General features: G+C 48.1%; 1 protein-coding gene across 1 annotated transcript; it reads right to left on the reverse strand.

Annotated features, from left to right (window-relative positions):
* Positions 1-35,316: 35,316 nt before the first annotated feature.
* On the reverse strand, positions 35,317-57,106 carry LOC128839928 (annexin A8-like). Its single transcript, XM_054033267.1, has 13 exons — positions 57,013-57,106; positions 56,870-56,916; positions 48,819-48,909; positions 48,453-48,547; positions 47,431-47,544; positions 45,118-45,208; positions 44,314-44,393; positions 43,628-43,687; positions 43,210-43,303; positions 40,822-40,917; positions 40,556-40,614; positions 39,492-39,614; positions 35,317-37,148 (listed from the first exon to the last, which is right to left on the reverse strand). The coding sequence occupies exons 2-13, from the start codon at positions 56,888-56,890 to the stop codon at positions 37,089-37,091; spliced, it is 984 nt and encodes a 327-aa protein (XP_053889242.1). The 5' UTR covers positions 56,891-56,916; positions 57,013-57,106; the 3' UTR covers positions 35,317-37,088.
* Between the last annotated feature and the right edge of the window lie 3,842 nt (positions 57,107-60,948).

Here is a 60,948-nt window from a genome sequence, read left to right on the forward strand (position 1 = left end):
TGGTGCCATGGGTTTTCAATTGCAGTGTAGGCGTACCCTAAGGTACAGGGTTAGGCGGCAGCTGAGTGCTGGCTTTGAAAATATCAGGGGAGCCTAAATGGTGGACTTAGGTGCCTAAAGAGCCAGATAGGCACCTAAATCTCTTTAAGGCTCTGAGCCTTCACATCTCTCCCTTTCAGTTTCCCCAATTGTATAACCGGTACTGGAAAGAGGAGACAATTAATTGAATGCACATTTTGGGTTTTCAAATCACTGACCTGTTTGGAACGAATCTCATTATGCTAGCCCTTGCCTCCTCATGGCACTGCAAAGTGAAAATGCTTCAGCTTCAATAATTCCCCCACACTAACTCTCCCTAGCCACTTTAAAGATGGGACCATCCTTCATTTCTCTGTTGCTTGCTCTACTCCCTCAAAATAAAACCAGACAAGGGCCATCTTGAAATTAAAAGAAAAAATACCAAATACCCCTCCCCATACACACTCTACTAAATAATTCCAAGCTGGACAAAACACTAAGGAACAGCATGACAATGTCTTGTGTATCTTAGCATCTGGAAGCTGTCCCATTGGCTAAAAACCCATCCCACTTAGAGCAGGTAAAGAAAGTTGCAAAAATGTCACTGATCTTTTCTACCCTTCACTTCTCATTCATCGAAATTTCGAAAGATTTGCAATTTTCTGGCCAGCTGTATTCCCACCCAAGGTGCATTCTGATGCTAGATAGACCTTCCCCCTGCCTCTCGTTCCATCTGTGTTTCAGGTGTGCGCTTTGCTCTTAGGGCCAGCTGTCTCACCCACTTCACACCACAGAGCAGGGCACTGAGAGCCCTGCTTAGCTCCTGTGAAGTCAATGGAGGTCTGATACTAGCACTTTCTTTGTGGGGTGGAGTCTTGGCCACATGTCGCCCTTGAGTCTGTGGTGCAGATTCTCTTGTGGTGTGGTCTCTCTTCCTGTCGCAGTGAAACAGATCTCCCTCTCCACTGCATGGGCTCCTGCTGAGCACATGTGCAGACCCCCAGCCCTGATGCCAGATTCACTGACTAGTCAGATAATCTGCTCATGACCTCCACCCCCACTCCAGCACCTACCACGGCATCAGGGCTCAAAGGGGAATGGAGGAGCTGGAAAGAAAAGGACTGAATTATGCCCTTGGGGCCTGATCCAATGTCCACTGAAGTCAATGTAAAGACTCCCATTGATGTCAATGGGCTTTGGAACAGAGACATTCAGAGGCAGAGCTGTGCAGGGAATGGGAATGGAGGATCAGTAGGCACAATGCTGGGTCAAGGGGCAATGCCCCATGGGAGCTGGGGCAGGGAGAGAGTGGGGAGCAAGAGCACTTCCTCCATGGCTAACAAGATGCAGCAAGCTGCCCGCCCTGCCTCGTCCTTTCCTTCCTGCCCAGTGCTTGCTGTAACTTTCTCAGCCTGGTCAGCTGCCTAGGACTACAGGCTGAGTAGCTCTTTCAGAAAGATTCCCAGAGTCTCACAGCAAGGCAGAGAAGTCTCAGGGGAAGACTGTTGCTGCCCAAAGGCCTGGCACCCAAGTGACCTAGGATGCACAGTTTGGGGTCTGTGGGCTCAGTAATGTTCAGAAGAGAGACCAGGGCCAAACCAACAGCCCCAATCCAAACTTGGGTACAGTGCAGCTGGGAGCCATGGAAGGATGCTACTAATCTTTTCAATAATTCCACCCCACCTTCCTGCCCCCTGGGTAATCCCATATCCCCCTAGTTGGAATCACCTTGACTGGAGACTACTGCAGGCTCTACATTGGCCCTCAGTAGACTCTCCTCTTTTCAGCAAATTCAGAGTTCCCACCCCTGCGGATTCTTCTTATTTCAATTACTTTAGTGCCTAGAGACCCCCCATAGGAATCAGTTCCCCATTATACTAGGTGTTGTACAGAGATAGAATGAAAAGATGGTCCCTCCTCCAAGAGAGTTTAACTATTTTAATCCCATCTGATTTCTGAGTTGGTTTGAGCCAGCTCTCCTGGGATCTCCCTTCTTTCAAAACCCTGAAGATCCAGGAACCATGGTTCTTCCTCCTCCCTCCATCCCCAATCCATGAGAGCAAGTGGGGTTTGTGAACTGGAAATACAGTGGGTACTAGACTGTACGTTTTTCCCAGACATTCACTACTATCCATCTACACAACAGAGAGGCAATGTGATCTAGTGGATAGGGCACTGCTTGGAACTTGGCGGGAGGAGCACAGGTTGCAGGAGGGAAGGCTTTGGAGAAGGGACCAGAAGGCTAGTCCGTGTGCACATGGCTGGAATGCCAACTGCAGTTGCAGCATCTCTGTAAATAGTTCTCCACATAAAGCCACAGTTTAGTTTGACAAGCATGGAGTCCTTTCACATTCTCCCCCAGCATACAGTATATAAAACACTGCACTGGCAGTCTGGAGACATGGGTTTGATGGCTCTGACTGACTTGCTGTGTGACCTTGAGCAAAACACTTAGTTGTGCCTCATTTTCCTCTCCCACTTTGTGTCTGTCTTGTCTATGCAGATTGTAAACTCATCTAGGTAGTTGCTGACCCTTCCTCTGCGAGGAAGACAATGGCGGGGGGGGGAGACATAAAATCTTCAGCATACAGGGCCAGATCCTCAGTTAGCGTCAATCAACATTACAGCATTGAAGCCAATGGGACTATGCTGTTTTACACCAGATGAGGATCTGAGCCATGCTTGTTATGTCTCTGCACAAACAAAAGGGAAGGATGTAGAGAGCCCAGAGAAACACACTGTGAATGGGAGCCAGCAGGGAGCTATAGAAATGTTAGCCCACGGTTTATATTTAGCTTTATTCTTAGCCCTGCAATTTCCCCTTCATTACCCATTAAAACCTTCCAGAAGCACAGACACAGTACAAAAAACAACAGCATTGAGTGACTTGAGCCTGCCTGGGAGCTCCGGCAGCATGGAGGGCAGTGGAGTTGTAGAAGAATAGAACTGGAAAGGAGAGCATCTCCGCCTGTGAATGTCTGGGACACTAATGCCTGAATTAGCTGGATGTTTTGTCCCATCGAGAGAGATCTGAGTGAAAAATACAAGGGAGAAGACATGGTGTGTGCCCATCACTCTGGAGCCCTGGCCTCTAGGTGCACCCCTGATACCAATAGTAAATAATACGGAGGGTAAGAGGGAAGATGTGTTGGGGGAAAGGAGGAAATGACGACAAAATGAATGTCTATGTGGATAGAGGGCCAGACCCCCAGCTGGTGTGAATTGGAATAGCATCACCGACTTCAATTGAGCTACATGGAGTTGCTCCGGTTGAAGATCTGACCCGGATGGTTTAAATTAATGGAGATGGGGATCCATCTGGTCATCCATTTGCAGGTGACTGCTCTAAATGCAGCCCACACCCCTGGGCTTTAAAGTCTAACAGATTTATTTGGGCATAAGCTTTCGTGGGTAAAAAAACACTTCTTCAGATGCATGGCATGAAAATTACAGATACAGCATAAATATACTGGCACATGAAGAGAAGGGAGTTACCTTACAAGTGGAGAACCAGTGCTGACAAGGCCTATTCAGTCAGGGTGGATGTGGTCCACTCCCAATAACTGATGAGGAGGTGTCAATACCAAGAGAGGGAAAATTGCTTTTGTAGTGATCCAGCCACTCCCAGTCCCTATTCAAGCCCAAATTAATGGTGTTAAGTTTGCAAATGAATTGTAGCTCCGCAACTTCTCTTTGAAGTCTGTTTTTGAAGTTTTTTTGTTGAAGGATGACTACTTTTAAATCAGTTATTGAATGTCCAGGGAGATTGAAGTGTTCTCCTACTGGCTTTTGTATGTTACCATTCCTGATGTCTGATTTGTGTCCATTTATTCTTTCATGTAGAGACTGTCTGGTTTGGCCAATGTACACAGGAGAGGGTCATTGCTGACACATGATGGCATATATCACATTAGTAGATGTGCAGGTGAATGAGCCCCTGATGGGGTGGCTGATGTGGTTGGGTCCTATGATGGTGTCCCTTGAATAGATATGGGGACAGAGTAGGCGATGGGGTTTGTTACAGGGATTGGTTTCTGGGTTAGTGTTTCTGTGGTGTGGTGTGTCGTTGCTGGTGAGTATTTGTTTCAGGTTGGGGGGCTGTCTGTAAGCGAGAACTGGCCTGCCTCCCAAGGTCTGTGAGAGTGAGGGATCATTTTCCAAGATAGGTTGTAAATTGTTGATGATGTGCTGGAGAGGTTTTAGCTGGGGGCTGTATGTGATGGCCAGGGGTGTTCTGTTATTTTCCTTGTTGGGCCTGTCCTGTGGTAGGTGACTTCTGGGTACCCGTCTCGCTCTGTCAATCTGTTTCCTCACTTCCCCAGGTCAGTATTGTAGTTTTAAGAATGCTTGATAAAGATCTTGTAGGTGTTTGTCTCTGTCTGAGGGATTAGAGCAAATGCGGTTGTATCTTAGGGCTTGGCTGTAGACAATGGATTATGTGATGTGTCTTGGATGGAAGCTGGAGGCATGTAGGTAAGTATAGCGGTCAGTAGGTTTCCGGTATAGGGTGGTGTTTATGTGACCATCACTTATTTGCATTGTTGTGTCCAGGAAGTGGCTCTCTTGTGTGGACTGGTCCAGGCTAGTGGGGTGGAAATTATTGAAATCCATGTGGAATTCTTCAAGGACCTCGAATTCTTCTAGGGTTTTTTACTCATGAAAGTTTATGCCCAAATAAATCTGTTAGTCTTTAAGGTCCCACTGGACTCCTTGTTGTTTTTGTGGATACAGACGAACACGGCTACCCCTGGGCTTACTTCACAAAAGGACTTAGGTGCCTGCCACTTTAGGAACCTAAATCCCAGAATCAGGCCCCGCTGGGATTCAGCTGCTGCCAAACCCTGTAGATGCCTGACATCCCTTAGTGCCATGTTTCTGCTTCTGGGCACATGCACCGCAGCCCCACTTGAGGCGTCCAGACTCCAAAGCCCCAGAGCAATTCCTGAAGTAGGGAAAGATAGGCGTTCCTCTGCCTAGCTCACCTGATCCGGTAAGCGTGCTCAGAGCTCACCTCCTGGACCAGGCCTCATAGACAAACTCAAACATAACATGGTGGCAGAGATGACTTCTCACCCTGTGGTGAGGGTACTCACATGGGATGTGATGGGATGTGGCCTATCCTCATCCTCTCCTGTTAGAGCTGTTTTCACTGTGGATAAGTAATTTAAAGTGTCATTGGAGGAGGGGCCTACACCCCAGGTCTCCCATCTCTCAGTAAGTGCTCTAACCACCAGCCACAGAGTCAGTCTCACACTTGCTTTCTCGCCTGCTCTCTCCGGCCCAGTGATTCTTTCGTTATTGATCCTGCGTGGGATCCACAGTTGTGGGCTGGGTTTATTAGCAAAGAAATGGGATGTGAGGTGGGAGGGGCTTCACCCAGGAATCCTAACTAGCTCCCTCCTCCCAGTGGCCAGAGACACTTGTCACCACCCCCACGAAGCATCCATGCGTGCTCCCCTGACCCCCCAGAAACTGCCAGTCCTAATGATATGGAAGAAAGTTAAAATGACCAGGAGTGGCAATGGGTAATCCAGGGGAACCCTTTTAGTGACCCTGACGATGCTGGCTTGAAAGTCCTGGAGACGGGATGCTTTTGTTTACCTGTCTGTGGTACTCCTCTGGCCCCCATTATTACAATATTAGCTCAGCACCTCCCCTCTCTAAGGTAGTTATCTTTCCAACACCATCACCTTCTTCCTTCCTTAGGAGTGGCCATGGGGGGGGGTGCTATTATCTCCAATGTACAGATGGGAAACTGAGGCACAGAGGGGGTAGGTGATAACCCAAGAACCTGTAGCAGATCAGGGTCTTGAACCCCAGTCCTAGGCTAGTGCTTTAACTACTTGAACTAGCCTGTCTCTACCTAGCCCACAGATTGGTGCCTGCTGGTTTACAATCTAGAATTCAGCCTAGACACCAGGAGTGCGAGGATTACAAAGACAAGGCGGCAGTGCAAGGTGACATTAATGAGATCGTGCAGTGACACAATTAGCTCAGGTGCATTTATCGGGGAACATCTGATTTTGTAATTAACTTAGTTGGAGTTAGTTCACATCTTGTAGGCTTTGTGGCAGTAATGAGCCATCCAGTCCCCAAAGAATGCATTCCTGGGCAATGCTTGCTGGATATATTTCCAATGTGATTATTCCTATTCTGTTAACTATTAGGCCTCCTTTACCTAATCGGGAAAGGCAGAGCTTACTTTACATGCACTGTCTAGAGCCATAGGAACAGTACTTAAGAAGTACTGTTGAATAGCAATAACTGTCTGCATCTTTTAACTAAAAACAGGGTGCAGTTATTTCTGCTATTACTGGGCCATATTCTGACCTCAGCTCCACCAGTGTGAATCAATGCAAGGAAGTTGATGGAGTTACACTGGTGTAAATGAGATCAGACTCTTGCTCAAGTGAAGTGTCACTGATTCATTTTACTGGCCAAGGGCCAGTGGTGTAAATCAGTGTACCTACACGGCTCTCAATGGAACTACACTGATTCACATCAGCTGAGGTTCTGTCCCCAATTCAGACTCGTTGGCTCCAAATTTCTCAAAGCTCTTTGAAATTCCAACCTGAATGGTAGCTCTGGTGCTGGTCAAATTATGGCTTTTGTTTCATGTGGCATGTGCTGGGTAATAACACGGACTCCATGTTTCTAAAACTAACTTGGCTCTTTATTAAGAGAACTACTTACAAAGGAGCTGCAACTGCAGCTAACATTCCAGCCATATGCACACAGACTGGCTTTCTGGTGCCTCCTCCAAACTCTGCCCTCTTGCCACCTGTGCTTCTCCCTCCTAGTTCCATGCAGGTTGCTCCAGCTATTGTTACCCATTTAGATCGTGTTAGCTCACTGGGTCATATGGGCCATGATTCAGCAAGGTATTTAAACATGTTCCTAACTCAAAGTATGTGAATACTCCCATTAAGGTCAGTGCTTAAAGTCAGGCACATATTGAAGTACCTTGTTGAACTGAGACTAAGTGGTAACATTTCATACTTTTTCATAGTGTCGAAAACAATACTAGTTAGATGGCTGCAGCTGAAGTGCCTAGCAAATAGAGATAATAGGATGGATTTCAAAAACAAAATGATTTGGAGAGAGATTTTTCAAAGGCACAAATGAGAGATTGGTACCCAACTCCCACTGGCTTTCAGTGAGAAAGGGCCATCTAACTGCCCTCCATGCCTTTGAAATCTCCCCCTTTATGTTTTCATTCTCACCTGCAATTTTGTTCCTGGGCCTCGTGAATAGTTTTGTGGTTGAAACATGATGGTGTTTACAACTGTGATTTATACTGTTAGTGGGGACTTTTTTTCTTGGACTTAATATGATGGATGGGCTGGATTCACCTGTTTTACCCTGGCGGAACTCCACTGAAATCAATACAAATAGATCAGGTGGCACTTGGCATATGAGTGGGTGCACGAGGGAGAATGGATAAAAATTTGTCCTGTGACTTCATGGCGTGCACTGAACCCTGACTGGCCAGGGGCTGACTCTGGCAGGAGCTTGGGTGAATTTTTCCTCTGCCAGGACCTGATTTCCCCCCCCCCCCATGTTAATATTTTTAAAAAGCAGAATTTTTTCTAAGCTGTCCTGATTAAACAGCGCTAATATCATTAGTTAACTCAGGTTCCTTGGGAAATGTCCCACTTAAATGACTATCCTGAGAAAACACGTCCTCATTAAACAGAGGATGCTATAATTATAATAATAACTTGTAATAAAGACTTGCCCACAGCATTTTTCAGCTAAAAACATTTTGAAACTTTAATTACAGGAATCGTTGTATCCGTCACTGACATGCAGCCAACTCTGGGGTGACACACTGCAGCTGTTTAACAGTGCTCAGCAAAGCTGCACAAGAGTTTGGGGCAGGAACTGAAGAATATTGTATCCTACTGAAAATGCAGGGGGGATTATAGGTAGGCAGAATGTAAGCACCCAGGTTGGAATTTGGACCAAACACTGGGACTAGTAAATCTAATTTGGGGGGGAGCAGGGAATGATGTGGAATCTTTAATTGTTACAAAGGCTCAGTGGTTTGAGCATTGGCCTGCTAAACCCAGGGTTGTGAGTTCAATCCCTGAGGGGCCCATTTAGGGAACTGGGATAAAAATCTGTCTGGGGATTGGCCCTGCTTTGAGCAGGAGGTTGGACTAGATGATCTCCTAAGGTCCCTTCCAACCTGATATTCTATGATTCTAAAGGGATAAGACCTCCCCAAAAAGAAGGCACCTACAGCTCTTGCATTGATGCAACACTGAATCATGAAAAAGCACTCACTGCTGAATTCCTGGCCCCACTTGGAATCCTTTTAGAGGAACCCATCCCACTACTAGCACAGGCAGATTCTGCTGAGCAGACTATATTTAAGAGGCTCATAGCACCAGATGGTATAAGGGTACATATACATGGTTTGCAATAGCTTTAATGTCACAGCTGGCCAGTCCTTCTTTCCAATGAGCTATAGACCTGAGGTCCTGCTCCCTTGTGGTCATTAAAGACTTTGTGGCATTTTTCGCCAGCTGTGCGTCTGACAACGTGGTCATATTCCAGCTCAGCTAATCATGGAGCATTGACCTCAATTCCTCCATGGAGTGTCAGTGGGATTGGAGAGTCTTCTTTTTAACCTTCCCTCCTAAACTGTTGGGGAGATTTTAAACAGCTGCCACTGTCCACCCGGAGCTGGGGGGACAATTCAGAACAAGAAAATATAGCTGGTGAAACTAGCCTTATTTTCTGTTAATGAATCCTCTGCAAAGAGCTGAAGCAAGGAGTTCACACTAAGCTCATGTTTCTTATTCACGAGGACTTGAATGAACTATGGATGTATTTGTCATCAGGACCTCTTATAAAACTATTAATGAACAGAAAAGTTAGCAAAGTTCATCACACAATTTTCCCAAGCAATAACTCCATGAGCTCTACACATCTCTAACCAAGATCTATAGTATCTGAGTACCTCAAACTTTTATGGTATTTATCCTCCAACACCCGGTGAAGTAGAGCAGTGCTAGTATCTCTGTTTTACAGGTGGAGAACTGAAGCACAGAGAGCCTAAGGCACAGATCCTCCAAATTGTTTTAGGTGCTTAACTCCCATTGAATTCAGTGAAAGTTCAGATTCTAAGTATCTGGGCCTAAATATCTTGTCGACACTCATACAGGAATCTGGGGCACATCAAGGACCTGAACTTAGGTCTCTACAGCACCGACCCAACCACTGGACCATACTTTCTTCATTGTAAGCTAGTATGCACTGACTGGAGAGTAGCCCTCCAGCTGTGGCTATTGTTCACTCACCCCTAATGTTGCTGCTTTCCCACATGGCTTGCTTTATTCACACACCCATGGGCTTTCTCACAGTGCTTCCTTCAGATGTGGGAACACACAGATCCTGCCCTAGTTTACACTTGCTCATGACCCTTCCAACCTTTTTTAGTCCCTGCAGGAAGCCCAACCATTTAAAATGTCATTCAGATGAACAGATTTGGAAGCTGTCAGTCCCAGGAGACCGGTCAATGGAAACGGCACTCACACAGAACACGCTAAAAGTTATGAGCCTTTAGCATATTGGAAAGAACAGGGCAGCTCCAGCGAGTAGGCTCTGCATGGCAGATGAGCTCTACGGTATGTTGTCATTTGGTTAAGACTGAGAGCTGGAAGATCTGAGTGACATTCCCAGCCCCGCCACCTTTAATCCTGTCCTTTAATTCTCTGTGCGTCAGTTCCTCCATTTGTATCATGTGGGTGATAAAATCAGCCCCTTCCCAGAGGTGCGTAGACGACCAAGTTTTCAGAAGCATGCACTGATTGGGGGCACCTCTGTGACCAGGTTCCCTGCATGAGAAACCTCAGGCCTGGCTTTCAGCAGTGCAGAGCAGCAGCAGCAGGAATCTTTTTCCATGCACAGAAACCATGGGAAATTTTCTTGCTCAAAGAAAATACACGGTCAGGCAGAGACCAGGCCGGCATGTTTCCAGCCCTCCAGGTGAACGTCTCTAAAAGCAATAAGCCGCTGCAAATAGGGGGGTTAGAATCACTCAGGAATCCTGGGCTTTAGCTTGGTCTCCAGCTAGAGCTCAGTTTACTTCCATGATGAAAGAGAGAAAGCAGCAACCAATTATGCCAATCCCACTCCTGTGGTTCCAGACCTTTTCCACTTTCAAATACAGCTTCCCTAGAGCCTAAATTCTACCTCTGTAGCAGCTGAGTCAGAGGACAAATCTTCAGGGATCTTCCTCAGTGATAATCACTCACCAGGGTTTCATTGCCTCACATGGGAACAATATCTGCGCTTTGTTATCCCATTCCCTACATTCCAACCTCAGAGCTGATGATTCTGTGTCCACTTCTTACCACTGAGGCTCTTCCTCATTTATGATGTTTGTGTATTAAAAGTAATAACGGAGCTTCATGCTTACGTAGCAACTTCACAGAGGATCACCAGTTGAGTTGCAAACATCAATGATGCCACACAACAGCCCTAGGAGCAAGGCCAAGACTATTACAGGGGAAGCAGGACTGAGCCCTGTAGGGAAGATTGGAGTAGCATTTTCATTTGAAACTCTGGGCAAGTCACTTAGTCTCTCTGTGCCTCAGTTTCCCATCTGTGCTGCCCTACCTCACAGGGGTATTGTGAGGCTGAATACATTAAGACTGTGAAGAGCTTTGAGATCTACCACTGAAAAACTCTATATAAAATCTAGGCATTATTATTTTCAGTCACTTGTAATTTTCCTAATCTTGGGTGCTGAAATTTTGTGGCGGTAGAGCCAGATCCACAGCTGGTGCAAATCAGCAGAGCTCCCCTGCAGTCAGTTAAATACTCTTCATCTGGCTTCAGCAGAGCCACCCTGATTCATAACAGTTGAGGATTTAGCCCTTAAGGCCTGTCTTCACTACAAAGTTGCTGGCACGGGCAGTGTGGATGCAAGCTAGCGCCATTCGAGTGCTGCTGGTCCTCCGCTGCCTTCCCACAATGCCCCCTCCTGCCCCCATGGACAGACAAGTTCTCCCACTATTCCCTGGGAAAGCAGTCAGAGCCTCTCAGCTTGCTGCAGTGCAAAGACCCATGGGCTGTGTCCACAGAAGTCCTAATGCCTAGGGTTACCATATCTCCACACCCCGCCCCATCCCGCCCCATCCACTCCCTCCCACTTCCCACCCCCTGACTGCCCCCCTCAAAACCCCCAACCCCTCCACTCCTTGTTCCCTGACTGCCCCCTCCTGGGACCCCTGCCACTAACTGCCCCCTAGAACCTCACCCCCTATCTAAGCCTCCCTGCTTCTTATCCCCTGACTGCCCCCTCCTGAGAACCCCCCACCCTAACTGCCCCCTTAGGACCCTACCTATCCCCTGACTGCCCTGACCCTTATCCACACCCCCACCCCATATCCACACTCCCGCCCCCAGACAGACCCCTGGGACTCCCACACCCTCTCCAACCGCTCCCCGCCCCAACAGGACCCCCAGAACTCCTGACTCATCCAACCCCCTCTGCTCCTTGTCCCTGTCTGTCCCAACCCCTCTCCACACCCCTGCCCCCTGACAGCCCGCCCGAACTCCCGACCAATCCAACCCCACCCCCACTCCCTGTCCCCTGACTGCCCTCCTTCTCTAATTCCCCGGCCCCCTTACCGTGCCGCTCAGCTTAGAGCAGGTGTCTGGCTCCGCCCCGCCCAAGCAGTGTGCTGAGGCTGTGGAGGTGGGGGAAGCAGGGGAGGGGCTCTGGCCGCCAATACCAGCCCTGCCGCCACATTCCCTCACAGGCGCACAGCCCCGCCCCCCCAGCACTGCCAGGTGGCGTGCTAAGGCTGCAGGGGATAGGGGGAGCTGGGAAGGGGCTTTGGCTGCCAAGGCCCCAATGCGGGCAGCGCTCGGCCGCCCTGTCAGCCGCTTTTCGCTCTTTAAATAGCCGACTGGGGAGAAATCCCGGACATTTTTAGATTTTTAGAAATCCCCCCCCCCGGACGGCTATTTAAAGAGCGAAAAGCCAGACATGTCCAGGGAAATCCAGACGTATGGTAGCCCTACTAATGCAAGATGTGAGTGAGTGAAGTGTTAGTCTAAACATAGCAGCTTGAGGGTTATTTTGCAGTGGGTCTGTCTACACTGCACAATAAGCCCGGGCTCTGACTCAGGTTTGAACCCAAGCCCATGCCCCCTTCTGTCTACACACAAATCAGTCTGATTCAAGTCAGCAAGTCTTCAGGATCCAGGTCCAAGCACCCTGCTAGTGGGGTGGGTCAGAGCCAAGTCCTGCTTAGACTCAGGTCCAAGCCCTGTCATTTTGCAGTGTGGACACAGCTTAAGCCACGGACTTGAGTCAGAAGGTCTGAGCAGTGCAGTCTGGACACGTTAGCACAGCTGTGAGACCCAGGTCCAGCCATTTTACAATTGCTGGTTTAAAATACAGTGTGGCCACTCAATTGTGGGCTTGGAACCAGTGAGGCCAGGAGCCTGGGTCCCACAGACCCAGGTTTCCAATGCAGTGTGGACATGCCCAGTGTGGCTGCTCTCACTTGAGCTAGGCTAACTTCGGAGGAGTAACTAGAGTGTCGATACCTTGAGTGTGTCTTCCCATGTGTTTTATATCCCTGAGCAAAATGGGGCCCTGATACCCTGCATGCCTCGACACTAATAATTAACAAGAGCTAACACTACATAATATGGAGAGCAGTGATGGGTCACATGGGCTGCACACAGCTCCTCTCTCCCCTTCTGCTGCAGAGTTTGGGGGAGTCCACAAGAGAGGGCCATCTTAGTCTACCTTACCCTGACCCAATGTGCAGTCTGTCCAGGTGGGGCTACTGTTAGGAAGAGGGAGAGAGAAGGCGGATGGGTGTTCGTGAACCTGAGCCCGGGATCGTGAGCTTGAGCTGATGTTCATTCATGAACATGAACCCTGAATCCAGCCTTATTTAATGGATTTGCAAAATCCCACATAATGTACCCTCAAGTCACATGTACAGAAAACACAGGAGGCTGGTGGCCAACTAACCCGGGCTGTGTCAGAGCAGCAGGGGAAGCAAATTCCAGGTCTGAGGGCCAGAGGATTGTCTGTCTCTGGCTCGGAAAAGCTAAAAGGCAGGGACTGTTAGCAAAAGCAGCTCTACTCCCAGGATAGTCTGTTGGTGGGCAGAACAACTCTAGGGCTTCAGACAATCCCTGCATTGCATGTGTATAATGTGATCTGTAGGGCAACTGCCACTCAGCGAGCAATCAGGTTCTGCACTTGCAAATGCTTGCAAGAGGTTCTCCAGCGTAGCTCCATTGCAGCACGGCAGCCCAATCTCTTCAATGCCATTGCATCCACACACACACACACACACACATTCTGAGAGAGCCTGATGGTGAAAGGTGCTGAGCTCCCACAGCTCTCCCTGACATCAGCAGGAACCACAGATGCTCAGCACCCCTCAGAATCAGACCCATAAGCCCCGATGCTACAAGCTGTCCCATGGGGCTGGACCCCTGCACCCACGCAGGGCCCGATTAAAGTTACAGGGTCTCAGTGTGGCTGCAAGGTCTGTCTGGGCAGAACGGCTTGCAGGATCGGGGCCTATGCTCAATCCTTTTAAAGCCCATTACTTGCACGATGGGCTTCAGTTCCTGCTCTCCCTGACAAGGGTGTGCTAAAATAAACATGGAATTCCAAGTTGTTCCAACAGGCTCAGCCCGTAGGGAAATAGGGCATGTTTTTAAGAGCTATGTGGCCAAGTTGGCCTCAATACCCTAGTTCTTGGCATGAGTCAGGCTTCTTCAGCCCAGTTCCAAGAACTTAACCTTGTCCCACCACAGTAATGCTCTTGTACTTGGCAGAATGCCTAAGTCAAAGTTCAAGCTTTGCAACCATTGCAAGAAGCCATTAGTAGTGTTCCTGAGGCGGGGGGTTTCTGTTGATCATTTTTTCGGCTGCTGCAAAGGGAAGTTGAACTGACCCCGCAATAAACATTCTTGGAGATTTGTTTGCCTGACCTTTATAGGGCTCCGGCAAAATGGGAGCTGCAGCATCATTAACATCCCAGCTCCTTGACCAGATGACCTCCAAACCCAGCAAGCTCATAGGCAGGCATGTTGCTGTGTCGAACTGCCAGGCTGTGCAGTACTTCCTGCTCCATTTTGCAGGCGCCCGTTTGCAGAGCCTGAGAAGGGGTTGAGTTGGGAGAATCTGGTGGATTATTTGTTAAATTGCCTCTTTGCCAAGCAATGGGCTATGTCAGGGCCAAAAAACAGTGGCACCAAATCTGAGCATATTCTTAGTGTAATTTGTATTATTTGCATTTTACACACGAGTCCTTGAACAGAGGTGGTTACAAACAGCACGTAGGCAAATCCCTCTAAGGGATCTCAGCCCAGGTTCCCGGAGAGCAACTCGTGTCAAGGACTAGAGAGATTAAGGCAGGCAGCTAATGCCCTTGCTGCTTGCCACAGCTCCCCTGATGAGAAGCACAGCAGAAACCCATCAATGACACAACACTTTCTTCAAAGACTGACCACTGCTCGCTTGCTAAGAAAAAGAATCATAGAAATGGACGGCTGGAAGGGATCTCGAGAGGTCGTCTAATTCAGCCCCCTGCACTGAAGTCGGACCAAGTCAACGTTGACCATCCCGGAAAGGTATCTGTCCACCTGTACTTAAAAACCTCCTGTGATGGGGATTCCACAACCTCCCGTGTTCGCTTTTTCTAGTGTTTAACTATCTTTATACAGTACACCCTTGCTTTAACATCCAAGTCATTTGTTCAGTATAGTCAGGGGTTCATTATAGCGAGGGGGAAGAGACAGATCCTCCGGCCCCAGGGCCACTGCAGGAGCTGACAGCCCTCCCCCAGCCCCAAGGCTGCTGCAGGAGAAGACAGCACTCCCCCTGGCAGTGGCCCCGGAGGACCTGTCAGTCTGTATCCACAAAAACAACAAGGAGTTCGGTGGCACCTTAAAGACTAACAAATTTATTTGGGCATAAGCTTTCGTGGGTAAAAAACCCACTTCTTCAGATGCATGGAGTGAAAATTATGCCTGCATCTGTAATTTTCACTTGATGCATCTGAAGAAGTGGGGTTTTTACCCACAAAAGCTTATGTCCAAATAAATTGGTTAGTCTTTAAAAAACACCGTTATTGTTTTTATCACAACCTTTTAAATATTTAAAGACTTACCATCTCCTCCCTCAGCCTTCTCTTCTGCAGACTAAACATCCCACTTCTCTCAACCTTTCCTCATAGGTCATGTTTTCTAAACCTTTTGTCATTCTTGTTGCTCTTCTCTGGACTTGCTCCAATTTGTTCCTGAAGTGTGGTGCCCCAAACTGGACATAGTACTCCAGCCGAGACCTCATCAGTGCCAGTTACAGCAGAGCAATTACCTCCTGTGTCTTACACATGACATGCCTGTTAATAAACCCCAGAATATTAGCCTTTTTCACAGCTGCATCACATTCATAGATTCAGTTTAAGGCTAGAAGAGACCACTGTGATCATCTAGTCTGACCTCCTGTGTAACACAGACAGGGGCAGCTCCAGGCACCAGCGCACCAAGCATGTGCCTGGGGCGGCAAGCCACCGGGGGCAGCCTGCCAGTCACTGTGAGGGTGGCAGTCAGTCAGCCTTTGGCGGCATGCCTGCGGGAGGTCCGCCGGTCCAGCGGCTTCAGCGGCAATTCGGTGGCGGGTATGCCAAAGCCGTGGGACTGGCGGACCTCCCGCAGGCATGCCGCCGAATCCACGTTACCAGCGGATCTCCCACAGGCGCGCCTCCAAAAGCCACCTGATTGCCGTGCTTGGGGCAGCAAAATACATAGAGCCTCCCCTGAACACAGACCAGAGAACTGCCCCACAATAATTCCTAGAGCAGAGCTTTTAGAAATACATCCAGTCTTGATTTAAAAATTGCCAGTGATGGAGAATCCACCACGACCCATGGTAAATTGTTCCACTGGTTAGTTGCTGGTAAAATGTTAATTGTTGGCTCATACTCAGTTTGTGTTCCACTATAAGCCCCAGCTCCTTTTTGGCAGTACTATCACCAGGGCCAGTGCAAGGAAGTTTCACGCCCTAGGTGAAAGTTTCACCTTGCGCCTCCCGCCCCAGCCCTGCAGAAGCTCCCCGCCCCCCCGCCGCGCCCCCCTGCGGTAGCTCCCCCCCCCCGTCCTGAGGCCCCCCCCCCCCCCCGCAGCAGTTTCCCCCCCCCGGGGAGACTTGTGGCAGCTCCCTACCCCAGTTCACCTCTGCTCCTCCTCCTCCCTGAGCATGCCGCCCCCGCTCTAATTCTCCTCCCCTCCCAGGCTTGCAGCACCAAACAGCTGATTGGCGCCGCAAGCCTGGGAGGCAGGAGAAGTGGAGCGGCTGCTGCGCTGGGAGAGGGAGTCTGAGCCACACGTGTCAGCGCGCCACCGGCAGCCCAGTCCAGGAATGCTGTAAAAAAAAAATTGGGGGCACCGCTTTTTGGTGCCCCCAAATCTTGGCACCTAGTTTGCCTTAATGGAAGCACCGGCTCTGACTATCACCTAGCCAGTTAGTCCCCAATTTGTAGCTGAGTATTTGATTTTTCCTTCCTAAGTGAAGTACTTTGCATCTGTCTTTATTGAATTTCATCTTAGTGCTTCAGACCAATTCTCCAATTTGTCAAGGTCATTTTGAATTCTTGCAACCTCTCCTAGCTTCAAGTTATCGACAATTTTTATAAGCATACTCTACATTTGCAATACTACATGTAACCGCGCTATCTGGGGACTTCGGCCATAACAGCTAGTTTAAAAAAGTGTCTTTACCTTTTACCGAACTTGGTGCTGGTAAGAGGTGTCATTGAGATGGCTCTAGAGCAGCAGTTCTCAAACTTTAGCAACCGGAGGACCCCCATTGCGTGCAGGAGGCACTGGGATGGAAGGGGAGGAGTTGATCAGTGTGGCTGGTGGCCCCCCAGACATGACTTGCGGACCCCCTGGCGTACCCTTGCAAACCCCAGTTTGAGAAACCCTGCTCTAGAGAATAAAGTTCTCTATTTAGCCTCAGTTCAGCTACAACGTAGGCAGTGGCAGTGCAAGCTTCCACCACACTGCCCTGTAACTGTCTCAGCCCTGACATGGGGTGACCAACTCTGGGTGCGTGTGTGTGTATGTGGGGGGGTCTCTTCATCCTGTTCCATTCACTCCTTGACCTTATCCTCTGTTCTGAAGAAGAAATGCTTGGGAAATGGAAATGTTTAGTGAAAAGTAAGGAGTAAGGATGGGCATTTGTGTTCTGGGGCTAGTCACGTAGCCTCTTTGAGCCACACTGAATTCAATGGCAAAAACTTCCTTAATGGGGAATGAATTTAATCTTCTGTGCCTCAGTTTCTCCACCTGTAATATGGGGATAATACCTCAGAAGGGTATTGGGAAGATAATAAATTGAAGGCTGAGAGGTGCTCAGATGCTATGGTAATGGGGATCATGCAAGTACCTTAGATTGACAAAGGAGAGGGCTGTGTTCAATGAATACGCTTGTGACTTCCAAAACTCCCTACTGCAGATTTATTTGTCACCAAGACACAATCATAAATACATGATGCCTTTCGAGCACTATAACATTTCCTTCCTGCAGATGGCTGGAAATGTTCTGAGATGCAATAGTTGCAATTAACTTGCTGATCAAATTAGTGCCCTGAAATGGTTGTTTTTTTTATGGATATTGATGTCATTCAGTTTGTGGCTATTACAGCTTTAACCTCTCCATAAAAGCACTTTCTTACAGCTGCATTAGGAAAACAGCATGTTGTAAAGAAAAGAAAATGGTGTAATAAGCAGAGGCAGTGTACTGGACAGGGAATCAGCAGCCCTGACTTCTCTGGCCTGCTGTGTCATCTTCTGTAAGTCATGTCCCTCTCTGTGCCTCAGTTTCCCCATATGTAAAATGGGGCTAATGATGCTTACTTTGCTTAAAGCACTGAGAGATCTACAGGTGAAAAGCTCTATTTAAAATCCAGTTGTTATTGTAGAGCCAAATTTTGTACCCCTCATCCCACTCACAATGTTTGGGGGTGTATGGGTCCAAAATGTTGCCTCAACCCCATCAGAACATTTCCCTCCAGCTACAGCCCCTATACACTGTACCCAGGAGAATCCTCCTGGAGTAGGCAGGGCTCAGGACAGCTGTAACTAGCCCCAGAATTCCAGGGATAGAAAGGACCTGTTAGGAGTGGGAGGAGATGGGCTGCATAAGTTACGCCAGGGAATATTTTGGCCCCAATAACAGGCCAGAACTAGAAGGGCTCAAAGGGATTAAAACCATTTTAGCTTCCCCTCTCCCTGGATGGCGAGCCCTGTGCTGTGCCTCTGAGATGCCCAGAATCTCACCCACTGGGACCAGCTATGAAATTCAGATCTGAATAAGAGTTCGGATCCCAAACTCCTGTTCCCAAAAGTCTGGGGCTGTCCCATTGCAAAGATTTGGTCTGGGCCCATCAGTAGCAAGAATGTTTACAGTAAAGTAATCTACTCACAAGAAACAGCATCCAGGATGGGCAACTCACTTAGGTGCTTTGTATAGTCCATTAGGCACCTAAAAAGGTCTGTACTTTAGTAAATCTGACCTTTGGCTCCTGTGTCACAAGTTGCTTTTGAAATGTCTAGTCTCACTCTCCCTTAAGTCCAGCTGTAAACTGGATAATTATACTGTCTTCTCTCCCCATTTAGGTGTCTTGCTTATTTGGATTGTAAGCTGTTCAAGGGAGGGACTGTCTCATACTATTTGTGCATGTTGCTCCCAGCACAACTTGGCCCTAATCTTGGTTGGGGCAACTTTAATAATAATTGCTCTTTAAACCGCCCTGCAAAAAAGCATTCAGCTGGTGCCAGCAATCCTAGCCAGCCAGTAGCCCTGTTATTATTGCCATATTTACATTAAACTTTTCCATCTTCTCCTGTTTCCTGCTGGGATATTATCTGTGCTCATGAGGATTTAATTAATGCCATCCGTGCGGCATGCTGCCCCATTCATTACCAGTGTCTGCCTCTAATGAATAGGATAATTTCATTCTCCCCAAATGAATAAGACACCAAATTAAACGGTACCACAGGCAGGGCCATCAACGGACTGATTTTCTTTCAATTTATTACCTTTTAAATTACATTGGATCCCTCAAGTAGCAATCCAGATGCTGGCAATGGAGTAATAGCACTTGAGAGTATTTGCTGATGGTGACCTGTGTTTAGACTAGAGTCGAGTATTAGGATCAGCTGGAAGAACAGCAAGAGGAAGGTCGTCCAAATGCCACCAGTTTTTAGCCACAATATTTCTTAACTAATGGGAGAGTTTTAAGACACAATGTCCTCGAGACAATTATTTTTTGCCCTGTTTGCTGCTGCCGAAACATTTTACAGAGGGATTTGGAGTTGTGGCTACAGTTGTCTGAAAACTTTTATCCTAACTTTCTATCCAACCCTGGCTTGCCTCAAGCATGTATGTAGGTACATTGAATCATGGCTGTACCTGTTCTCTGCATGCGTGATGGACTTCAGTCCCCTCAGTTGTCAGGCCAGCACCTTTCCCCTGAAGAACAATGAAGCAGAAAAAAATAAAGGCAAAGGAGAAGGGTTGCAGGTTCAGAACGGGGTGATCAGGGTAAAACAGGGGGAGCTGCCCCTTAGTAACTTAGTTATAAGGCTTCGTGCCAGAGGATTTACATGACTGACTCAGAAAGGTACACAGGCCGCCACACCCCAGATTGAAGTGCCTAGGTCCCAGTTTTAGGATCCACAACACTCCCATTTGGCTGCTGCCTAAGCCTCTAGGTGCCTAAACTTATTTGGTGCCTAAGTTTCTGCAGTGAACAGTCCCTCAATGCCAATAGCTCAGTGGTTTGAGCATTGGCCTGCTAATCCCAGCGTTGTGAGCTCAAACCTTGAGGGGGCCACTTAGAGATTTGGGGCAAAAATCTGTCTGGTGTACTGCTTTGAGCAAAGGGTTGGACTAGATGACCTGAGGTCCTTTCCAAGCCTGATAGTCTCTGATGAATAGTAATAGATGTGTGTGCATTGTTTCAGTGGAGCCCTCAGAGCAATCATTATAAGGGTCATAGCAGGGTGCAAACAAACAATGCCAGGCTCAGCATGCTACAGCAATAAACATTCCTGTGGCTCAGTGTTAAAATGCTCCTTCAAGGCCTCCCCACATTAGGATCCTCTTATAGCACACAGCACAATACTGAACAGCTGTGCAGGGGCCATGCTTTCTGACACAGACAGCTGACTTGCAGGTTATGAGGCCAGTTGAAAAGCGGCTGGCAATCTAGTAGGATGCCCATGGAACAAGGAGATTGAGACACCTGCATCATGTGATGCTGTACCTGCCCCATGAAGCATTACAAACCCTTCCCAAGGCACCCTGTGGCCAGTAGGACAGTTACTCACAGTGCACTGCTCTGTGTCCATTCAAGAGCTGCTATTGTGGATGCCCTAAGTCAGGGGTGACCAGCCAGAGAAGGAGTCAAAATTTACCAATGTACATTGCCAAAGAGCCACAGTAATACGTCTGCAGCTCCCCAGCAGCTTCCCCACACCTCCTGATCAGCTGTTTCATAGTGTACAGGAGGCTCGGGGGCAGGGCCTATGGCAGAGCCAGGGGTTGAGCAGTGAGCACCCCCTGGCACATTAGAAAGTTGGCGCCTGTAACTCCAGCCCCAGAGTCGGTGCCTGTACAAGGAGCCGCATATTAACTTCTGAAGAGCTGCATGTGGCTCCGGAGCCACAGGTTGGCCACCCCTGCCCTAAGTAATTTGCCCAAGTGCACCCTGGGAGCCAGTTCCAGTGCTGCAAAATGACTCCAGCTCTCCTGCACTGCAGACCAATGACTTCACCGCAAGCCCCTCCTTGCTCTGAGAGTCTGGCCTTATTGTCAAAAGGCTGAGCAAGCTCCCATTGAAGTCAGTGGGAATTGGGGGTTCTCAGCTCCCCTGAAAATCCAGCCCAATATTGGCTTTATATTAAGGCCCTGATTCAGCAAAGCACCAAAGCATGTGCTTAACTAGGAGCCAGTGCTCAAGTCTTACTGAAGGCAAATGGGGGGTGGGGAGTGGAATAACCAAGCAAAAAGAGCAGGATAGCTAGATATCTATTTAGATACAACAGAGTCGAACACTCTAACCGCATCAACCCCACAGCTCCAAGGATTAACTGTTTGGTTTGCTGAGGTCCAAAACTTAGTCACACAACAGTCCCAAACCCCACTCACTGGTCCAGTTAGACTGGCAGCCATCAGGAGGTGACTTGCCTCCCCATCTGCCTAGGCCAGAGAAATCCACCAGGTCCCACAGTTGCTCCAATGGGCCTCTCCCTGGGCAGTTCTGTGACCTCACCTCTCCTTGCAGCTGCTCTGATTGGTTGCCACCGCAAAGTCAGCTCAGCACTATCACTGCCTGTCAGGGCACTGGGCAGCCAGCTCTGTGTTCCAGCTGGAACCAGAGGTGAAAGTAAGCCGGTATGGTCTGGTACGGCGTACCGGCAAGAGCCAGTATGCCGTGCCGGATTGCACCCGCTTCTGCAGTGGGATTTAAAGGGCTCGGGGCTCCCCGCAACCGCGGGAGCTCTGGGCCTTTTGAATCCCCGCCCGAGTCCGGCTGCTGGAGCTGTGGCGAGGATTTAAAGGGCCCGGAGCTCCGTGGCGGCTGGAGCCCAGAGCCCTTTAATCTGCCCCTGAGCCCCGGGGGCTCCCAGCCACCTCTGCAGCTGTGAGCCCCAGGGTGATTTAAAGGCCCTGAGGCTCCCAGCTACAGCTAGTGCCCCAGGGCCTTTAAATCTTGAGAGGCCACGCCTCTTCCGGTTGAGGCCACACCTCTTCCGGGTGAGGCCACGTCCCCACTCAGGACTCCGGCCGTACCAGTAAGTCCTGTAAGTTACTTTCACCCCTGGCTGGAACTCACTATAAAGCCAGCTCTGTACCACTATCATTGCTCCATGCAGGCCTGGTCCAAAGGAAGCTTTGTACCAATGCTGCCAGTCCAGTCCCCCAAAATCACTCCACATGGGGCTCAGAACTTCCAAGCAGGAATCTGAGCAAAGCAGGGCCCCAATCCAAAGTCCCTGCTCCTTCAAATAGCACTCCCTGTCTTGTCAACAGAGTTCCCCAACCTCTCACGTTGAATCTGAATCCTGTTCCCAAACCAGAGCCCACCTCCTGTATGCTCAGGGTGACCCACTTTCTCCAGGGCATGTCTTGCCCAATTCCCGTGCCTCTCATGCAAACAATGACAGTAACAATCCCTTAGTATTGATACAATCAGACCATAGACAAATTCCAGCTAAGGCACCAAAACACAGAGTGCGGAACTAGGGGTGAGCAACACAATCATTCGTGTAGATGAGGCTGGCCCCAGCTGGCTTTTCCCCTGTAGAGGGAGCAGAGATCTAAGTCTTCTTGGTCTGGGACTTCCCCCAGCCTTCCCCCTCCACACCCAATTCACTTGCACAACAAGTTCCCTCATGCTTTCTCCCTCATTGACCTGTCTCCTGTCCCACCACTTTCCCGGGTCAGACATCCACTCACTAGCCAACACTCCTTATGTAACCTGCCAGCCCTACTGTCATGGGGTACACTCACCTCTATGGCCCCTCCTCCTGGCTTCTTGGGGGAGTAGCTCCCTCCAGGTCTGACACCCCATTCTGCCACTCGCTCATGTGCCCTGCCCCCTCTCTCTCTCCAGCATGCTCTATTTTCATGACACAGCCCTCTAGCCAGGTCACTCTAGTCCTCCCCTTCCAGAGGTATCAAAATCTCTCTGTACACACTGCCTCTGGCAGTCTTCCCATCTACTGTCCAAACTGTGCCACTCCTCCAATGGCTGGAAGCAGAACCCGGGCCCACCCTCTATTCCAGATTCCAGCTCAGGGACCTTCTAATCAGCAGCCAAGGTCTGCGCCATCTTACCCCTTGCTGCCATCTTCCCAAGCCTTTTCCTACACCCTCTCCCCTACATCCTCCCCCATTTCCCTCCTTCCCCCTCTAATGTCTAAAGAGTGGCGGTAGGATCCCTCACTGCAGTCTCCTTTCTGCTGCCAGTTTCCTGGCTTTATCCTAGCCCTGCCAGCTCCACCATCAGTGAGGGCAAAGGTTCTCAAACTGTGGTCTGCAGACCACTGGTGGTCCACGAGCTCCATTCAGGTGGTCCACGGATAGTTCCCTCTAAGGTGCACACCTGGGCAGCCACAAATGAGGCATGGCTCCACTAATTCGGTGTCTGGACCCTGGAGAAGACGCACATGTAAAGTGAGGTGGCGGATTTGGGACGTGCAGGGCTGTGGCGGCCAGAGAAAGAGACGACATTCCCCAGCTCCAGGGCTGTGGCTGCCAAGGGGACACGGCCCTCCTTCCCAGCCTCAGCTCTCTGACTGCTGTGGTGGGGGAGAGACCCCCCCTCCTTCCCAGCCCCAGCTCGGGGGCTGCCGTGATGGGGGAAAGAGGGCACATCCATCACATTAGAAAGGTAAGACTACTGATATTAAAATATGAGTTGAGTGCTTTTATTTGTAGAACAAAAAAAACATTAATTATTATTAAAAAAAAATCATAATAGTGATTTTATCCAAAGTCCTTTACAATAGTTAGCCAACGGTACAAACAAAAGATCATTAAGTGGTCCACCGAGACCATCAGCAATTTTCAAGTGGCCCGCAAAAAAAAAGTTTGAGAACCACTGATTCAGAAAATTACTTAGGCCACCTAATTCCTCTCAGCTGAAGCCTATCCAGTTAATTGTCAACCTCACTAACCCCTTCTGGGCTAGTGTGGGGATGAACACCCTATCACACCCACCCATCCCCCTCCTGGCTCTGAGCACAGTTCCACCAGTGCCTGGGTGCCACCCAATCCACCCACACCCCTTGTTCGGAACCCTCCCACTTCCCCCCATCCATCTCCCCCACCACTAATAACCACCTCCCAGCAGCCTCTGATTCACCCTTCCCTGAATCTTCTCCCTTCCCCTTTCCCAGCTCAGAATCCATCTCCCATTCCTGCTGCTCCTCAAAGCTCAGAACTTCTCCACCACTCAGAATCCCCTCACCTTTCCTCACGACCCCCCATGGGCCTGAGAAAACCAATCTCAGAGCAAGCTGAGAAAAGGGCTACACCTGACTGATCATTTATTCACCATGAACAACTAGCCCAGTTGTAATTAAAAGGCCCTCCTGCCTTCATCAGTGCTCTCTGATGCATTTGCCCAAATTCAGACTTAAATATGCCAGTCCTTAGTGTCCCATCCCTTCCTGGCATCAAACAAACTCTTGTTGTCTCTTTGCCATGTAATAGCAGAGGGGCATGCCTTGCTGACTGGCTCCCCATTGGATGAGAAATCAGTGATGTGAACTGTGGGTATTTTACTACTGTAACTTTTTTATGTACATTACATATGTTAGCCCTGGAACAGAGGTGGTCACAAATCACATCAGGCAATCTCCTCTTTAAGGGACATCAGCCAAACTCCAATGCCCAGTTCCCAGGGAGCAACTCTGCCTCAAGAACTGTTGCAGAGGTTCGCTAGTTAGATTAAGGTAAGGGGCAAACTCTCCTGCTATTTGCAACAATTCCCCCCAAAATCAACTGGATCACAAAACTAGTAATTCAAACATTTGTTCAAAGACTGACCCGTGCTCCCACAGTAAGGAAAAGAACTTGTAAGACTGTGTGTAACAGCGCCACTTGTTGACTCCTGCCATCACACCAGTCACAAGAACCTAGGGCTGTTGTACTATTCCACTCACAGGTGGCACAAGCAATTCCTACCTCCATTCCCACTCATTCCTCGGGCACTTCACCACTATTCCTGCATTGGTGGGGCTAGTTCTTGCCTTTAAAGCACAGCCCTGGGCTGGGGGCAGTGGAGAGCTTCCTGGCTGCCAGAGGCACAGTCCTTCTCTCAGCTCCCTGTTGCACGCAGAGGAGGTGCAAGTTGCCCCTTCAAAAAGAACAGTCACCCCTGTGTCACAGACCCTGGGCAACAGTGAGGAAAGGTGCAAAGCTGTAGTCCTGTCTCCTTCTTACCTGCTCTGAGCCATGGCACAGAAGGGCCACTCCAATGGGTGTGAGGCATTGAGTGACCTTTAATTCCTGCCAACCTAGAGCATCTATAGATTTCCCATAATGCCCTCTGGTGGCCCATCTAAAGAGTGGCTCTTGGCAGTCACCATGACCACTACATCCACTTCTAGTGCAGGCACGAACACTACAACATGACTCCCACCCAGGGTCTCTCTAGGGGTGGTTGGTGGTGCTTGAGTAAAGAAATGCTTGGGGATAGCTGTGCTGTGCACAGCTAAAGGATTGATGTCTTCCCCCAGGTTCACCTCTGGTCGCTGACCCCTTGGAAACCCCCAGGGGAAGAGGACAGCAGCTCTAAGGCTCCGTTGCCAAAGAACTGCTCTGTGTCTGGCAGCATGACACAAGTGAGGACTAAAGCACTCAGCAGAGTCCTTTCCATCTGCCAGACGGGCTGCGGCCCATGCATTGCCCCAGCTGAGACCCTGCGGACAACTGTACCAGATGAGCCCAAAACAAGCCAAGCGGCTTGGCCAAGCCCAAGAAGCCCAGCTGAGCTCATCTCAGTTGTTCTCTACAGGCTGTAGAGACTCGTTCTGGATCCCCCATCCCACCCCTGTACCAGCTGCAAACCAGACTCCAATGCTGCAGACAGGGCCTGCCGGAAGCTTAGGGACCACCACAAGAGCTCTGCAGAGACCTGGGGAGCGCTCTGCCAGATCAGTGAGAGTGGAGTTTGTGTGTGCTTAGCTAAGTCCCTAAGCCTTGGGTTTGCTACCCCTTTAAAAAGGTGTCAGCAGTGCTTCTCCCCCAGCGGCCTTATGGTGTTTGCTGGTCTGCACGGAGGCAGGGCTATAGTCCCACCCTAGCCCTGTCCCCATTCGAGGGTCCTGACTTCCTTAGGCGGATCTGGCTCACACTCCCAGCTTGTGCACTCGCTGGTGCCTGCAGCCAAATTACAGCTGCCTTGTGCACATTCTTCTCTCCCCCACTCCCATCGCAGCTACACAGGAACAGGGATAATGTGGCCCATTCAGTTGGAGGGGGAGGGAAAAAAAGCCTCCCTTTGCCTGTGTCTCCCACAGTTCCCCGCATCTGCTTCTGTTAATCACAGCCTGCCCCCAGCCACTCACACAAAGACAAAACAACCCATGAGCCAGGAAAAGCCGGATGCTCGTGTGCTTGTATTACAGATGGTGCCAAATCCAGAGTAGTAGCAACAGTGGAAAGGGGCCCAGCCTGCCTCCTAGCCTGCTAATGCTAGTGTCTTGCATTGACACCTACTTGGGCTTTGGTATGCTCCAGCTCAGGAGGTTTTGCAGGGGAAAGATTATGCAACGTGACGCTACGAATGAAGCATGAATGGGGCATGGTAGCTGCACCCTAGAATTCAAGTTATCAGGGATAAGCTAAGCACTAGGGCATGAGTTTGTAGCTTGGGAAGTTCCTGGTTCAATCTCCAGTGTGTTGGCCAAGAGGACATCCGTCCCAGTTTCATCTGCAGAGTGATTTGTTATAAGGTGTTCTCGTCTAGAGTTCGGCACCTTTGGGGCTTGCTTTGGTCCCTAGCCCAGGGCCGGCTCTAGGTTTTTTGCCGTCCCAAGCAAAAAAATTTTTGGCTGCCCCCCACCCCAGCCCTGAGCAATCATCCCCCCTCACTAATGCCCTCCCCCCCCCTGCACCCCCTGCCGCCCCAGCCCTGGGCTCTCCCCCTCACCCCACCCGACCCCACCCCACCCCACCCGCACCCCCTGCCGCCCCAGCCGTGGGCTCCCCACCACCAGCGCTGACTCCGCCCTCTCCCCCCTCGCCTCCAGCCGGTCCAGCGCTGGCAGGGTCGGGGTAAGCAGCGGGGCTCCCGGGCCGCACCTCAGCCCAGGGTCCCTCCAGCCACAGCTCCCGCCTCCAGGACTAGCCGGGACCCAGGAGGGCAGAGCCGGGGACTGCCCCAGCAGGGGGATGAGGAGCTGGGGCAGGGTAGCCCCAGAGGGAGCGGAGCCCCGGGGAGCGGGATGCGGGCCCCACATGGCAGAGCCCCGCCGTCTATGGCCCCGCTGCTGCTGCTGCTTCTGGCCGCCCTGCCACAGTCCCTGGGCAGCTCGGGACGCTTTGCCCAGCCCCGCTGCAGCGCTGGGGGGCAGCCGCCCTGTGGCACCTGCAGGTGGCTCCATGTGCCCCACGGGGCGGCCCCCAGCCCAAGTGTCCCCCGTTCGGAGCCTGCCCATTCCAGCCACAAGGTGCAGGCGCTGCTCCCCCGCGGCGCGCACCGCAGTGGCCCCAGAGCGCCCCCCACGCACGATGCACTGCTGCTACCAGGGCTGGCTCTAGGCTTTTGCCGCCCCTGAAAATGTGCCGCCCCAAGCATGTGCTTGGTTTGTTGGTGCCTAGAGCCGGCCCTGCCCTAGCCTCAGATATTTGTTGGGACATAAGGCCCAGAGCTGGGCAGGAAATGGTTTTCCCTTCCTGGGAATATTTTCAAGAGTTCAAAAAAATTTCCCATCCCAAATTGGGAGGGAAAAGTCAAATTCTCAAAAATTATCTCACATGGAAAAAGTGATTTTTTATCTTCAATTCAGGTCAATCAAAACATCTGGTTTCACCCCTCAGATGCACAACGGTAACAAAACCAGGGCCCAGGATGTAAGTGACTATGTGCGGTCTGGCGTGATGGAGTACTACCCCTGGGGATGTAATCAAGGACACCCTGCACCACCCTAGAGATGGGCTGTATAAACAGGAAAAGGAAGTTGCAGGAGAGAGCGGGGAGTAGAAGCCATGAGGACTGCAATGGGTTCTCCGAGGCTCCTACAAACTCAAAGACGTGGTGTTATGTTTGGGAGCTCTGAACCAAGGTCCTGTGCTGAGGACCTTGTTTGCTGTAATTGCGTCTGTCCTCAAGCCTTATTAAAAGAGAACATGGCATTTTGTTAGTGCACATTGGCTTCTTCTCCTCCCCACCTGCCTTGGCTGTTAAAGTGAACCTATCCCTGCCCTAGTCAGGGGAAATCAAGGGGCACACCTGCAGTGCCAATCTCTACCACAAGGGGCCATGCAGGTACTATCTCCACCTTTACATCTTATAGCTAGAAAAGGGGAAAAGAACCAGCATTCTCTGGGTTCACTTCCCATTTCTGCTAATGAAAAACGGACCTTGTCTAGTCCAGGAAAAAGGTGTGTTAACTAACAGGTTTTAATTAAGTGCTGTTTAAAAACATGTTAGCAACTAGTATAGACAGGGTTTGGTGCATTTATACCCTCTCCTAAGGTGGGCTGTTACCAGCTAATTCATTTTTAAAAGTGTTAAAGAAGCAAAAGCATTGACAGGAATAAAACCTGATAATTCTTTTTTCCTTTAATTCACTCATTTAACCATGAACATTTGAGTGAACTACACTTTATTCACAAAAAAAACAAGCAAAACCACCAAGATTATAATATGAATAAACAGCCACAGGAGTATTTGTGCTAAGAAGGCTCTGGCAGTCGTGTTGAAAAACTCTTTTATTATTTGCCCGAAAGGTCCATCAAAGAATTACTAGTAAGTAATCAAAGATGTGATCAGAACTAGAGACAAGACTCCCCTTTATAAAGCTGAGGTTGTCCAATCAAAATAAAAACAATGCCAGGTGACCAATCACACTACATGAAGAATGAATCAGGAATAGCAAATAATCATATAAAGCCAGTTTGCAAACAATGTAGGCCCAGATCCTCAAAGGTAAAAAGGAGCCTAAATACCTTCAAGGATCTGGGCCATACAGATTAATATTTTCATTTACAGTAAGGCCTCTGGATCCTATCCTGGCTGCACAAAGTGACCTCAATGTACATGAGATTCAGTCCTTGTGTGTGCAAATGATCAACTGATTCACTGATCAACACGAATCATGAACACATTCCCAGCAATCACAGCTGCTTTAGGTATGATTTGCAAACAAACAAAACACAAGGAGCTACATATGTTTGGTAAATTACCCGCAAAAAACGATCCAACCAGCTTTAATGGGAAAGACGTATCTACTGTGCTTTGCAGATGGTTATGAAGCTTAATTATTAATAATTGCAAAGTGATTTTGAGACAGTCACGTGGAAAGCAGAATAAACTCAAAGTGTTTTTATTGCAATTGATCCTAATAAAATAATGGAGCAAAGAATAAGGTGAAAAAAGCTTTCAATGTCTAGAAGATAAACAACAATGCAAGCTAGATAAACTATTTCGGGAGTTTCTTAAGTGTTTTAAGATCTTTGGATGGAAAACATTGGAGAAGTAAAAAGTTGAAGTGAATTTTACGTTTCCCTTTCCCCCCCTTTCTCTTGACACTTGTTTTTGCAGAGTGGATTTAAACTCCTACGAAATTGTGTGGACTCATTGTTCAAGGAGGGGAAAATGTCAGGCAAAGTTTAAGCCAAAGAAGCCTTCTTGCACCTGTAGTCAATATCCATCTTTACCCAGGAGAACAATCCCATCCATGAGTCAGCTCCTGGCAAGGCTGTAACTTGATTTGAAGGCTCATTGTCATTTGTCACCCCAAAGAGCAATTTCATCTGAATCCCTGCATCCAATTACAGACTCACAACGCAGTGCTCACTCGTTATTAATAGTGTGCTTCCGACACATCCTGGGCCTCATCATCACTGGGGGACTGGCACTGGTTCCTCTGAGGGTCTGTGAGCTATTTATTTGCCCAAAGATTAGATTCCTTCCCTTTTGTTGCTTCACTTACAGAATTTAGGGAAATCTGCATCCATTTCACAATAGCTGTTTTCATCCAGCTGGAAACGCAGAAGCAGATTCCCAGGGCCTGCAAAGTCCTTTTAATGTAGCGGAGTCATGGACAGCCCACCAATCTGCAGCTCTCCAGGTACTATAGGTTTCCTAGAGGAACTGATAACGATGCTAAATGTTGTTCATGTTGAAGTCCCCAGGGTTTATTGTAGATTAACTCTTGTAAGCATCTGGGAAGCATTACAGCCTGTACATGTCTGAAAGTTGTCCTGCCATATTTATCTTGCACAACAAATGCTTGCAAGTTTTGTGTATAATTTTAACTGCAGGAAGCAGAAAGGAATATCAATGTGCCGGAATGCTACCACTTTGGTTTGAGATCATCCCCTAACTCCCGGTTTCTGGATCAGTGCACCACTAAACCTAGGGTTTGTAAGTGGAGGTAGGTAGGATGACAAACACTGTCTGGATCTTGGTGATAATTAAATTAATGACTGTATTTTGTTTATTTATTTTGGACAGGACCAGAGACCTGATATTCATTCCACTAACACATGCTGCTACGGCCCAAAACCTTCTATCAGAATTGCCCACTCTGGGTCTCCAACGGGTGATAGCTAGTCCTTGGCGCAATGCAGACACACGCTGGAGCTGAATTTTGGAACAGGAGTGAGAATAAGGAACACGAAATCCCACCCACCCTTCCTGAACAGACTAGAATCTCCTCCAAAGAGAGAGAAGAGCCGTCCAAGCAGAATGCCTACCATTATGTGGTACCCTCATGAGCTCATGGATCTGATCAAACTTGAGAGAGAAAATCATGCCGAACCAATGGGCCTGAGAGTCGAAGATTAGTGAAGTGTCATGATCATACACTGAATGCAACCAGACTCATTAACAGCTTCTCCCCCAGGAGCACCCTGACAGCTCACGGTGGCTCGCTGGTGACCTGAGAAGGATGAAGCAGGATGCCCCGCTAGCTCTGCCAGCAAAGGCCGGGAGTCCTGCTGTGTGCAGGTGTTGCATTAAGATGGCACCTGGCCTAGCCCACCCCCATCTGTATTAGCTGAGGGAACTTGTGGATATTTTTTCCCGCTGATGGTGCTTGGTTGGGAGGCTGATTACCAGGTGATTGGGAGGAGGGGGGTTGTCTGAAGTTCTAAAAGTAGGGGACTCATTGAGGGGGGACATGCTGGTGAAAGTCTATCCCTCCCCTTTGTTTGGTTTGCTGGGATGTGCTTCCCTCCCTGGGCCAGATGCAGATTAATCCCAGGTGGGAATGTAGGGTGAGTCTTGGTGCCATTGGTTGGGTCTGTTGTCTTGTGGGAGGAGAAGGTGGTGAGTGAGGGGAGGGTGCCCTCGGTGTGTGCTGCTTAATGCAAGGCCAGCAGTGAATAACATAAATCATTCCTGATCTCCTGAGAGACAAGGGTTCTGGGTTTGCATGTATGATTCTGCAGGACGGGGCCCAGTTGCTTCCAACCAGGAATTGGATGCAGCATGAAGTAAGTGGTGGCCTGAAGGCTCTGAGGTCTGGGCACAGCGAAGCCTCTGCCTAGGCAAAAGAGCTCCTCACTGCCGTGATGTTGAAGGCTCCAAGGTGCCTAGTGCATGGTGATGTTAACCCCCACGTGGATGACAAGTGGCCTGAGTGGGCTCAGGATTTCATGACCACCGTGATGTCTGAGGGCTCATCCCAGGAGTCTGAAGGCTCAGTCGATCAAGCCACCACACTCTGGATCAGATGTCCGGGTTCATACAAGATGCTAGAGGAATGACTGTTACACCCCTGGCATGGTCCCATCACTGCCTCCTGCATTTTGAGGTTAAGGCTCATCTTCCCCATCGAGGTGGAGCCCTGTTTTGATGGGCTACTCTTGGAGTCTAACAGGACCTGAGGGCAACTACCATATCAGCAACAGGCCATTTGCTCAGTGCTCCGGTAGGTTTTTAGATTAATCAGTTATCCACAGAATCGCCCCTGGATACCCTCTTCTCTGATTCCATGGTCCCAGGTCACCATGTTCTACAGATGGCCAAGTGAGTGGGGCCAGCCAACATGCTGGTTGTGGAAGGACCACATCACAGCTGAGCATTCACCAAGGTTCTCATGCCGCAGGCTACTTTGCCTTTTGTTTTTCCTGCCGTTTATCTCAAGTTTTTCCTATTAATTAAATGGTGAATGAAATGAAAGGCCCCTGTGTAAATATTTGTGGTTTGAAAAGGCCAGCTCAAAGAGGTTAGGAATTGATTCCTCTTTATTAAAACACCTTTTGTCTAGCGAATGTTCTACCAGCAATCAATACATAATTAAATCCTTATCGATGTCTTACAGTCATGCTGCTTCCCAGTGCTTGTGCTGTTAGAGCCAGGCTTCCCTCTGTTGTTCTGTTACCAACCTCATTTCCCAGTGCTGCCCCTGATTCCCTGTGGGACTTTGGCAAATCACTTTCTCTCCCCCGTATTGTGGTAGCACCTAGGAGGCCCCAGTCATGGAGCAGGACCCCAGTGTGCCAGGCGCTGTACAAACCCAGAACAAAAAGACAGTCCCTGCCCTGAAGAGTTTAGTCTGTCTTGGTTACTTAGACTGTAAGGTCTAGATCCTCAAAGGTATTTAGGTACCTAATCCAATGGAAGTTAAGTGCCTAAATGCCTTTGAGACACTGATCTTCAGCTCTTTGTGGCAGGGACTGTGACTGTGACTGGGAGCCTGGGACCATGGCTGAGACGTCTAAGCACTATCGCACCCCGAATAATAATAATAGTTGGGGTAACGTGGCTGCTTCTTCCCCATTTTCGGTGTTCTTAGCGCAGGATTTCTGTTCACTTTCTTTTAGAGAACACAGGTAGGATTTTCAGCATCTCTTGGGGGATTTGGGTGCTCAGTTCCCATTAAGTTTGTTGGATACCAGGGAGTCCAGATCCCTTTGAAGATTTCACCCTACATCTCTGGTTCTTCCTAACTTGGGCTATTCCCCCACTCCCAGTGAGCCACAAGGTGGTGCTGCAAGCCCAGTTTTGTTTGGTGGCATCCAGCATTCCGGACCTGCTTGTCTCTCTGTCTCATTCCGAGAAATAGATCGTTTTTTCACTCATTTATTTGAAAGTGAAGGGCCTGATCCTGCCCTCATTGCAGTCACTGGGAAGTTTGCTGTCGACTTCAATGACAGCAGGATCGTCCCTTAAAAAACAGCAGCTGATTCTGCCACAGCACAAGATATGCATTGTCCTGCGTAGTCTGATGCGTGTAGCCCTGTGGAGGTGGCACACGCATCATACAGCCCCCTCACTCCAGAGCTGAGCCCACCAACTATTGGGGCATTAGAGCTTGGGGCCATTGAGGGTGGGGATAGGTTACTGCTACACCCCTAGGCTCTGATTCTGCAGTCTGGACCCCTGCACTGAGCTCCAGTGTGGGCCGCATGAATCGGACTGCAGGAGCAAGGCTTGAATTTTAAGCCCTGCAGCTAGAGAGCACCACATTTGCTTAAACTGGCCCTGTCCATCCTTCCTTCCTGACTGCAGCTGTTGTGCAGTGCTTTGGTTTAAAGTGACAGAGTACAAAGGTTATAATTTTAGGGCTAGATTATTGTGCTTTAGTCACAACCCCTGAGCGACGGATGGTGCATAAGCTGCCGTAGCAGGGGTGGGGAGGGTCTGTTGCTCAGACCCCTCTCTCTGATTGCCCCTTGCTCCAGTAACAATGTTGCTGGCTTATACCAGGGACAAATTAGGACAGGCTCTGAGTGGCCAGCAAGCAGGGAGGGCTGAAGCCAAGACTCCACCCCATCCTGCTGAGGAGGGACTGTGCATGCCCAGTACCTGCTTACCCCTCTGCAATCGGACCCAGTTCCAGGAAGCCAGTGCAAAGCATGGGGGGAGTTCTCACTCCCCTGTCCTGCAGAGGTGTGTAATTCAAGCCCTCCTCCTGATTTGGCACCAACAGTGGGGGAAGATGAGATTGTCCTTGCTTTGCTTACTTTAATGGAGTGAATACATTGAGCAGTCCAGGAGTGGAGCACGGCTGGGACCGCTGGCGCTGATCCCAGCTGGATCACAGAGGTGTGGGGCAGACAGACGTGACCCCGACAGCGCCATTGGAAAAGATTCCAGCCGGCCACACAAATGGGAAGACATGAGCTGCTCAGTGCCAGTTGCACAACCATGATCTTGTGCTGGTAAGAGGCCCCCAGCCCCTGCTTGTTTATCAGCAGGGGAAAGTGCCTCTGGTGGAACAGCCCCATTCACCTGCATCCAGGCAAGCCTGGCATTGTTGCAGGGCCCTGTTCTCTTTTGTCTGGTTCTTTGTCTCTCCCCCACTTGGCAGAATACCACAGGGCATGAACCCCGACAGCACAGTCTGACCTACACTGCTTTGCCCTACACCTCAGAAGAAATTCTCCTGAGCATATCACAGAACTCTACAGAGAGGAGTTAGGTCCCACAGCACCAATAAGTGTAATCATCTCCCTTGAACAAATGGGGAAACTGAGGCACAGCGCCACAACATGGGTCACAACATGAGTGAGCGCCAAAGTGAGGACTAGAGCACAGGGCTCTTGGTCTAACAACCTCCTTCCCCCGCCCCTGACCTCTAGACCAGGAGAGCAGAGTAGAAGCAATGGGTTACCAACCGCTATATAGCACTGCACAGCTAATGGCAGAGTTGTGTAACATCGTCACTTCCCTGTTGCCAGGTGGTAGGAAAAGTTTCACATTGAGAGGCCTATGAGGGCTGGGTAACATTTCTGCATCCACAACCCCTCTAGATTTTTCCATTCATTGCCCTGAAAGCAACCCCTGACTTTTAGTCCCTGCCAGCTGGCAAACCCCTCGGGCATTCCCATGACACAAAGAGTGAACACAAACCCGCGGATCTCCTGCCACAGGGCTTCCCCGAGGAAGGGAAATATCTGAGGAAGAGAGACATGTTGCTGCAGCTGCAAGGGGGCTGGCAGGTCATGGAGTCCTTCCCTGCCCGTCACCTGACAGGTTGAAACACCTGTGTGATTGCTCCTGCTCACACTCCAATGGTGCGTAGTGTGGATTGCGAGTCACATGACGCCCACACAGCTTGGAGGTGGTGCTGAGCTTCCTGGGGAAGTGGGGTGTCACCCTGGCTGGGGGCACATCCCCTTATCCTCCTGACTCTCCTCCCACTTGTAAAGCTAGATGGAAACCTTACAATGAAGAAACCAATCTAGGGAGATTGTGTTGATTCATTGCAGTTCATGTGACTTACCTGAACATCTTCAAGCACAACCACCTTGGGGATGTCAGGGCGGGGGAAGTGTCATGTGTCAGGATGGTATCATCAAAGGCTCCTAAGGGAGTTGGGGGCCCAGCTCAAGGGGATCTAGGCCTCTTTGAACACCCCATCCTAAATGCACATTTCCTTGTTAATTTCAGGCACGCTAAAAAAGGGAGACTGGCTTCCGCAGGCAGATTCCTCTGCCCTATCAGAAAATTCACCAGTTTGCACATAATGGTGTCACGGAGTATTGGGGGACTCAGGGCCCTGCACCTCCGGCTTCCTGCGATTCACCATGACTCTCAGCCAGCCAGTAAAGCAGAAGGTTTATTTGGATGACAGGAATACAGTCCAAGACAGGTTTTGCAGGCACAGACAACAGGGCCCCCCTCAGTTAGGTTCAGCTTGGGGTCCCAGGGCATGCCAGCCCACCCCCCTTTGGGGGGTCAGAGCCATCTCTGCCTTCCAGCCATCTCTCCAGCCTGCTTCCAGCACTCTGCTTTTAGTGACCCCTCCCACAGCCTTTGTTCAGTTTTCCGGGCCCCCGGAGTCACCTGGCCTTTAACCCCTTCCTGGGTTCTCATGTTACAAGCTCAGGTATGTTCCCTGGGGCAGACTCCCATCCCCCGATGCAGACCATCCTAGTCACACTTCCCTGTCAGCATTCACACACCCCAGCAAGAACAGGCCCAGTTCGTCACAAATGGCTTTTGGTAATTACACATTAATTTGCCTGCTCGGAACAAGGAAGGAGCCCCGGGGTGAACTGCTGGTCAGAGGAGAACAGAGTTTGCAGGAACATTTGATCTTGTTCTCCCTGTGCCACTGTCTGGCTCCTGAGCCAGATTTTGTGCTCTCAGTCACAGCAGAGTAAAGGCAGAAAAACGTCACTGAGATAAATGGAGTGATTCTGTACCTGGGAGCAGAATGAGGCTCACTAAGCCCAGAATGTGGCTAAACATGTGTGTTCACAGAAAACAACATATTGGGCCCAATTCTCATCTCACACTAGTTTGCTGTAACTCCATTGTCTTCAGCTGAGTTATCCCGGCTTCCACTGGTGTCAGGAAAAGGGGAATCAACTCCACTGGTTTTGTAACTATGCATTCAGCACCCACCCGCTCCTGCACCCCTTATTCCTGGGAGCCGTCCCGCTGAAATCTTAGAGCCTCCTCCTGCAAATAAAGGCTGTGAGACCCAGCCCCCTAGGGTTGAATTCTCAAAGCCAATCTCTGATGCCCCCTTTCAGGTTTGGGATTCACTCTGAGTCCAATCCTGCAAGAGCTAATGGGTGGATTATGCCCGATCCTGTCCTATCGAAGCCAGTGGGATTACTGCATGTTTGGCAGCATGCATGATCATGGCCTGAGCATCCACATACCCACTTGAAGTCCAGGGGAGTGAAGGGCTCCCAGTAGAAGAGAAGGGAAGCTAAAGCATTAGAACACTAATGGTAAGATCTCTAAAGGTGCCTAGGGAACATTGGTTTTTATGGATATAGGGCTTGAGCTGGGCAGAAAATGGGGCTCCCGACTTGTGAGTATTTGAGAATTTGAAAATTTTCCCATCCCAAATGAGAACAAAGTTGAAATCTCAAAAATGTTCATGAAGCGACAAAGTGGGGGGAAATGGTTCAGGTCAATTGCAGCCTTCCAAGATGTTTCATTTTGATTTTAAACCTGTTTTTAGTATAAATTTACCCCAATTTCAAAACAAAAAAAGCAATTTCAAGTCAAAACACCAGAACTTTTGTTTTGAAAGTGTCAAAATGGGATGTTTTGATAACTTTGAAATTAAAAAATAATTGAGTTGAAATGGACACTGTTTTGTGAACAGTTTCAATTTTCATAAATTGGCATTTTCCTGGGAAAAAACATTTTGTTGAAAAATTCCTGACCAGCTCTTTATTGGGTACCCAGATCACATAGATGCCTTTAAAAATCTTAGCCTCTAAGCAAATTTTCCATTTTCTATTTATTCAGTGCTAGGTATTTTCTAGACATCCATTCCCAGACACTTATTCATTGCCAACGTTTTCCATGCCTCCATTTCAACATCTTGCCTTTTCCCTTCAGATTTCTTCATTTATCACTGCCACAGAGATTCAGCAAGGCTGTCTTGTAATCACCACTTGTGTCCTCCTGACAGAGGGAAGAACAAAAATAGAATGGAACGTGGAGGACCATGCTAGCATTCTAGCTCCATAGGATAAACTCACATCTGACAAGGGCTTTGAGAAAGACAGACTCCATTGACTTCAATGGATTTATTCCTGATTTACACCCCATTGTAAGTGAGAGAAGAAACAGGCCTAATAGGTTTTCCCCTCAGTGTAATATATTGAGCCCGATTCTCCTCTCACTTATACTGGTTTGCAACCAATCAGGATTAACTCCACTATGTCAATGGAGTAACTCAGGAGTGAAAAATCATGTAAATGAAAAGTAGATGCAAGCCCGTTGTACTCAAGGTTCAAACTGCCTGAGCATTTACGCACCATTCTCCCCACTCACTGGCAGAGAAAGGGTGGAGCACTTAGTTGTGAAGCATCAAATTTGTACCATCGCCACTGTAATTCCCAAAGGAGCATAGAGCATTGCTGCTTACAGATCAAGGGCCTACAGAGCATCCTTAAAATGGTCTGACTGGCTGCTCAATCTACGTCCATCACTGATTATCACATTGCACCACCGAGGTTTTAGTGCCGCTGTGATCGCTGGCAGCGTAGAATTCTTCCTTGGTCAATGTGCTTCGTAAGTCAAGTTTTTAGGAAACAGACAAATCTCTCGGTCTCTGTCGAGGGGAGTGTTAATGAGAAAGTGATGAGATGCTCATTTCATCCTCTCTGGGTATTTTGGGGGACCTACTGCAACGTCTCAGCAGGAATTATTATTCAGTCAGGACTCTCGACAACCGATCATTAATCAACATGACAGACACTGACAATGTAGATTAGAAGAAGGGACCTTAATTACAGAAAGATTTCCCAGGGGACTGCTTGTGGGGCCTCTGTGCTATTTGCACAGGGGAAGGGAACAATCCATAATGACAGAATGGGAGAACGCTGGGATTTCAACCCCATTGTAGAATGGGGCTTTTTACTAGGGATGAGCAACCAGCTTGGAAACCAAAAGAATCCAACTCCAAAGCATTCGGTGGGTGGATGGGGCGTTGGAAAATGTTCAGTTTCTAGACCTGTCACACACAGTATATGGGCCAGATACCCGGTTAGTGTAAATCACCATAGCCATTTTTCCTCCAGTCCACCCAGAAGGCCTCTGGACAATGCAAGGGTCTCTCCTCCAGCCCAAAGAACGCTCTAGAGTGGAAAGGAAACAGGCAGGGACCAGCATCTGGTGTTTATTGTTTTATATGATCTGTGCCCTCTTGTGCTTTACATGATTAAGGAGAAGAGTGTCAATGCATTAGACTCTGTGCAAAGTGTGCATTCACAGCTGCCACGTGCCCCTGAGCGAGTTAAGCCAAACACCTTTGGGGTAGCATTCTGGGACAGGGCGTGTTTAAACACACCGGAGTCTGAAGAGTCACCGTTGTGCCCAGGGGCCAGGAACGGGACAGCTGGTCCCAGCTCCCCACAGGAGGTGCCAGAGAGAGGATCTGTGTTCCGAGAGTGTGCCTAGGGAACCCAGCATTGGGGCAATGGTTGGACTCTGTTTAGGCTTCAGGGGCTTCAAAGTCTGGGCAATCCAGAACCTGGCATTCCCTTTGCTGCAGCCCTAGGGAGTGACTGGACGGGGCGCTTGCTAGGATCTATGACAGAGCGACACGGCTGTAATCCCCTTGGAGGAGTTGGTCCAAGAGATTTCCATGCCCCTTGGCTCTGCATGGGAGAGGACAGGCAGAAAGCTCTGCCTGCAACATTTTTGACCAATCCAAACCGGGCCACGGCCCTCTGCAAAACCCCGCCCTTGGCGCCATCCCCTGGCTGCAAAACCCCAGAGATTAAATGGGTGACTGTTTTGCCCCTGCTGGCTCCAAACTGCTCTGGTAGGCCAGCTGTTGGTGTTTAGCTTGACAGAGGAACTAGGGCAGAATGGGCAATGTGTGCTGAACCACACAGGGGCTGGGAAGGGAGCTAGGACAGCGGACAGCAGCTGCATTCAACCACAGTGCTTCAGCTGGCTGAGCTCAAAGCATGTGGGAGCAGAACTTGCTTGGTGCAGAGCCTATGGCAGTAGAGCCAGCTTCCATCAGCAACTAGTCTGAGCACAAGTCCTATCACCTGCAGGTCACATTCCATGACTCACCTGCTCAGGCAGGTGTTTCCCTAATGGACAAGGAGGGATCCCCAATTCCCTCTGAAGTTTGACTCTTTTCAGAGGACTTATGGAGGGGAGAGTCACAATCTTACTGGGGGGTAGTCCTTCACCCAGAAAACTTATGACAGCACCCAGACACCATGGTGATGGACATACCAGAAAGGCATGTCAGTGATTCATAACAACAACAAAACTGCTGCTTACCAGAATCATGGTGGAGAGGGATTTGCCTGCGATCTTTAGGAACTCAGCCTTGATGAGATTTAAGTCAATTTCACTCCTGGAAACGATGACCCTTATGAGGGTCCCATCACAAGTGCCTGCCCCCTGCAATGACACATTTATCACTTTGGCAGTGCCACCAGGTATTAGTATGATCTCATTTTCTCTCTTTTTGGGGATGGGGGTGGGGAGAAGAGAAGGCAGATTTAGTGTTTGCAAGTTGGTCCAAGATGGAAGGGACCAGGTTTCAGATGGTGCTGGGAATGAATTTAGCACATCTCTGCCTCTCACCCTGGTGGCCCACTATTCATGTCACAAAACCCATCCTGCAGTTTGGTGTGACTGCCAATCTTTGTCCATGAAAAATTCAAGAGCCAAAGACCTGCAGGGTTGCAAGCATGAACGAAGGTTTATTGGTGCATACAGCACAGCTAAGCATGATAGCTTTACAGAGCATCTGCCCAGGGCTCCAGCCAATCCGTTTAGTCCTTTACCCTTATGAAGATGAGGGTAGCAAAAAACTTGGGGGAAGCCTCTCTCATTTGTAGTCTTCCACTGAGGGGGACTGCATAGGCCACACATTTCTTTGTTACATCTATGATCAGAGCCCCATTAGCATTGACACATTCAGCCTCAAAGGCTTCAGGGATTTTCATGTACTTCCCCCTAGACTTCTTTTGTTTGTTTTAATGTCACTGAGAAAAATGCATCCTAAAAACCAGCAAACTTATTGGTACCAGAACAACTTAACCACCACTAGGGGCAAAACCCAGCCCGAATTTATACCGAGTGCAAATCCGATGACCTCTGTGGGGGTTGCACTTATGCAGCTGAGGGCGGAACTGGACTCCTTGTGCCAGTCTCAACTCCACAGAAGCAAGTTCCTTCAGGACTTCAACCCTACATGTCCCTCTTCTTCCAAAGGGGCTAGGCCTGACTCTGCTCTCATTTGCACCAGTTTTACCCCACTGCCCCTTCAGTGCTTCAGACTGAAGCGAGAGGAGAAGCAGGCCCGCTCTGAACAGCCTGTGCTATAACAGCCTTACCTTCAAGGCATGGTACAGCCGCTCTGCAAAGTAACTGTGGATGTTCCTCGTGCATTTCACTAGACACAGGAGAAGGTTCAGTTAGTGCTCAGGATCAGTCTAACCCAGGGACAGCAGATGATAGTAATTCAACTCCCTATCGCCTTCTCTAAACCGTCCCATGGGATCATGGCAGCTAAGAAGTGCCCCGGTATTATGGGATGGATGTGCTTAGCCCACTATTGCAGTAGAAGAGAAGCGTAGACAAGAGTAAGGGTGTCCCTTACCAATAGCCAGCATGGCGTCTTCTAGCGAGCCGTGGGTTTCACTCTGGATGCTGTCTTCTAGGCTTTTACTGGCAAGCTTCTGGTATTCATCAAAGACTGTGGGAAACAACAAACGAAGGACTTTTAAATCCAGGCCAAACAATTCCCCAGGCATTTTGTGCCTTCTTTCCACTGGTTGCGCTTCTGAGGGGCCTGACCCAAAGCCCATAGAAGTGAATGGCCTGATTCCCATTGACTTCTGTGACTTTAGATCAGGTCCAAAAATGCTGACACCACATAAACCCAAGTAAGTATCCACATGTGCATATGATGGGTAAGAATGCACGAAGATGGGCACTGGGTATACGTAATTACTGGCTTGCATTTGGAAATACAGGTTTGCTCATTGCATGTTCATTTGGAAATCTGGCCCTTAATCCCTATCTTTGGCTATTGATCTAAATCAGGTTCCAGAGGGATATGCATGGCTCTAGCATTCAGTTTTGTGTTTGCTGCTGTCACTGGCTCAGGGAGCTGAAGGAACACTGAACTAAAACAGGATCTGGGTTGCTCGTGGATGGGGAAAAACACCAAGGGAAGCTTGGAACTTGTTGTTTTCCTCCATGCAAAAAGAAACAAACCACTAAGTGAGAAAACCATAAGCAAAAATATAGAGGTAAATTCCAAGAGCTTTGGATTTACTCAGATTCCTGCAGAAAGTTCATGTTCAACTACAGCAGTGAAGATTTGTTTTCTCTCTATGTAGAATGTAGACACTGCAGGTGTGGAATTATTAAGCCTCAAGTTTGATTTCTAGACCTGCATACAGAGCTAGTCATTAAAGAAGAGCTGTGTATTAGGGAAGTCATGGAATCTCCTTCACTGGGGATTTTCAAAACAAGGCTGGGTAGCCATCTGTCTTGGATGGTTGAGACGCAACAAATCCTGCATCTTAGCAGGGATTAGACTAGATGACCCTTACAGTCCCTTCTAACCCTATGGTTCTATGTAACACAGTGAGCTTCAAATTTAAACCCCAGCAGTGTTCAAGCTTATCTCCTCTAACCTCAGTGCTTAGATACTACAGTGAAAGACACTAACAGATTGGAAATGACCTTCTCAGCTCAGGCCTATATCAGAAATAAGTTGAGCTGGAATAGAGTTGAAATAAACTGAATTTTAAATGGATACGATTACTCAGCTCTCAGAGAAGTAGGGGGAAATCAGGGAAAAGCTGCTTCTTGCAAAAGGCCAAACCAAACCCATATTGTTTTTACTGTGACATTAATACTTATATGAATGATTGATAGAGGTTTAATGTTCTTTAATATGACCTTAAAAAGTAATATAAGTGCAATGTGTGCATGTGAATCATGATGCATTTAATTAGGTGAGTGGATCTCAAACTATTTTCCCTCCAGCCCTTCTTTGATCAATGATTTGATTTTTTTTTTAAACTCATGATTTTTGGGGGTCTGCCTCATGATTTTTGATCTCTCGAGGTCAGCAATACAGAACGGATTCTGTGAGGTTATAACTGGAAATGTAAGAGGGAGTTGGCCTCAGATTCCTAGCAAGAGGCCACAGAAGCCAAGTTCAGGTTCACCTGCTGTAGGCACATAGTCCAACTTTGCACCGGGTGACTGGCCTATTATGAACCTGGGCACAAAAGCCAATGTAACAAAGCCTGTTTGTCTGAACTGTCTGTGGTCACTGGCAGCTCTACGCTGCTCAGGGGACGGTCTGAAGTCTTACTTCCCTCTGTCACTAATACCTATCATGTTCTTAGGAGCATGGTGCAGAGATTCCACCTGAGTGTTTTGTGATTCTTCAACATAGAACAATGCCACAGGTATGAACAGCATGTTGTAATGCATTTTAGAAAGTGACACACTCTCTCTCTGGTGTGATATCTTTTATTGGACCAACTTCTGTTGGTGGAGGGGACAAGCTTTTGAGTGTCACCGAGCTCCTCCTCGGGTCTGGAGAAGGTGACAAGGGTGATTACCATCTCCAGACCTGAGGAAGAACTCCATGAAACTCAAAAACTTGTGCCTTCCACCGGAAGTTGGTCCAATGAAAGATATTACCTCGCCCACCTGGTCTCTCTCTCCAGCCATCTTTGTCTAACACACCAGTCTCTATGGTACCTGAATCTTCAGTAAATGGACTGATTTGCAGATGTGTTGAGTGCTCAGATCGCCCACCAAAGCAAATGGGAGCTTCTGGATGCTCAATACCTCTGAAAAAAATCAGGGCGTGTATTTAGGTGCTTAAATGTGGATTTAGCTGCCTAACTTTGGGCATCCCAGTTGGCCTGGGCTGGCCTCGCCTCTGCTTTCTGTGGGGGATGCTTTCTCATTTTGGAAGCCGTTGCCATGCATGGGAATGCATCCCCCTGCTCTGTACCTCTCAGCAAGTGGGTGGCACTCCTGGTGCACAGGATGGTGATGAATTGGATCTCGTCAGTGCCCCGTATCTTCTCCCCAGCAGCGTAAAGAGCCTGTGATTGAAACACATCAGTTACAGCTCCCAGTGACGTTGGAGGCATGGATCTCACAGAGGAGGGGCTCATGCGGCTCGGTGCAAAGCAGCATTTCCGCTCCCACTGGATGTGTGCTGGGGCACTGCTTGTGCTGCTTGGACAACCGATTCTACAGTGCCACTTGCTGCCAGGTGAGCTAGACCTTTCACACCACAACCTCTGCCTTTGTTTAAACTGGGACAGTAACGAATTGTTACAGCAGGGTGAGTAATTCCATTCTCTACCAGGTCACACCATAAGAATCAATGTTATGGTAAAGGACCGGTCACTTTATAGAAATACCTGTGCGTCCTGAAGCACCATCGCTGAATCCACATAGCATCTTGGATCATCCCTCTCACCCTAGGAGGGTACAATGGAAATACGGTTATTTGTTTTCCTACAGTGCTGCCCACATGAGGATCTCAAAGCACTTTACAGATGGATTAATTCATCCTCCCAGCCCTTCATCCCTGCAGGGTAGGAAGCCATATTGTTACATACAATACAAGAGAAAAATCCTGGTTGGTGAGACCACTCATATGATGAGGAGCCAATCTGTTGCTATTGGTTAACTCAGGTCAATAATTCTGATGCGTGGAGATGCTCTCTGAAGATTGTGGGGCAGAATATGGAAAGGGGGCACAATGCAATTGGGGTACATCACTTCTGAAACTAGCTGGAGAGCAATGCCCTGGTTGCTGTATAGGAATGGATGGTGTATAGGATGGTGCCCCCAGTGGCTGAGTTGACAGAAGCAGCTTTGGAGGCTAACTACTAGTGCCTAAAGGAGCTCTTGACTCTGTGTCAGCTTTTAAAGCAGAGATCTAGATCAGGGGGTCTCTCTGTGTGGGTGATTTATCTAGTAACTCTGATGGCTACCTGCAGCAGGTGGGCTTGCAATAAAAGGCCTGTACTCACTGCTAACCCCAATTGGAAGAAGGGACGATGAAGAGCCCTGGCTCCCCATTCTTTCATCACAACCTTACCTGAAGGAGGCAAACCAATATCTGCTCGAAGTAGCCACTTGTGTCCGATTTGATGTCCTCTTCCAGGTTAGAACCATATTCTGCAAGGGAAAGAGGACCAAGAAGAGGTGGGGGTGACGTGTGCTCACTGAAAGGCACAGTGAATGACTGAGGTGTCACCATGCCTTCCAGAGACAAATGAATGCTTGGCAGGCCCCAAGAAGGTAACCTGAGGGAAACACATGGCTGTGAGCATCTCACTTAGTCTCGACTCAGGAAGGTGCGTCAGCAGGGTGTCTAATTTTAAGTACATCAGTAGTTCCATGAAGTCAAGGGGCCAAGAGCATGCTCAAAAGCCAAGCATGTATTTAATTAAGTACCTTATGGAATCCAGGCCTTATTTTCTGAAACCCTCTCTCAAGGCCAAATGCTGCCTGGAGCCTTGAGGGACTGAAGGATGGGCATGGACATAAATTTGACAGATTCCCAACTGGGGCATGTCCCAGTAAAGCGAAAACTGGTGAACAAATAATGCTCCATAGACAGGAAGATTCCATTACACCAACATTGGTTTGCTTGCTATCCACATGAACTAAACCCATGACACCTTTGAGGTTTGCCTGTTACTAGATGGGACATTTAAAGATGGGATTTTTTCAGAAGCAGCCAGCGTTGGCCCAACTCCCATTGACTCCATTAGGAAGTCAACACTCAGCTCTTTTAAAGATCCCGCCTTACTACGCAAAATGTTAGCAGTTAATTCAATTTGCACAAAGCCCCCTTGCAGTGCTTCTATCACACACAGTGTAGCAAAAGCTGCTTTACCTTCTTTGTAAGCTTTGATTATTTCTTTAATTTGCACTTTTGTCCGTGATGCCAGGATCTCTATAATGACACCTTCACTTGTTCCTAGACCCTTTAAGAGGAAAAGAATAAAAAGACTGGGAGAAAATATTTTGCCATGCAATTAAAGCTATCTTAGAAAACTAGGCCTCAAATTAAAGTGTCTGAGGGTTGTCATAGGCTCTGTGCCGAGCTGTGATAAATTGTCACTGTGAAACCAGGAACCACACGCAACTTGTTCGGTTTCAGTACAGATTTGTTTGCTAAGGCTCACCCCTCCTCTGAGTAATCCTAGAGCTGAGGTTGATTTTATGGGGCTCTGCCCATGTACAATGCATTCATCAAGGCTTTCGAAGACAAGTGGCATAAGAAGGGTGTGAGGAGAGTGGTGCAATCAAATCTATCCACCTACATACAATTTTCATAAACTGCTCTTCACTGGTAATTTTGCAAATTGTTAGAAGTAGAGAAATAAAGTCCCACATCACAACTTTGGGATGCAAACATCCCATACCAACCTCTTCTGACCTGGAAGAAGACATTATCCTATCCTGCCCCTCCAGTCATCATCAGTGGCAGATTTCTTATGGGCTTCATGTCAGAGGTTAGGGATTTGAAAGAGGAGGGGGAGTAGTCTTATGCATTGGTCCAAGGAGGACATCCCATGCACAAAGGACAGGCTGGGAGGAGGTGCAGGGATGTTGGTGTTAGAAACTGATGAATGAGCGGCTGATCATGGCCTCTCTTGCAGAGCAGATTTGATGAGTAGGCTGCAGTAGACAACAGGGGACAAGCAGGGAGGGGATGTGTTGTGAGTCCCAAGCAGGCTGCGAAGAATTACAAAGGGATCTCGCAAAACGGGGTGACTTGGCAACAAAATGGCAGATGAAATTCAGTGTGGATAAATGCAAAGTAATGCACATTGAAAAACACAACCTTAACTATACATATACAATGATGTGGTCTAAATTAGCTGTTACCACAAAGAGATCTTGGAATCATTGTGGACAGTTCTCTGAAAACATCCACTCAATGTGCAGCAGCAGTCAAAAAAGCAAACAAAATATTGGGAATCATTAAGAAAGGAATAGATAATAAGACAGAAAATACTACATTGCATCTATATAAATCCATGGTATGCCCATATCTTGAATACTGCCTGAAGATGTGATCACCTCATCTCAAAAAGAGTTATATTGGAATTGGAAAAGGTTCAGAAAAGGGCAACAGAAATTATTAGGGGTATGGAATGGCTTCCATATGAGGAGAGATTAATAAGACTGGGACTTTTCAGCTTAGAAAAGAGACTACTAAGGGGGGGAATATGATAATCATGACTGGTGTGGAGAAAGTAAATAAGGAAGTGTTATTTACTCCTTCTCAAAACACAAGAACTAGTGGGCATCAAATGAAATTAATAGGCAGCAGGATTAAAACAAACAAAATAAAGTATTTTTTCACACAACACACAGTCAACAGATGTTGTGAAGGCCAAGACTATAACAGGGTTCAAAAAAGAACAGTATAAGTTCATAGAAGATAGGTCCATCAATGGCTACTAGCCAGGACGGACAGGGATGGTGTTCCTACCCTCTGTTTGCCAGAAGCTGGGAATGGGTGACAGGGGATGGATCACTTCATAATTGCCTGCTCTGTTCATTCCCTCTGGGGCACCTGGCATTGGCCAGTGTTAGAAGACAGGATACTGGGCTAGATGGAACTTTGTGTAACCCAGTATATCCATTCTTATTTGATGGGCCTGGAAGGGGATGACAAGGACTTTGAACTTGAGTCACTGGAAGGATTCAAAGAATATGGTGATGTGGTCATTGATGGTGAGGATGATGATGTTAGCAGCTGTGTTTTGTGGGGACCTGACATTGTTGGGAAGGCCCGAGAGAGAAGGAGGTTATGGTTGTCAAGACAGCAGAGGAGGGCGTAGATGAGAGCCGTGCTGTCTGGACAGAAAGAAGAGGATCTTGGGCATTTTATAGAGCAAGAAGTGGCAATAAGCCAGAGATCTGTAATTTTCAGCAATCATTCTTCACCAGAAATAGGGAGTTTTGCACAGTTCTGCTGCTGGCCTCAAGTCAAAGGCATAAATAATATTTTACAGGGTGCCCTTTCCACCAAAGACGTGCGTATCCAACCAAATATTTGCTATAAACATTGGCCTCTGAGAAACGATACTGTGGAAAGGGTTTATTCAGTTCAGTTACTAAGCACTTGTATTAGCACAGGAAATTAGCACAGTGTTCCTGCTACCACTTAATAAGCAGCATGTCATTGATTTACCTTCAGGGCATCATGTAATTCCTTGGCATCGTATTTGAAAGGTGGGTACATAAGGGCTATGATGAGCCTCTCAAACTTGCCACTCAGTTCAGACTTCAAGCTGGCAATAAGATCCTGTTAAACACGAAAGATCTAATTAAGGGAAGAGTGCATCCAATGCTCACTGCGTTGCACGTCACTTTCCCTGAATCTCCATTTGTAACCCTCATGATGAGCTACAGCAATAAAGCTGATGCACAGTGTCATGCTGATTGGTTTATTATAAAAGCACCTATGGGCTGATCAGGAGGCCACCCTTCTGAGTGGATTCTGTCTAGGTATTTCTGTAGTGCCCCCGCCAATAGCTGCAATATCTGGGCACTTCACAAACATTCTAGAATTCATCCCCGAAACCCTTCCACAAACCCAAACCCTTGAAATTTCCCATAGGGAAGCTTGTGCTTTCCAACCGGCTCTGCTCTTCATGTACACATGCTCTGGCCAGCCCAGGCCTGGTAATAAATCAGGGGACTGGTGTTGGACAAGAAATCTGGATGCTGCAGAACATCATGGTCATTAATTATACTGCATATCTGCAGTAGATAGAACCTTTGGTCCCAAGAACACAGGCCTCCATTAAGAAGGCAGACTTGCACTGATGTAGTAGTGTCAGTGCCCGTCACCTCTGTACCCTTCCATAAAATATCTAGAGAGAGACAAGGTGAGTGAGGGAATATTTTATTGGACCAGCTTCTGTTGGTGAGAGAGAAGAGGTCTGTGTAAGCTTGGAAGCTAGTCCCTGTTGCCAAGAGAAGTTGGTCCAATAAAAGATATTACCACTCCCACCTTGTCTCTCTAATATCCTGGGATGAACACGACTACAACACCAGTGCCAATAGACCAATGGGTGACACAAACACGCAACATCTGACATTCCATCTAGCAGAGGGCAGTGCTCCCATGGTCTCTAACACCTCCCTTTCCAGGAAAAACATCATGCAGTGCAAAGAGAAAGTTTATCAGACGTCCTTTCTCTGGATAACCTTTCCGAACTGTTCCTTGAATGATCTGGCAATCTGTTGACGCTGTGCATTACTCCTTTTGGTGAGGACATCGATTATAGCCTGTTCGTCAGTCCCTGGAAATGAACAATGATAGGATGTAAACACACTGTGCAGGAGAATAAGGCAAGACATGTCTAAAACTCCCAAGGGTATTACCCATCCGACCTTCCCAAACTCACTGCCCTGACAATGAGGGAATTTAAGCACATTTGGAGCAGCTTGGATTCTGAATCCCCGCGTGATGGCATAAACAGCGGTAGTTTTCTGTAGGGAATTGTGCTAATGCTATAACTGAAGTGTAGAATGTTTTAAATACATGGCTGGTAATAGATAGTGTCAACTCACCCAGTCCTTTCATGGCTTTATACAAAACTTGGGCATCAGGTGTGGGGTCAAAGCTCAGGGTGCCTCTCACTGAGCTGCCATCTTCATCACGCTGTAAGAAAAGGCAACTATGTATCCCATGTGAAATTAGTTTGATAGGGCTCAGTTCAGGTCCCGGTGGACCTAGAGCACAAATTACACTATTGCAATAGGTGCTCATTAACTCCTTAATGGCAGTCCCAGCAGAAAGACCTGACTATTGAAACTGGACTTTCCTGTTGCCTGGAAAGGTGGTATCTTGTAATGTTCACAGCATATACGCGCACAAGTTAGATAAACACACAAAATACTATTGCTGGAAAGGCTGCAATGTAACACAACTTTATTTCTTAGAATCCAGAACGATAACACACAAGAACCCCAAACAGAAAGAAATAAAGCAGGCTGCTCCCTAAAACAGCGGCACAACTCACCCCCTTCTTCTAGGTTTCCTTTCTGCAGACTGGCTCTGCAAGCCCCAGATCACAAGCTTCCCTACCGAGCCCCTAGCCTGCAAGCAGGACCCGGAAACCCTTCAATCTTAAAGTGATAGCTTGCCATTTTAAACAGTTTTCCAGGCACCATGTAAACCATGAGCAGGGTTGAGTATTTGTGTGTGATACTATACCTCTGCTATAACCAGAGTGTTATCATGCAGGATAGTTTTATACATAACTTCATCTGTTCCATGGCATATCCCTGTTGAAAACATGGGCTTTTCTGTGCCACAGCTTTACTGGGCTGGCTCCTGACTGAGGTGGAGTTGGACGTGACTGGCTTCACAGGGTGTGGTATCCCAAAGGAGTGCTACAGGCCACACAAAAGGAACCAGTGTATTTTGCAAGGGTGGATGAAACTGGAGAAGTTCAGGTTTAGCAAATTTGAGCCAGAATCTCATAGACTCATAGACTCATAGACTTTAAGGTCAGAAGGGACCATTATGATCATCTGGTCTGACCCCCTGCATGCTGCAGGCCACAAAACCGTCCCTACCCTTCCCTTGATTCTGCTGATGAAGTCCCCAATCCTGTGTTTTAGTGACTTCAATTGGCAGAGAACCCTCCTGCTAGCGATCCCTGCCCCATGCTGCGGAGGAAGGCGAAAAACCTCCAGGGCCTCAGCCAATCTACCCTGGAGGAAAATTCCTTCCCGACCCCAAATATGGCAATCAGCAAGACCCCGAGCATGTAGGCAAGAGTCACCAGCCTGACCCTTGATAGCCATTATACTATTTACCTTCCATAACTCTGTATTCCTCAGCTAATATGTTTTACCATTAAACCATTCCCTCCATAAACTTATCTAACTTAATCTTAAAACCAGACAGGTCCCTCGCCCCCACCGTTTCCCTCGGAAGGCCGTTCCAATATTTCACCCCTCTGACGGTCAGAAACCTTCGTCTAATTTCAAGCCTAAACTTCCCCATGGCCAGTTTATATCCATTCGTTCTCGTGTCCACATTAGTACTAAGCTGGAATAATTCCTCTCCCTCCCTTGTATTTATCCCTCTGATATATTTAAAGAGAGCAATCATATCCCCCCTCAGCCTTCGTTTTGTCAGACTAAACAACCCGAGCTCCTCTAGTCTCTTTTCATACGACAGGTTTTCCATTCCTCTGATCATCCTAGTGGCCCTTCTCTGCACCCGTTCCAATTTGAGTTCATCTTTTTTAAACATGGGAGACCAGAACTGCACACAGTACTCCAAATGAGGTCTCACCAGCGCCTTATACAACGGAAGCAGCACCTCCTTATCCCTACTAGATATCCCTCGCCTAATGCATCCCAAGACCGCATTGGCTTTTTTCACCGCCACGTCACATTGTCTACTCATAGTCATCCTCCGGTCTACAAGAACCCCTAGGTCCTTCTCCTCTTCCGTTACTTCTAACCAATGCGTCCCCAGCTTGTAGCTAAAATTGTTGTTAGTCGTCCCTAAATGCATCACCTTACACTTTTCACTATTAAATTTCATCCTATTTCTGATACTCCAATTCTCAAGCTCATTCAAGTCTCCCTGCAGAATATCCCTATCCTCCTCCGAATTGGCAACGCCTCCCACCTTCGTATCATCCGCAAACTTTATCAGTCCACTCCTGCAATTGGCTCCGAGGTCAGTTATAAATAGATTAAATAATATGGGTCCCAAAACCGAACCTTGAGGAACTCCACTGGTAACCTCCTTCCAACCTGACAGTTCACCCTTCAATACGACCCGCTGCATTCTCCCCATTAACCAATTCCTTATCCACCTCTGGATTTTCATATTGATCCCCATCTTTTCCAGTTTAACCAATAATTCCTTATGGGGTACAGTATCAAATGCTTTACTGAAATCCAGGTATATTAGGTCCACCGCATTTCCCTTATCTAGTAAGTCCGTTACTTTCTCGAAGAAGGAGATCAGATTCGTCTGGCACGATCTGCCCTTTGTAAAACCATGTTGTAATTTATCACCCTTGCCATTAACCTCAAGGTCCTCAACTACTTTCTCTTTCAGAATTTTCTCCAGCACCTTGCATACTACAGATGTTAAGCTAACAGGCCTGTAGTTACCCGGATCACTTTTTTTCCCTTTCTTGAAAATAGGAACCACATTAGCTATTCTCCATTCTAACGGAACCACCCCTGAATTTACAGATTCATTAAATATTATCGCTAATGGGCCTGCTATTTCCCGTGCCAATTCCTTCAATATTCTCGGATGAAGATCGTCCGGTCCTCCCGACTTAGCCCCATCAAGGCATTCGAGTTTTGTTTCTACCTCGGATACGGTAATCCCCCATTCTGTATGCCCCTCTGTCACGGTGCTAGTATCCCTAATCCCTTCATCGGCCTCATTAAACACCGATGCAAAATATTCGTTGAGATATTGCGCCATGCCTACATTATCTTTAATCTCCTCTCCTGCTATAGTCTTCAGCGGTCCCACTTCTTCTTTCTTTGCTTTCTTCCTATTTATATGGCTGTAAAACCTCTTACTATTGCTTTTAATTCCCCTCGCTAGGTCCAACTCTACATGGCTTTGGCCTTTCTCACTTTATCTCTACATTCTCTAACTTCACTAAGGTAAGTTTCCTTATTGATCCCTCCCCTTTTCCACTCTTTGTACACTTTCTGTTTTTTCCTAACCGCCCCTTTAAGACGGTCGCTCATCCAGCTCGGTCTAAATCTCTTGCTTAGTAATCTTTTTCCCTTTTTTGGGATACAGGCCTCTGACAGCTCATGCATCTTTAACTTAAAGTAATCCCAGGCTTTATCTGCCTTAAGATTCATTAATATGTTTGCCCAATCCACTTCCCTTACCAGTCCCCTTAATTTGTTAAAATTGGCCTTTTTTAAATTATAAACCCTAGTCTTTGATTTAATTTTGTTACTCCTTCCGTTTAGTTTAAACTGGATTAGCTCATGATCACTGGAGCCCAAGTTGTCCCCTACTACCACTTCCTCAACGAGGTCCTCACTACTCACCAAAATCAAATCTAAAATGGCTTCCCCCCTTGTTGGTTCAGTTACCACTTGATGAAGGAATTGATCAGCAAGCACAAGCTGATCTTTCCTTCATGCACAGCCTGGGGTCCTGGCTTAGAGGGGGTCTCTGGGCAAGCTGCAGGGAAATGGCCAGCCTTCTCCTCCCTGTACTGTTTATTAAGTGGTAGCGTTTTAACACATCCCAACCCTGTGATGCAAACAGCCCAAACCCAGCCTTGCAGCATAGGGTTCACCTAATGGAGCTAGTTGGGGACAGGTTTCGATTTACTCACCAACTCCAGATAATTTGGGGCCTTAGGCCTTGTCTACATGGGAAAGATTTTTGATGTAAACTAAAAGTGTGAACTTACACCAATACAGTTGTTCTGGTATTACCCCCTGGTGGACAGCCTTATTCCAGTATAAGAATGCCTTTTCAGGTTAGTTTATGTTGCTTGGGAAAGGGTTGAAGCTAAACCTGAAAGAGGCATTCATGCCAGACTAGGAGTCCATATGGGATAGCCATTTCAATATAACTGGTGAAACTTGCCCACATAGACGACCCCAAAGTCTCCAATCAGCTGGACTCAGGTCTAGGAGACTGCTTTTGTGAAAGCAACATGTCATACCTTGCTAGACTTTCAGACCATCTGCCTCCAAGCCTATCCCGAACCTTACAAGGGAAGTCAGCGGTCTTCTTTGACTAGTCAGATGAATTTATTTACATTCTTTTTCTCCATGAGAGGCAATTGCCAACTTTGGACTCAGTTTTCCAATGCAGAGCTAATGGAACCAATAGTCACCCCTACTCGGCTTTTGTTAGCGCTATCTGCCGGGTAAGAGACTGGGAACCATGCCCATAGTAACGCTAGGGTGGAGCTGCATGCTGGTGACCTTGCAAAATCTCATGGGAAACCAGGCATGCGAGTCCTGGAGGAATCTTTTTCAAGCTCTTCTACCTGGCAAGGCTCACTTGGAGACGGCCGTGGGCTGGAAGGATGTGGGCAGCAGAGGGATTGTGTGTGGGAAGAACTTGGACTGCTCGGTAAATCTCTAGGAAAAGAGGTGTGGAGGCCGAGGCTGCACCAGTGGTAATAGCAGAAGGGATTCAAACTTAAGCAGGAACCACAGGGTGAAATACTATGGCCCATGTCATGCAGGAGGAGGTCAGACTCACTAGATGATCATAATGGTCCCTTCTGGCCTTATTCTCTATGAAACAAAGGTTCCTGCCCGCTGACTACATTTGCCTGAAAGCAGCTGTTGGGGTGGCCTAGCTCTATACAGAAGAAACAAAGGAAAACATCTGTGTGGATGGAAAGTTGTCCGCGTACATCCATGCTACTGTATCTAGCTCCCTTTGAGACACAGCCTAGGACTGGAAGCAGTTGGAATAGTGAGAGTTACTTGCATAGTTTTCCTTGTATGTGAAGCTTGGTTCCTTCTATATTAGGGGCCAAGGGGGTTCCTCTGTCTAGATTTAGTTAACTGGGGTTTGGTTTACTTAGCCCATAGTTTGAATATTAGGTTTATTGCTGTTTCTCTGTCTTTATTTATCCTTGTCCTCATACCTACATCAACCCCCCATGGGCACCCAAAGTTAGCTGCCTTGCTAAACATCTTCCTTCCTGTTGTTGATTGCATTGTCTCCCCAGTCCTCCCAGTCACACTTCTTCACTGCATGAAATTCAAATTCATTGTCCTCCTTTTCACAGCCCTCCAGAGCCATGCGAAGGGCCAGATCCTCAAGTGAGGTGCTGCTACTGTGTGCTATACTTCTGGTGGAAGGTGGCAGTCCAGCTGGCATTCCTGACCCTGGAAGGATCACCGCACCATTGCTTATAATCAACATCAAGTCTCCCATGCCCCTTGCTCCTTGCTACTGGCAGAGGGGATGTGGACAAGGAAAGGAGGCAAGATTGGGATGCCCCACTATTGGCTGCAGCTCCAGTCCCTGCGGGCTGTTAGCAGCCTGGGTGTGAGTTAGAGCAGCCTGAGGAGTGCTCCAGGTTGGTGCACCGTGACTCCGAGATTGGGGGAGTGCAAAGGAGAGTTTTAATTTATAGGGGTTTGGTGGCAAGGCAGACAAATTTAAATGATCCTTTTTAAAAAAAATCCCAATCAGGGATTTGAGTCAGTTCTGGCTAGAAGGAATCAGGCGTGACTCACAACCACCCAGGTCCTCTATTTGTGTTCTCTGGCTGTCATAGCCTCGGGAGAGAGAAAGGTGTGGCCATATCAGGTTAGGACAAGAATCTGTCTGAGACTCATTTGGCTTTCTGTTTCCAGGTGACTCCACATAGCTACTGACTGAAATGAGTCAATGCATGTGTCACTGCTATAATAAGCAAGACCATTAGACAGGCAAGCAGAGGAATCTGCTCCACCTGACATGCTCCTAATTTAGGCTTTTTTACTTGTGACCATCTCTAGTTACAATTTTCCAAATTGAAAAGTGGCATTTTGTCCAAAAACCTAAGTTTTCCATGGGAAAATGTGGATTTTTTTTAATGGAAAGTTTCTAAAAAAACAACACATTTTGTATTTTGAATTGAAATTTTCAACTCTGTTTTTCAAAAACTAAAAGAAAATTCAAACTTTGCTCCCCTCCCCCACTTTTTTATTGATTAGAAAGAACAATCTCCAGGGCTCTGGAGTGGTCATGGTTCCGTGCTTTGCTTCCTCTTTCCACTCTCATTTTTCAAAGTGCCTCCAACTTTGGAAGAGAGACAGAGCAGCAAAATTAAAAATTAAAAAAAAAAAAACCAAAGGAAAAAAAAAGGAAAAAGTCATGCCCCCCATCCACCCATTATTCATCTTCTTGGACCCGGTGGTGAAAGGGGGGAGAAGAATGCTGACATTTCAAGTTTCATGGAGAAAAATGAGGGGGGCAAAATGAGAAAACATTAAAAAAAAACACAGAAAATTGTTGCATTTGAACCCTGCGAAATGGAAACAAATTTGAAATATTTCCATAAAATGATTTGTCCATTTTCCAACCAACTCGACCAGTAACAATCACAGTCAAAAACCAGAGCAAATGTTTTGTCCACTTGAAGTAGAATCCTGGCCCTCACTGTTCTCCACATTTTATACTGGATAGAGTAAAAGCACCAGGAGATACATGATCTGAGGTGTACACTGATCTGTATCACATGAGAGCCATAGAGCCCAACTACTGGGCAATACAGAAAGGAGGAGGCCTTGGGACAAAACAGTTAATGGAAGACAGCTAAACAAACCCCATAAGGATAATGACTGTTTGGCGATGGTGTTTGGAACACGGCTGGCCATTGCTGGGTGGAGAACTGGACCACCATTCTGTGGAGGATTTTGAGATTTCAGAATCTGGTTTCATTCCAGTTTGAACAAAAGCCAAAGCTCTGAAGTTCTCTGCAGAAGGGAATTATTCTCTGCCCAGCTCTGGGGCAGTTTGCCTGATGGGCTGCCATAGAGCCAGAGACCCTGGAAGCTGCAAGAACCTAGGCTATCTAACAGCCATGTGTCTTAGAGTTTCGGAGCTGGATCTCCCTGGCTCCCCATTAGCCTGCCAGGTGGGCTCTGGAGGAGCTGGATGGCTCAGCTGGCAGGAAGCCAGATAGGCTTCCAATGGAACAAATTAAAATGTGTCATCAAAATGTTTCTGACCCACTCTACTGCGTACAGGGCTCCTGGTAACTCTGGTGGCTGGTAGGTGACTGTTCAGGAAGTAAACTCTTTCCCAGTTACCAGCACACCATCATCATGTAGGTCTCTTCTTTATCTCCAGCTCTTGGTAAATCAATACAAAGTCACAGAGTGGAATCCTGAACCTACTGAAGGTACCAGTAACAGGAATTTTGCCATTAATTTCAGTGGGGCCTAGATTACACACACTATCAGTTGCTGCCCTCCGTACTTTGACTTTAGGTACAGAATGGGTCTGCCTCAGTGAAAGCCATTCAGCCATTGGACCAGAATTTGAAACGTACATTTTCAAAGTAATGTGAACTTTAAAGGAACATTGTGGTCTTGGCTCCCAATTGAGTCTAGCTCCCTGAACTGATATTCAAAACCCTCCATGGCAATGGCATAGCTACTTGAGACCACATCTCCTTCTAGGACCAGGACCTACCACCGCAGCTGGAGCAATCAGCCTGGTAATCAATCAAGAGGTTGATGACAATGGGAGGTTGAATGTTTGCAGGAGCTGGACCTAGACTAACTCATTCCCACAAGGGAGAAGATAGACCAAATTATTCACAGCTCTCAGAACTAAATGCAGAATTTACTTCCTCAGCTTAGCTGTCCTTCAGTAAATTCTCCACCCACCTAACCCCTCTCATAAGCAAACAGCCAATAAAAGTTCTAGCCTGTTGCTTAAAAACCATCAAACATATTTAACAGATTCCTCAATCAAACACATGCACACAGAGTGATCATGCAGCAGGTGTGGTCAGTTTGTAAGTGGAAGGATTTTACTCTGTCTCTACACATAGAATTTATATATTGTCTGAGGCATGACAATATGCCTCTGAAATCACGTACAGAGAGTTTCACACTCCAGTATTTTCTCTACTTACCCAGCCCTTCCACCACGCCATGGTACACTTGGAAGCAATTCTTTTTCCTGTAAATAAAGGAAGTTACATGTTAGATCTTTTGAAAGTTAAAGTTCTTGAGCACATGTGAACTGGAAAAACAAAAAAGTTTCCTGCAAACTCACCACTAGAAAATAAGAAAAAATAATTATTCTGCTCTCTGGAGGTCTATTCACACTGACTGCTGCAGGGTCTAACTGGCACCTCTGCACCAAAAATGTACACATGTGCGCCTTCCTTTTCTATAAACCCCACAAGGCAACACCCTAAAGACATGGTTCAACTGGTTTTTGTACATATGATCTCACTGGCAGAGATGCGGTTGCTTAGTAACAGGACTTCCCTGGTTAAGAGCCTCACATTCAAACTTGGTTGACTAAAGTTTGAATTTCCCTTTCTGATTTTTACAACATGCCTGCCTTAGCCCCAGGGGCTTGTGCAACATGGAAATTACAGCCAGATAATGTCAAGCTACCAGTGTGGCCCAGAGGACCCTACAACACTCAGATCAATTGCTCTTTAATTATGAAAGGACTCTCTCTACCTGTCCCCTAACAAAACAAGACACTAATTCCCTCAGCTAATCCCCACTCAGTGCCCCATCCCTCCCAGCAAAGCCTAGGAGAAAAAAAGGAGCCCTACAGCTTGCACCGAAGCATACTATGTTGAGGCTGTGAAGACTCAGGAGGGAAGGGTGTTCCAGAGCCCCGTGTGGAGAAGGCACTGTGAGATGCACCCTCTCTGTCGTAGCAAGGTCTGGGAAATCAAGGGCCTCTGACAATCACAGCAGCACCAGAATGATGTGAGGTAGGAAGTGGTCTGTTAGCCAGGCCCAAAGCAACTAGATGTAGCCCAGTGGAGATTCCATTTCTATCACCTACTCTTAGGATGATGGACCCATGAGCCCTCCCCCCCACACACACTAAAGCTGGCCAAACAAGGCTGCTTTGGGGCTTTTCCGAATTCTTCGGTGGGATACACAGACCTGATTATGTGTGCCTTCCTGGGGGGAGGGGGAGGGAATCAGCCCATCCTGAGCAAGATGGATACAAGTGTAATGGGCCCACGGCTCTCAAAATGCCAGGCAGCCCAATGAAAATCAGGGACTGGACTACTATGAACTGTAAGGCACCTCTAGTGAGGGACTGGCTGCTCCTCCCAGCCCTCCCACTCTCACAGCCTAGGCCAACTTGACTTAGGCAGACCAGCCCAACCTGGCGAGACCGATCTCCGCTTTAGACCCTGTTCCCCTTCAGAGACTGTGCCCAGGCACCATGTGCTCAAGTCACCCTGGGGGAATTGCAGTTATTGCAAGGCTTTGGAAAACAGATTGTAAGGGAGTGGTTCCTCCCACGCCCCAGAGCAGTGCCTAGCTTTCCGGGGTCAATAACTGTCTCAGTAACATTCCTTTCTGGAGAGCAACATCCACGCCCTGAGTTAGCGAATAACGCTGCCAGTTGCAGCTCCACCCCTCACATTGTTTCCCCATGATGATCACAGGATCACGCAGAAGTTTCCAGAGTCTGGCCTATTGTGCAAGCCGTCCCAGATTGTCAGGGGTCTCTGGAGTTCTGGGCCACCCCTGGGGTTAGCTCTGTACTCAGGATTTCTCAGTTCTGCTGTCAGGACTACCAAAGGTTTGGGGTTGTGGTGTTTAAACTCTGTGCTGATTTCCTCACTGGCAGCTTTGGGGAATTCAAGAATGACTGACAAGGGTTTGCTCAAACTTCAACAGATTTAAAATATATTTTTAAAAGGCGGGGCCTCAGGAGAGGAAGGTGCTAAGGCTGCTTAGAGAGACCTTTGCCCTCTCAAATTTAGGGCTGCTCTGTTTGACCTGGTGCAGCCTGCTACAATCTGAAGGATACCAAGGCCAGTGAAGAATCACTAGGTTGTAGGGACAGCACAGTCATGCCCTCTTCCACCAGCCACGTCCCCTATACCAGCAGGTAGCCCTAAATGCCCATTTAGTCATCTGGCTGCATGGGAAGATGTGACCCCACATGTCATTCATTTAAAAAAAACATCACATTTTTAAACAAAATGTCCTTACCTCTGATATTAAGAGCACCTGAGATCATCGGGTGGAGTAGCTGTCGTTGTTATGTAAGGATGTGGGTGTGTCTGCGCAAAAGAATGGGGGATTTGGCCTGCAGAAAGCAGAACGGACAGTGCTGGTTGTAGCTTGCAGAAGGCTGTCATTGCTGCTATGTTTTAAAATTTTCAGTTGTAATGATTTTTTTAAACTCAGATTACGGTACCTCCATTCCACCATCCATGCTGTTCACTTCCCTGCTGTCTTTTGTGCATTTTTCACAGTGAAGATTTTCGTGGCCTATCTCTAGTTACTCACTTTCCTGCTCCCCTGGGCTACTGCAACAGGCTAGTCAGACACTGCTGTGTTAGGGCAGCAAACAGGATAGAAGAAAGTTCAGAAACCATGGAAACAAAAGGCTTAGTAAAAACCTGACACCCAATTCCACTCTCACATTGGTGAGAATTAGGAGCGAGTCAACGGCTAGCCATGAATGTAAACTGATGTAAGTGGGAAGTGAATTAGCCCCCATGTTTCTACAAAACCCAAATGCAATCTAGCAGCATCGCTTTAACATTTGCACTGATCCATCTGAAGAGAGAACCTTTAAAAAAAGATACTGGAAATGAAACAATAGCGTATTAATACATTGTAAATGATCATGGGGACGCAAGTTACTGTTACATGTAGTAATGAGCCAGGAGATTTATTACACTATCAGTAACAGTCTATAATAAAGAAGATGAGAGGAGACACCAAGACTATGTGGTCACTGAGGATCCCTTTGGTAAAAATCGGGGCAGCATTGCAGTGCTAGCCACTACCAAAGGTACAGAAGTTGGAATACTTATGTTCAATAGCCTAGGATAATGGTGAACTCAACGACAAACTTATAACAGGAAAGGCGCTAGGTGCTGTACAAACACAGAACAAAAAGATAGTCTCTGCCCCAGAGAGCTGACAATCTAATAAGATGCTATATAAATTCATGTCTTCAGCAGAAGAAACAGGCCTTTTTAAGTATTACAGTCAGATTCTTTAATCAGTTGTTTTAGCAGCTATTCCTTCATGTTCCCTGACTCTGAGAACCTGATCCAATGCCCCTGGAAGTCAAGAGAGGCATCGACTTCAAAGGGTGTTGGACCAGCCCCTGAGCTCTGGGGGCCAGATTCTCATTACTTGCATTGCTAGAAAACCAGATCGACTTCATCAAAGTCAGTGCAGTTATGCCCCATTTACATGGAGATCAGAATCCAGCCTCCAGTTTTATACATTTAGATGATCTGCTGATCATGGCAATAGCATTTCCCTGATAAATGATTCTCAAAAGCCTTTGGCAATGGGAGGAGGAATAAATAGACACACGCTGCTGCTTTCTCTCTGATGCTGAATCTGCAACCCTCACTTCAGTCAGATTGACCTTTGTCCCATTGACACTTTGCAAGCAGGGCCGGTTCCAGGCACCAGCAAACCAAGCATGTGCTTGGGGTGGCACATTTTCAGGGGCGGCATTCCAGCCAGACTCTTTTTTTTTTTTGGGGGGGGGGGGGGGGAGGAGCAGGGGCGACAAAAGCCTAGAGCCGGCCCTGGCAGCAGCAGCACGTCCTGCACGGGGGGCGCCCTGGGGCCACTGCAGTTCGCGTCGGGGAGCAGTGCCCACACCTTATGGATGGGCGGGCTCTGAGCGGGGGACACTTGGGTTGGGGGCTGCCCCGCAGGGCACACGGAACTGCTTGTAAGTGCCGCAGGGCGGCCGCCCCCCAGCTCCTCAGACGGGGCTGGGCGAAGCAGTTCGAGCTGCCCAGGGACTGCAGCAGGGCAGCCAGGAGCAGCAGTAGCAGCAGAGGGACCATAGTGGGGACCGGTGCCCGGGGCGTTGCCGTGCGGGGCCTGCCTCCCGCTCTCCGGGGCTCCGCTCCCTCTGGGGCTGCCCTGCCCGGCTCCTCAGCCCTCTGCTGGGGCGGTCCCCCAGCTCTGCCCTCCCGGGTCCCGGCCGGTCCTGGAGGCAGGAGCCCTGGCTGGAGGA

Source organism: Malaclemys terrapin, chromosome 7 (assembly GCF_027887155.1).
Source record: "Malaclemys terrapin pileata isolate rMalTer1 chromosome 7, rMalTer1.hap1, whole genome shotgun sequence".
NCBI lineage: Eukaryota > Metazoa > Chordata > Testudines > Emydidae > Malaclemys > Malaclemys terrapin.

What these genes read in the sequence shown, in the direction of transcription:
- LOC128839928 (XM_054033267.1), bottom strand. Translation starts at nt 56,890, where the DNA reads ATGGCGTGGTGGAAGGGCTGG. An exon ending in TATTGGTTTGCCTCCTTCAG is followed by an intron (nt 43,688 to 44,313) that starts GTAAGGTTGTGA and finishes GTACCCTCCTAG; the next exon opens with GGTGAGAGGGATGATCCAAG. An exon ending in TGCCACCCACTTGCTGAGAG is followed by an intron (nt 40,918 to 43,209) that starts GTACAGAGCAGG and finishes TGTTTCCCACAG; the next exon opens with TCTTTGATGAATACCAGAAG.